At 56.5% G+C, this 60368-nt stretch overlaps 5 protein-coding genes and 1 long non-coding RNA gene across 25 annotated transcripts in view; 3 read left to right on the top strand and 3 right to left on the bottom strand.

Moving 5' to 3' along the window:
• ITGA2B (integrin subunit alpha 2b) overlaps positions 1-4112 on the top strand; it is a 13970-nt gene extending 9858 nt beyond the window's left edge. Inside the window, exons 18-27 of one of the 5 annotated variants that reach the window (XM_028484819.2) lie at positions 212-304; positions 575-654; positions 967-1047; positions 1171-1267; positions 1366-1518; positions 1620-1736; positions 2232-2345; positions 2567-2668; positions 2883-2999; positions 3666-4112. In XM_028484819.2, coding sequence (XP_028340620.1) covers positions 212-304; positions 575-654; positions 967-1047; positions 1171-1267; positions 1366-1518; positions 1620-1736; positions 2232-2345; positions 2567-2668; positions 2883-2999; positions 3666-3728 — 1017 coding nt within the window. In that variant the 3' untranslated portion in view covers positions 3729-4112. Of the gene's footprint in view, positions 1-211; positions 305-574; positions 655-966; positions 1048-1170; positions 1268-1365; positions 1519-1619; positions 1737-2082; positions 2346-2566; positions 2669-2882; positions 3000-3665 lie in introns of those variants that run through there. The other 4 variants (XM_028484816.1, XM_028484817.1, XM_007127929.3 and 1 more) reach the window with 4 other exon arrangements.
• Positions 4113-7342: 3230 nt separating this feature from the next.
• FAM171A2 (family with sequence similarity 171 member A2) lies at positions 7343-18054 on the top strand. The gene is made up of 8 exons (XM_024130444.3): positions 7343-7475; positions 10809-11036; positions 11264-11356; positions 15015-15173; positions 15253-15432; positions 15533-15649; positions 15771-15897; positions 16499-18054. Exons 1-8 carry the CDS (start codon positions 7358-7360, stop codon positions 17973-17975), a joined length of 2499 nt encoding a protein of 832 aa, XP_023986212.1. The 5' UTR covers positions 7343-7357; the 3' UTR covers positions 17976-18054.
• A 562-nt stretch (positions 18055-18616) lies between these two features.
• On the bottom strand, positions 18617-25406 carry GRN (granulin precursor). 3 transcript variants are annotated; one of them, XM_024130518.3, is made up of 13 exons: positions 25313-25406; positions 22508-22652; positions 22258-22383; positions 22056-22140; positions 21504-21616; positions 21273-21408; positions 21057-21151; positions 20644-20815; positions 20321-20418; positions 19994-20239; positions 19524-19757; positions 19192-19422; positions 18617-19102 (listed from the first exon to the last, which is right to left on the bottom strand). In XM_024130518.3, exons 2-13 carry the CDS (start codon positions 22643-22645, stop codon positions 18965-18967), a joined length of 1812 nt encoding a protein of 603 aa, XP_023986286.1. In that variant the 5' UTR covers positions 22646-22652; positions 25313-25406; the 3' UTR covers positions 18617-18964. The 3 variants fall into 3 exon arrangements, with proteins under 3 accessions (XP_023986286.1, XP_007127992.2, XP_023986287.1); XM_007127930.4 differs by having other exon boundaries at positions 20692-20815; XM_024130519.3 differs by having other exon boundaries at positions 22508-22663; positions 25313-25403.
• A 1606-nt stretch (positions 25407-27012) lies between these two features.
• Positions 27013-39025, bottom strand: LOC114484976 (uncharacterized). 3 transcript variants are annotated; one of them, XR_008616623.1, is made up of 5 exons: positions 38825-39019; positions 38254-38325; positions 30878-31132; positions 28992-29101; positions 27013-27709 (listed from the first exon to the last, which is right to left on the bottom strand). It is a non-coding gene; the product is annotated as an uncharacterized lncRNA (long non-coding RNA). The 3 variants fall into 3 exon arrangements; XR_003678397.2 differs by lacking the exon at positions 28992-29101 and having other exon boundaries at positions 27015-27709; XR_003678396.2 differs by lacking the exons at positions 28992-29101; positions 30878-31132 and having other exon boundaries at positions 27482-27709; positions 38825-39025.
• A 115-nt stretch (positions 39026-39140) lies between these two features.
• On the top strand, positions 39141-43474 carry SLC25A39 (solute carrier family 25 member 39). 5 transcript variants are annotated; one of them, XM_007127931.4, is made up of 13 exons: positions 39144-39246; positions 39536-39638; positions 40124-40223; positions 40356-40415; positions 40512-40571; positions 40822-40955; positions 41294-41361; positions 41505-41629; positions 41806-41979; positions 42307-42416; positions 42631-42712; positions 42791-42871; positions 42961-43474. In XM_007127931.4, exons 3-13 carry the CDS (start codon positions 40139-40141, stop codon positions 43074-43076), a joined length of 1095 nt encoding a protein of 364 aa, XP_007127993.1. In that variant the 5' UTR covers positions 39144-39246; positions 39536-39638; positions 40124-40138; the 3' UTR covers positions 43077-43474. The 5 variants fall into 5 exon arrangements, with proteins under 5 accessions (XP_023986285.1, XP_028340623.1, XP_028340624.1 ...); XM_024130517.3 differs by lacking the exon at positions 39536-39638 and having other exon boundaries at positions 39141-39246; positions 40527-40571; positions 40846-40955; XM_028484822.2 differs by lacking the exon at positions 39536-39638 and having other exon boundaries at positions 39141-39246; positions 40527-40571.
• Positions 43475-44118: 644 nt separating this feature from the next.
• Positions 44119-53878, bottom strand: RUNDC3A (RUN domain containing 3A). 8 transcript variants are annotated; one of them, XM_007127939.4, is made up of 11 exons: positions 53529-53821; positions 49770-49885; positions 49227-49360; positions 48954-49039; positions 47687-47776; positions 47493-47573; positions 47149-47314; positions 46879-47036; positions 45960-46097; positions 45739-45845; positions 44119-44715 (listed from the first exon to the last, which is right to left on the bottom strand). In XM_007127939.4, the coding sequence occupies exons 1-11, from the start codon at positions 53633-53635 to the stop codon at positions 44573-44575; spliced, it is 1326 nt and encodes a 441-aa protein (XP_007128001.1). In that variant the 5' UTR covers positions 53636-53821; the 3' UTR covers positions 44119-44572. The 8 variants fall into 8 exon arrangements, with proteins under 8 accessions (XP_007128001.1, XP_007128004.1, XP_028340625.1 ...); XM_007127942.3 differs by having other exon boundaries at positions 49227-49375; positions 53529-53668; XM_028484824.2 differs by having other exon boundaries at positions 45739-45863; positions 49227-49375; positions 53529-53646.
• Positions 53879-60368: the final 6490 nt, after the last annotated feature.

Raw genomic sequence — 60368 nt, 5'->3', positions numbered from 1 at the left:
AACGGGAGAGGCCGCAACAGTGAGAGGCCCACGTACCGCAAAAAAAAAAAAAAAAAAAAAAGAATAAGGTGCTGCAGTAATACATAAAGTGGAATGTGACCGTCCTTGAACTCCCACCCTGGCATCCTCCTCTCCCTGACTTTCCAAGGGAGCTTAAATATATATGGGATGCTCTGTAACCATCTTCTTTCTCGGGACTGCCTCTCTGAAGGGCTTTGAGAGGATCATCTGTAACCAGAAGAGGGAGAATGAGACCAAGGTGGTGCTGTGTGAGCTGGGCAACCCCATGAAGAGGAACGCCCAGGTGAGGCCGCCCAGTCCTGGGTGCTGGGTCTCCTCCACCAGGGGTTCAGAGACAGCTGGGTTTTAGGGGCTGGGTTTGGAGTCAGATGGCTCCAGGCTAGAATCCTGGTCCTCCCACTCCCCAGCTGTGTGTTCTTGGGTGAGTGACACCCTTTCTGAGTGGGCTTCTGAACAAAATGGAGGTAATAATGGTGACCTTGGAGGATGAGGACCACAGGCCACATTCAGAGTGGGCATTTGGGCAGTGACTTTGGCTCTCCCCATGTCTCAGATAAGAATCACGATGTTGGTGAGTGTGGGGAACCTGGAAGAGGCTGGGGAGCACGTGTCCTTCCGGCTGCAGATAAGGAGGTACTAGACTGGGAAGCACTCCATTCCCCTATCTGATCTCCACGCAGAGACCCTCAGACACCCTCCATACATAAGGGTCTTCTGGGATGCCTGCTCTTTAGACTTCCCTCTTCCCTTTCTTCCTCAGAGACTTGTTTCTGAGTTTTGGAGCCCTAGAGGAAGTTCTTTTCTAGGTCTAACTTTAGTGTGGCATGCTGTTTGTGGAGTTAGCTCTTCCCGAGACCTCTGAAATTCTGGCCCAGCCCCAGAGAGTCCTCATGTTCACTGGCCTGGTGTCCCTGATCTGTTTCTCCTCATCCCCCTCCCTTACAGCAAGAACAGCCAGAATCCCAACAGTGAGATGGTGATGCTGGATGTGCCAGTTCGGGCAGAGGCCCATGTGGAGCTGAGAGGGTGAGAGGCCAGGGATGGAAAAGGGAGTTAGTAGGCACAGCCCTAAGGTTCCGGGGTCCTGGGCAAAGCTCCACGGGCAAGTCAGGGGATCAAGCTCACTCTGGGAGTGTCGGGCCCCTGCAGGAGCTCCTTTCCAGCCTCCCTGGTGGTGGCAGCAGAAGAAGGCAAGAGGGAGAACAGCTCGGACAGCTGGGGCCCCAAAGTGGAGCACACCTATGAGGTAGGGAAGAGCCTCCGCGCCCCAGGCTGGAGTGGGAGGGCCCCAGGGGCTGGTCTAGGTGCTGAGCCTCCTAACATCCTGCCACCACCACCCGCCAGCTCCACAACAATGGCCCTGGTGCTGTAAATGGCCTCCGCCTCAACCTCCACCTCCCCGGCCAGTCGCAGCCCTCCGACCTTCTCTACATCCTGGATATACAGCCCCGGGGAGGCCTTCAGTGCTCCCCACAACCGTCTCCCAACCCCCTCAAGGTGAGAGCCTGGGTGAGTCCCCAGCCCATCAAACAGGGCCCCTGGAGGAGGGCTGGGAGATGGGCAGAGTGTCGGACCTGATGGCCTCTTTGCCTCCTCAGCTGGACTGGGGGCTGCCCACCTCCAGCCCTTCCCCAGCCCATCACAAGCGGGACCGCAGACAGGCACTCCTGCCAGAGCAGGAGCAGCCCTCGAGGCTTCAAGGTCCAGTTTTTGTGGTGAGCAGGTTCTGTGGTCTCCAGCTGGGGCCTCCCTGGGGCCCAGGGGCAGAGGGGATGGGAGGCAGGGAGGGAGAGGGGCGGGGATGGGTGGGTGATGTAGGCCTCGTGTGGGCCACCGTGGTCCCACAGAGTCCTCCGAGTGAGTAGGAAGGATTGTGCTGGTCTTGTGTCTGGGGCAGGGTAGGGGGCACTTGCATATTTTAAGGTTTCCAGTACATTAACGAAAATGAATAAATGCCAAAGCAGGTTTACAAAAAGGCTGGGTATTGAACGCTGTGTGATTGACCCACTTCTTTCCTCCCTCTCCCTGCATCTCCGGGACTTTGTGAGCAATCTCATTCAGAGATAACGTCCCAAGCTTGAATCTGAGTCCCTTCCCGAGGAGGAGGCCCGGCCTGAGCTCCCTGACCCCCCAGCCCCCTCTGTCTTGGGTCCTACGGTGAGAGGGTGATGGGTCAGGAGGGGCTGGGGACCAATGACACATCCCCTCAGAGCTGCGATTCGGCGCCCTGTACTGTGGTGCAGTGTGAGCTGCAGGAGATGGCGCGCGGGCAGCGGGTCATGGTCACGGTGCTGGCCTTCCTGTCGCTGCCCAGCCTCCGCCAGGTGGGCCGGGATGCGGGCGGGCGGGGCCCTCTGGAGGCGGGGACTGAGTGTGTTGGGGGAGGGCGGGGCTTCGGGGGCGGGAAAGAGTGAGGGTAGAGTTAGTTTACTTTGGAGGGGACGGGGTTAGGCTGGGGGCAGATCTCCCCAGAGGGGAGTCTGGGGCCGGTACTCCCGCAACCAATAGGCCTCGTGTAAATGGCTTTCACCGCCACCCCATCCAGAGGCCCCTGGATCAGTTTGTGCTGCAGTCGCACGCTTGGTTCAACGTCTCCTCCCTTCCCTACGCCGTGCCCGCCCTCAGCCTGCCCAGCGGGGAAGCTCTGGTGAGTGTGGAAGGATGGTGGCAGAAAGGGGTCCCGCGGGTCTCCCATTGGCCTTCCCCTGTGTCCCTGCCCAGCAGGATGGGGGCGGGGCCTCCCTGGGTCTGCGGGGTGGGATAAGTAGGTGGCTTAGCTGGGGGTCACCAACCCTGCAAGTGTGAGTCTTTGGGAAGGTCAGTGTCCCGGTGACTGAGGAGACCCGCGGGTCTCCCCTCAGGTGCAGACACAGCTGCTTCGGGTCTTGGAAGAGAGAGACATTCCAATCTGGTGGGTGCTGGTAGGCGTGCTGGGTGGCCTGCTGTTGTTCACGTTCCTGGTCCTGGCCATGTGGAAGGTGAGGCGGGAAGGGAGGGTGGCTTTCGGGGTGGGGGGGGCAACCCCACAGGGAGGCAGAGGGAGATGGTGGCCCAAGTAGGTGACCCAGCGTCCATCTGATCTCCATCTCCACTATTAGAATGTCACTCTCCAGAGGACCTCTTCCAGGGCACAGATCCCTGGGAGAGGTGGCACCTGAAATTCTAAGGCCTTTAGACCCATTCCCCCTGAGAGCAGGAGTCCCGGGGAATGAGCCCTGCCTTCAGGAACCCACTGGCCACCGAGAAGGACAGGGTTCACCTCCTCCCTGCTCTGTCCTCCCCCCGGCCCCGACTGAGGTGGGAGACCCAGGTCTGATCCAGACCCCGCTTCCTGCTCCTTGTGAGGCCCTGCTGGGTCACTCCCTCCTCTGCGCCTGGACAACGTGTGAGCCGTTCTCAAACTCACGTGTCCAAACCCTGGAAATCCATAGTGCTTTTAGGGAAAACCACACATTAGACTTATAATAATCAAATATATACCATCACACGCTTGAGTCATATAGAGACATAATCATCAGTACTTAAGAAAAATTCAGGCAAGAAAAAACAAAACATTAAAAAAATTTTGTTACATGCATTATCTCTAAATGGGGAAAGGCCTCCATTTGATCGTATAGTGGGGTTTGTATTCTGTGCTGGTCCAGGACGAGGACCTCGTGACTGGCTGGTTTCCAGCATACATCCTCCACTGCTGCTCTGGGGCCTAAAGATCACCTTTACACCGTGTCCCCGGCCCCTGTGCACCCCCAGGTTGGCTTCTTCAAGCGGAATCGGCCACCCTTAGAAGAAGATGATGAAGAGGAGTGATGAGCCCATGCATCTCTGTCCTGGCAGGAAGGCTGGGGGTGATGCCTGCTCTGTCCCTTCTTCTCCAGCGAGTGCCCCCCAGCTCTGGTCACCCATGGGTTGGAGCTGTTCCATGGAGGGCTCCTGATGTCCTTCCCCACCCGTCAGAGCCAGGTCACCCCCTTTCCTGCTGCCTAATAAAGAGGTTGAGTCCCAACCCCCAGCAAGATGCCTGCTCTCGGGGTCAGAGGAGGAGAGGGGGCCTGAGGTGACGTTGGGATGGGGAGTCTAGGGCTGGCAGAAGTGTGAGCAGAGAGGGTCTCTGCCAGCGCAAAGGGTGCAAATGACTGTCTTTGGGGAGTGTCAGGGAGTAGAGAGTGGGGGTGGAACAAGGGAGAAAGGGTGGCAGAGCATCCAAGTGAGACTGGAGGGGGATGGGGTGTCTGAGGGTGACTGGGTGGGATGGGGGATGAGAGCTTCGAGAAGGCAGGCTGCGTCCCTGGTGGGTGGCTTTAAACAATATTTTTTCCATGATTTTGAGGGAATCAAACCTCAAGATGATCTGGGATTTGGAGAAATAACACACTGTCCCCACTCATAAAAGAAGGTGCCTAGGGGCTTCCCGCCTGCCGATGCAGGGGACACGGGTTCGTGCCCCGGTCCGGGAAGATCCCGCATGCCGCGGAGCGGCTGGGCCCGTGAGCCATAGGCCGCTGAGCCTGCGCTTCCGGAGACTGTGCTCCGCGGTGGGAGGGGCCACAGCAGTGAGAGGCCCGCGTACCGCAAAAAAAAAAAAAAAAAAAAAAGAAGGTGGCTAAAGCTGTGTTCAGAGTGAGGTGGGGCAGAAGGAGACCGAGTAAGCCCTCAGTCTGAGGAAGGCAGAGTCACGGCAGGGACGGAAGAGCAGGCATTGCTCTCTGGCCACCCTGCTGTTTGCTGTTCCTTCTTCCCCGCCAAGGGGAAGGGTCTTCAGTTAGGAACAAGGGCACAGGTGGGGAGCTCACAGGAGGGCTGGGATTGGAAGACAACTGGCCCACCGCAGAGACTGGAGTCAGCGGATAGAGGCGGCGGGTCCTCTGGGAGTCCTGAGAGGTTTGTTGGTTCATGAGTTCAATATTTATTGAGCACCATGGATCTGGTACCGTTCCAGTGCTGGGGTGGAGCAGTGGACAAAACAAAGTCCCTGAGCTCATGGAACGTACATTCAACCAGGAGTAAAGAATAAACAAATTAATGTATGGTCAGTGGCAGTCAACGCTGGGAGTTGAAATAAAGATAAGGAGATAGTGATCGAATTAAGTGGGTGTTGGGAGAGGGCTGACATTTTAGGGAGAGTAGTCAGGGAAGGTCTCTCTAATGAGGTGAGCAGAGAGATGAATGAATGAGGCAGGCAACTGGAGGGAATAAAGTGTTCTAGACAGAAAGAGCAGCCAAAGAAGACGCCTGAAGTGGGAGCAGGCTTGATGTATTCAAGTAGAAGAAAGGAGGCCCCTGGGCTGGAGGCAGGAGAGGGGTCCAGACGAGGTCAGGGGTGGGGGCAGGGAGGCAGCACCTTGTGGCTGTGGCCGTGGGGAAGACTTCGGACTTGATGCTAAGTGCTGGGGGAAGCCACCGATTTACAGACTTACCTCACAAGAGCTGCGGGTATTTGATTTTACCCAAAGGGGTAAAAGGTAAATTCTGAAAAGAAGAGAACAATTTGACATCCATGCATGGCAAGTTCCAGAACAGGTTTCTGGTTGTGTGACTGTGACCATTCAGGAAAAGATTAAGCTGTGATCCTTGAACACCAGCCAAACTCCCTCTCCCCTCCACCTTTGTAATTGGATGGCCCCAGACAATTTATCTTGATCCAGCAAAGCATTTGGCATTTGTCCTTATAAACAGGACAGAAATGTGAGCTGGATGATAGAGACTCAGATTTAAAACCGAACAATTTTGATAAAGCTGAAGGAGATCTCTATGGGGGTGTCCCAAAGCTCCATCCTTCGGCTGCCTGTTATTGTCATGAGCCCCTTGAATGGAGGCAGCAAAGCTGCTCTTCACCCTGCAGATGGCTCCGGGCTGAGAGGCAGCTCCAATACAATGGGTGATGAAGCAGATTCAAGGCAGCCTTGACAGATTGTAAAGTTGGGTTGAAACCAACAAGATGAAATTCACCAGGAATGAGTGCTAAATCCTGCGTTGAGGTTGTGAAAAAATTGGTTACATAAGACTGGGAAATCTGAATAGATGGAAATTTATGAGAAAGAAAAAAAAGAAAGAGTAAAGGAGGGAGAGAGAATGAGAGAAAGGAAGGAAGGAAGGAAAGAAGGAGGGAGGGAGGAAAGGAAGGAAGAAAGAAAGAAGGAAAGAAAGAAAGAAAGAGAAAGAAAGAGAGAAAAAGAAAGAAAAGAGAGAAAGAAAGAGAAAGAAAGAAAAGAAAAGAAAGAGAAAGAGAGAGAAAGAAAGAAAGAGAGGTGGTTTTGTTCACAAGCTCACAATATTGTGTCCTTATGTCAGGAGACCCAACCAGGACCTAACCAGGAGAAAAGCCTGACCTCTGGGGGACGGAGTTCCTTGCCCTAAGTATCCAATCCCATACAGGGCACCATATTGTAAGAAAGAGGTGACAAGCCAGAGAGAACCAGGAGTGGGATAACCAGGAGAGGGATAACCAGATTAGATGAGGGTTTGACCACCCAGAAGTTGAATGATGAGGACAACCAGAAACTGGAAAGAAAGAGCGCTTGGCTGGGGCCCGGGCAGGCTTCCAGTGTGGGATTCAAACGTGGGATTCCAAGCATTATGTTTGCCCAGCAATGGATCCGCTATTACCTGGGCGGTGGTGAGCCCCCACCTCACGCTGGGCAACAATAGCACCATTTATTATGCCCCTGCTCCAGTCAAGCACATGCTAGACCCTTTACGTCATTATCTCTTTTAATTGGTACAATAACCCCACGAGGTAGAGATTATTACAACTCTCATTTTAAAGGAAGGCTGTGGAGCAGAAGGATAAGTAACTAGTTTATGGCTCTGAAGAAGAGGCAGAAGCTAGACGAGAGCCCAGACTGGGTGATTCCCAAGGGGGCTGCGCCCTACCTCCCCAACATTGACCAGGTGTTTGTGCGGAGAGAACCGGGCAGTTCTTACAGTTTGGGGAGACACTTACGACCAACTCTTTGTGTTGTAAGCAACAGTCATTCTCCCTCTCAAAATTCTGCAACAAATTTCCGGGGCTCAGGAACTCTGAGAACCCCTGTGATTGGACCCTATTCGCTACACTCCCTAGCAACTGGGGGTCTGGGCGCGCGGTGGGGGCTGCGGGGTGGGCTGTGGGCAGCGAGGGGGCGGTGCCCGGAGGCCCGCGTGGCGGGGCGCCGCCTGCAGGGGGCGCTGGCGGCGGCTCCTGGCGGAGACAATCGCACTGAGCGGCCGCCGCAGCCAGAGCTGGAGCCCGAGCGGGAGCCCGAGCGGCGCGGCGCGGCGCAGAGCTGGGGCTGAGCGGGGCCGGCCGAGCGGGGCCGGGCGGGAGCCATGGGCCGTTAGGGCCGGGCCGAGCCCCGCGATGCCGCCGCCGAGTGGCCCCAGCGTCCTCGCGCGGCTGCTGCCGCTGCTGGGGCTGCTGCTCGGCGGCGCCTCCCGGGCTCCCGGCAAGTCGCCGCCGGAGTCCCCCAGCCCGCAGGGTGAGTGTCGGCCGGGAGGGGCAGTGATCGCGGGCCTGCGCCCCCCACCCCCGCGATCGGGCCCCCGCCCGCCAGCCCCCTCTTCGCGGCGCTCGTGAATTGGGGGGTGTTCTAGTCCCTGGATTTGGGTGGGGGGAGCTAGGCGACCTGGGGTCCTCGCTTACGGGGGAGAGGAGGGAGGGAGAGGGAGACCGCCGGGCGGGGGTCTCGGGGAGACACAATGGGGAGGGCGGGGGTCCCCAGGCTCCGCGCCGTCGCCCCCTCCCGCCTTGTTTTTCTCCCTCCTGGTCCGCGAGGCGCTGCTGCCTGAGCCATTGTCTATCGAAGACACCCGCCCAGGGGCGGGCTGGGGCGGCCGCCCGCTCTGCAGCCCCCAGCGGGTTCCTCGCTCCCGACCCGGCTGGGTGGGAGCCCAGGCAGCGGCTGCCACCCTGGGCCCGGACGGGGGCTGGGCGCCTAGAGCTGGGTTTGAAGGGGGGAGGGGAGAGGGGGAGTGGGTGAGGCGGTGGGCGGATTGGCTGCTCGAATGGGGGTTCTTCGCCCCGGAGTCTGACAGCCCCCAGACGGCCCCCCAGGTTCAGAATTTGGGGTGCACCAAAGAAACGCTGATGGGCCCATGACGGAGGAGGGGCTGCAGTTGGGGGGCTGTCTGGAAAAAGAGGTACGTTGTGATTCCCAGCTCAAGGCGCATGGCAGGGCTGTGGTGGCGGAGCCATGCTGAGCTGGCTAACTGGCTGTGGACAGTGCCGGCTGGGAGGGCAGGTGCCTGGGTCCCCGTCCAGCAGGCCTCCATCCACTCCTGTCCGTAGCCCCTCACCCCCGGTCACCTCCTCCTCATCTCACCTCTCCATCGCAGTGGAGGAGAGCCTCCCAGCGCCTCACGGGCCCAGGTGGGTGTGTGAGGTGGGAGCGGGGCGGGCTCCTGCAGCGGGAGAGGCGGGAGAACCGGACCGTGACTCCCTGCCGACGCCTGGGTTCTCAGGGTCCTCCACCCACTCCAGCCCGCGCCCGCCTCCCAGCCCCTGGCCACGCACCCCAGCCACCGTTCTCCCCACTCCTGCCTCTTAGCCCCCATCCCTGCCTGAAATGGTGCTCTCCACTCTTCGCCTCTCCACCAAGGAGCTGACAGGAAAAGCGGGGGGGGGGGGGTTTGGATGAGGGAAGTGGGGTCCGGATGAAGGGAGGGGGTCGGATTTCCTCCTGGAATGAGGCAGGGCTGAAGCCTGGACAGGCGGATCCTGTATGGAATGTCAGGCTTTGAGGAATGGGGAAGGATCTCCTCGGCTTCAGTCTTCCCTGCTCTCTGCGGGAGAGGAGGCTTTGATGGGTAGGAAGGGGCCCTGTTTTTTCAGGAAACCTCTCCCTCAAGACCTGCACCTCAGGGGAGGTGGCCCAGGGAATTGGCTGGAATAGAGCCAGGAGAGGGGGTTCTCCCAGGCCACTAGCTGGGGGCCCAAGTTGAGGGGAAGGGGGAAGGGCACCTGCCCACCCCCTCCCCAGCTTGGTACTGATGCCTCCTTAGGCCTTACCTGCCCACCCCTGTGTTATTCCCTAAGCCCCCTCCCCTTTTCTAATGCTCTGGCCCTTGAACCCAAGGCATTCCTTCAAATGACCATATTCCAGACTCCTGGGTCCCCTCTTCCCAGCTGCTCTATCCAGCTGCTCCTAGCCTGGGGTAGGAGTGGGGAGTCTGCAGGCCCCTCTAGCTTCTCAAAATTCCTGCTGGGTGGCCGGGACAGTGGGGGGCGGTTCGGGGAAGCTGCCAGTTCCCCGGAGAACCAGAAAGCAGGAAAGGTTCGAGTGTGTGCAGCCACCCGTCTGAGTTGGGCTCTGGCCTGGGAAGCGAGAGGGAGGTGGGCTCAGGCGAACAGCTGGATGGGATGCCAAGGGCAGGCGTGGTGCTGGCCCTGGGGTTGGTTGAAAGCCTGAGACAAGACACCTGTCGCTGTTGAATGTCAGGCTCCACCCGTGAGGCCCCGTGACCTCCACATGCCCTGCTGCCCTTGGCTCCGGGGTCTTCCTTCTGTACCTGGCCTCTCCTAGGTTTGTGTCTAGCACCCAGCCCACTCCCCACCTCCCTCCTGGGCCCCACACTGCGGCCTCTGTACCTTTCCAGGCATGACACCCACTCCCATTATTGGCAGCGAGGTAGGGGTGAGTCACGTTCTTGAGGAGGGGCTGTGCTGAGTGGGAAGAGTAGATGGTGCTGTGGATCAGAGAGGCTGCCTGCAGAATCCATGAGAACAACTCAAGGCTGGTCCCTCCTCTGTCATCCCATCTGAGCTCGGGACACCTGCAGGCCATCCTGGCCAGACCGTCTTGAGGCCAGGGGTAGGGGTGGCTGGAAAGAAAGACTTGGACTTCCCTTCCCAGCCTCCTCCACACTGGTTACCCTTGGGCCCGGGTCGGCCCCCCCAGATCTCCTTCCCCTTGCCAGGGCCCCAGCTCCCTGCCCATCTCCTGGGAGGAATGAGGGCGTTGCCATGGTGACTGACTGTAGCTGACCAGCTGGGAGGGGGCTGGCAGTCCATGTGACGGGGAGGGGTCAGGAGGTACTTGTTTGGCCTTAGGGGTTGTGTGAGTCCCTAAATCTGAAGGGAAGCAGGCGTGTGCAAAGGATTCTGGGCAGAGGATGAATGATGGGAATGGCCAACCTGCTGGTGTCCCCTTCTCAGTTTTTTCTTGAGAACCCAAACTCTGACCCAACCCCCCTTCCTCCCTTCCAAATGGCTGAACCTTGACCACTCTCCTCTCCACTTGCAGATCCCTGGTTCTCCGGTTATTCATCCTTTCTCAGCCCTCCTTCCCTCTCCTCTCCCTGACACCAGCCCCATAGGGTCCAGTGGTTAAGAATTTGGGTCTAGAGACAGACTCCCAGGTTTGGATCCCAGATCTCCCACTTTACTGTAGTGCAAGTATCTAAACTCTTGGAGCCTCAGTTTCCATATCTATAAAATGGGCTAAGACATCGAGTCTAATACATCACTGACTGTAAGATACACCATCATTTATTTCATGTGCCAGTAAAAGAGGGGAAAAAAATGCTGCCGATTATGATTATGACATTATCGATCATAGGTGTAGCCTGAGTCCAGAAGTGTTAAAATGTCAAAATATGCATGTGTCAGACTTGATGAAATATGCTAATAGTACCACCTATCTCACAGGCTGATGTGACGTTTAAATGAGGGCTCTATAAATGCTGGCTCTTATAATACCTTGTCTAGCCTGGGCCCCAAAGCCACGCCCAACCCACAGCCCCCTCCTCTGATCTCAAGGCTCCCCCCAGTTCTCTCATGCCTCCTCCCTCCCCTCACCCCATCTTGCCCACAGAGATTCTGATCAAGGTGCAGGTGTACGTGAGCGGGGAGCTTGTGCCCTTGGCCCGGGCTTCAGTGGATGTGTTTGGGAACCGGATGCTGCTGGCCGCCAGCACCACGGACTCGGAGGGCGTGGCCACACTGCCCCTCAGCTACCGCTTGGGCACCTGGGTGCTGGTCACCGCTGCCCGCCCTGGCTTCCTCACCAACTCTGTGCCCTGGCGTGTTGACAAGCTGCCCTGTGAGTGCAGGGGCAGCTGGAGGGGGTGGGGAGCAGCTGACCCCATCAGCCCCTTCCCAAAATAGTCCTTGGGGGCGGAGAGGGCAGGCTTTCCAGCAGCTGCTGCCTGGGCTGGGGTATGCACAGGGGGCTGAGGGAGGATGAAGTCACTGGGATTCAGATGGTGGGAGTGCCAGCCTAGGGGAGGGGGGGCTTTCTCTGGAGCTGACAGGCCATCCCTCCTACAGTGTACGCGTCAGTCAGCCTCTACCTGCTGCCTGAGCGGCCGGCCACCCTCATCCTCTATGAGGACCTGGTGCACATCCTCTTGGGCTCTCCCGGTAAGACTCCCCGCTCTCCACTACCCCACCCCTCCGCCCACACCAGCTCCTCTTCCCTCTCCCTGACTGGGTATAGAGAACTTCGCCTGCCACATGTTAGCTGGGTGCCCTTGGGCAAATCACTTAACCTCTCTGAGCCTTAGTTTGTTCGTCTGTAAGATGTGAACAATTGATAGTATCTACATCGTCAAATTTAGGTAAGGATTAAATATCATCAAGCATGTGAAAAACTTCACAGAAGGTGGTCAATAAATGTTTATTGTTACTGGGGCTTCTCGTGGTTTCTATTCTCCCTCTACTCCTACCATTAGAATTCCCATTTCCTGCCACCTATCTTCAGTGGATCCACACGTATTTCTTGTGCACCTACTGGGTGCCTGGCTATGTCAGAAGCCAGGGTCATTCCACAGGCATAGAACACCTATCAAGTGCAAGGCCTGGAGCAATCCCACAGTGGCCCTTGTCCACCCACCAGGCTTTCGGTCTCACCCAACCAATACTTCCTGCAGCACCTGTGCTGTGCCAGGCATTGTCTCCGGTGCTGGGGAATAACGGTAAGGAAGAGCAGACCGGCTCCCCACGTGGTGGAGTTCCCCGAGAGTAGGAAGACAGACAGAGCATTGCAAACGCTGAGATAATTACAGATCAGGCAGGGCAGGGGAGTGGAGGGCAGCTGCTTTCAATACTGAGAGGACCCTCACGTGGGAGAATAGCAGGGTGAGAGGATTTGGCGAAGGGAGCTGTGGGACGCGGGGGCTCGGGAGGGGGAGCAAAGGCACCTCCGCTGGAGAGCAATCAAGACGCAGGGGCAGAAGGGGACCGTGAGGGTGCAGGAGATGCTCTGGTCGGGCTATGCAGGATGGGGGCGTGGTGTAGACTGGTTGATGAAGCCAGGCAGAGGGTAAATTCCATCTGGCTGGTACTAGGGAGCCACCGTGGGTTCTGGAGGGAGACCTCCCCTCCCCAATTTATATTCTTATCTTGAGCCCTTGTCTCCAATTACTCTTCTGGTTTGCTCCTCTCCCTCTCTCTGATCCTGAACCAGAGGCTTCTAAGATGTCTTTGGAGGTTTCTAAAATGCCAAACGAACCCTAGCTTAAACCCTCCCACGACTCCCACTGCTTTTGGTAGAAAGCCTAGACTCTTTCACAAAGCTGGCAGCGCCCTCCAGGGCCTGGCGCAGTCACCTGCAGTGCCCCGACCAGCAAGCCGCCTCGTGCCCCTGGGCCTTTCTCCTGTCAGTCCTCCTGGAAGTCCCTTTCCACTTTCTTAACTGGCTGAGTCTTACTCACACTGCAGGACTCCACAGGGCGTTCCCGAGCTGGGCAGGCCAAGCTCCCCTTGAACCCTGCTATTCTACCAGCGAGGCAGGATGGAACGGTGGGTGAGAGGAGGGGCCCTGGCACCAGACTGCCTGGGCTTCAATCAGGCTCCAGTGACCTTGGGCAAGTTACTGAACTTCTCCCGCCTCCATTTCTGCATCTATAAAATGGGGCTGATAATAAAGGCACCTACCTCAGGGGCTGTTGTGCTAATTTCAGGGGTTAGTATAAGTAACCTGCTTAGAACGGTGCCAGCATATCTTAAGGCTTAATAAATGTTAGCTATTACCATATTATATTGGAATACTGTTTATACATCCCCTCTGCTCCAAGCCAGACAGACAGACATACACACACACACACACTGGGTGCCTGGCTATGTCAGAAGCCAGGGTCATTCCACAGGCATAGAACACCTATCAAGTGCAAGGCCTGGAGCAATCCCACAGTGGCCCTTGTCCACCCACCAGGCTTTCGGTCTCACCCAACCAATACTTCCTGCAGCACCTGTGCTGTGCCAGGCATTGTCTCCGGTGCTGGGGAATAACGGTAAGGAAGAGCAGACCGGCTCCCCACGTGGTGGAGTTCCCCGAGAGTAGGAAGACAGACAGAGCATTGCAAACGCTGAGATAATTACAGATCAGGCAGGGCAGGGGAGTGGAGGGCAGCTGCTTTCAATACTGAGAGGACCCTCACGTGGGAGAATAGCAGGGTGAGAGGATTTGGCGAAGGGAGCTGTGGGACGCGGGGGCTCGGGAGGGGGAGCAAAGGCACCTCCGCTGGAGAGCAATCAAGACGCAGGGGCAGAAGGGGACCGTGAGGGTGCAGGAGATGCTCTGGTCGGGCTATGCAGGATGGGGGCGTGGTGTAGACTGGTTGATGAAGCCAGGCAGAGGGTAAATTCCATCTGGCTGGTACTAGGGAGCCACCGTGGGTTCTGGAGGGAGACCTCCCCTCCCCAATTTATATTCTTATCTTGAGCCCTTGTCTCCAATTACTCTTCTGGTTTGCTCCTCTCCCTCTCTCTGATCCTGAACCAGAGGCTTCTAAGATGTCTTTGGAGGTTTCTAAAATGCCAAACGAACCCTAGCTTAAACCCTCCCACGACTCCCACTGCTTTTGGTAGAAAGCCTAGACTCTTTCACAAAGCTGGCAGCGCCCTCCAGGGCCTGGCGCAGTCACCTGCAGTGCCCCGACCAGCAAGCCGCCTCGTGCCCCTGGGCCTTTCTCCTGTCAGTCCTCCTGGAAGTCCCTTTCCACTTTCTTAACTGGCTGAGTCTTACTCACACTGCAGGGCTCCACAGGGCGTTCCCGAGCTGGGCAGGCCAAGCTCCCCTTGAACCCTGCTATTCTACCAGGGAGGCAGGATGGAACGGTGGGTGAGAGGAGGGGCCCTGGCACCAGACTGCCTGGGCTTCAATCAGGCTCCAGTGACCTTGGGCAAGTTACTGAACTTCTCCCGCCTCCATTTCTGCATCTATAAAATGGGGCCGATAATAAAGGCACCTACCTCAGGGGCTGTTGTGCTAATTTCAGGGGTTAGTATAAGTAACCTGCTTAGAACGGTGCCAGCATATCTTAAGGCTTAATAAATGTTAGCTATTACCATATTATATTGGAATACTGTTTATACATACCCTCTGCTCCAAGCCAGACACACACACACACACACACACACACACACACACACACACACACACACACACACCCTAAGTTGTCAAATGCAGTAGCCACATGTGGCTATTTACATTTGAATAAATTAAAAATTCATTAAACTGTTTAGAATTAAAAATAAATGCAGTTCCCCAGTCGCACTAGCTACGTGTCAAGTGCTTAACAGCCCTGTGTGTCTAGTGGGTACTGTTACAGGCAGCAGGACACAGAACATTTCCATCCATAGCAGGAAGTTCTAATGGGTACTGTAATGAACAGTGACGCACTAGACTGTGAACTTGAAGGCAGGGGATTGTAAATTGCATCTTACTCCTCTTTGTATCCTCAGCACCTAACACAGTGTCTGCCACACAGTAGGCAATAATAATTGTTTGAGGACCTGAACCTCGTCATTTTATAAATTAACATGGAAAGAGTGTTTCCGAGAGAGCAAGTAACTTGCTCGGGGGTCACACAGCCAGGACCAGAAGATTACAGGTCCGTGTCCCTTCTAGGTTATCATTCTAAGCCTGCCCAGTTCTCTCCCCAAGTCACCACCCTTCCTGGCCTTCCCAAGTGGCCTAACCCATTGGCTCCCCTTCTCTTTAGATACTTGTTTTCTGCTCTGGTCCCTGGGGACCCTTGTCCCTGGCCAGGCCACTGCAGCCCCTCTTTCCATCCAGGTGCCCGCTCCCAGCCCTGGGTGCAGTTCCAGCGCCGGGCTGCCCGCCTACCTGTCAGCTCTACCTACAGCCAGCTCTGGGCCTCGCTCACACCTGCCAGCACCCAGCATGAAATGTGGGCTTTCCCTGCCTTCCTGGGCACGGAGGCCTCCAGCTCAGGTATGCTGGGTGCCAGCCATGGGAGGGATGTTCTCCCCACCAGGATTTAGCCCTCATCCCTTGTGTCCCCTTCCTGCAGGCAATGGCTCCTGGCTGGAGCTGATGCCCGTGGCTGCTGTGAGCGTGCACCTGCTGGCAGGTAATGGGACAGAGGTGCCGCTCTCAGGCCCCATTCACCTGTCCCTGCCTGTGCCCTCGGAGCCTCGTGCCCTCACCGTGGGCACCAGCATTCCAGCCTGGAGGTTCGACCCCAAGAGTGGTGAGTGCCTCAAGGGGGTGCAGGTGCTAGAGTCTGGGGAAAGAAAGCGGGACTTAAGCTGGGGGGACACTGAGTTTGAGGAAACCCTTGCCTCTCCCAGGGCTGTGGGTACGCAATGGCACTGGTGTGATCCGGAAGGAAGGCCGGCAGCTCTACTGGACCTTCATCTCCCCTCAGCTGGGGTACTGGGCGGCTGCCATGGCCTCCCCCACGGCTGGTGAGAGTGGGGGGACGGCAGCGACGGGGGGTGGTAGAAAGGGAGGCTGGGAGAGCGGACTCCTTCTGAACGGCAGGAGGGACATCCACACCTGGGAATGCTAAGCTCTCGCCCCGCACAGGGCTGGCCACCATCACGTCGGGCATCCAGGACATCGGCACCTACCACACCATCTTCCTGCTCACCATCCTGGCAGCCCTGGCCCTGCTGGTGCTCATTCTGCTGTGTCTGCTCATCTACTACTGCCGGTGAGTGCCCCGCATCCCCTCCGACTGCTTCCCAATCCCCCAGCCGCCTCTCATCCCAGGCACTGACTGAGGCCTGCTCCATGCCTGGTCTTGTGCTGGGTGCGCGAGGCCCCGAAGATGCATAAAACACAACTTCGATCCTCAAGGTGCTGACAGGAAAGCACTGCATATGCACATGCAAAGACCAAAAGACTGCGGGGAGGGGAGGCAGGAGCTGCAGGCCAGGCTCCTCCAGGGACACTCTGCAGCTGCTCCTACCACCCAGCCCTCACTTTCAGGGGTCCTCAGGCCACACATGCCCCTGGTTGGCTTAGGTGCTTCTCCCCGGCTCTCACTGCACCTGCTATGTCCCAAAGAGTGCAGTTTACGCCGAGGGAGGCCCAGATGGGCACAGCTGCTGGCTGCTCCCCCCACAGACTCTCCAGCTCTTTCCGCACACCTCTCCCAGGACCCATCTGGGCTCCCCAACCTCTCTCTTGAGTCCCAGGCACTGTCCCCACCCCTCCAACTATATCCATCCCCCATCTTCCAACTGCGGGTTTAGGGAGCTGCTCTGGCCTCCACCCTTTCCTGACGGTCCCGCTCTGCCCCCTGTCTCCAGGAGGCGCTGCCTGAAGCCGAGGCAACAGCACCGCAAGCTGCAGCTCTCCGGGCCCTCTGACGGTAACAAACGAGACCAGGCCACCTCTATGTCCCAGCTGCATCTCATCTGTGGGGGACCCCTGGAGCCAGCCCCGTCGGGGGACCCCGAGGCTCCGCCTCCAGGCCCCCTCCACTCGGCCTTCTCCAGCTCCCGTGACTTGGCCGCCTCCCGGGACGACTTCTTCCGTGCCAAGCCGCGCTCCGCCGGCCGCCCAGCCGCCGAGCCTGCGGGTGCCCGCGGGGGCGAGGGCGCCGGGCTCAAGGGCGCCCGCTCCGTCGAGGGTCCCGGCGGGCTGGAGCCAGGCCTGGAGGAGTACCGGCGGGGGCCCCCGGGGACCGCGGCCTTCCTGCAGGAGCCGCCCTCGCCGCCACCGCCCTTCGAGCACTACCTGGGCCACAAGGGGGCGGCCGAGAGCAAGACCCCCGACTTCCTGCTGTCTCAGTCGGTGGACCAGCTGGCGCGGCCGCCGTCGCTCAGCCAGGCGGGGCAGCTCATCTTCTGCGGCTCCATCGACCACCTTAAGGACAGCGTCTACCGCAACGTCATGCCCACCCTGGTGATCCCCGCGCACTACGTACGCCTCGGCGGCGAGGCGGGCGCAACGGGGGCGGGCGAAGAGCCGGCCCCGCCCGAGGGCGCGGCCCCCGGCCCGTCGCGCCCTTTTCCCCAGCCCGACCCGCAGCGCCCGCTGATGCCGGGCCACTCGGGCGCGGGGGGCGAGGGCGGCGGGGGTGGCGGCGGCGAGGGCTGGGGGAGTGGGCGCTCGGCACCGGTCAGCGGCTCGGTCACCATCCCGGTGCTGTTCAACGAGTCGACCATGGCGCAGCTCAACGGGGAGCTGCAGGCGCTGACCGAGAAGAAGCTGCTCGAACTGGGCGTGAAGCCTCACCCGCGCGCCTGGTTCGTGTCCCTCGACGGGCGGTCCAACTCGCAAGTGCGCCACTCCTACATCGACCTGCAGGCGGGCGGCGGCGGCCGCAGCACCGATGCCAGCCTGGACTCGGGCGTCGACGTGCACGAGGCGCGGCCGTCGCGCCGGCGGCCCCTGCGGGAGGAGCGGGAACGCACCCCTGCTGCCGCCCCGCCGCCGCCGCCGCCGCCGCCGCCGCCCGCGCCCCCGCGCCTGGCGCTCAGCGAGGACACGGAGCCGAGCAGCAGCGAGAGCCGCACGGGCCTCTGCTCCCCGGAGGACAACTCGCTGACACCGCTGCTGGACGAGGTGGCGGCGCCCGAGGGCCGGGCGGCCACGGTACCCCGGGGGCGGGGCCGCAGCCGCGGGGACAGTTCCCGCAGCAGCGCCAGCGAGTTGCGGCGCGACTCGCTCACCAGCCCGGAGGACGAGCTGGGGGCGGAAGTGGGCGACGAGGCGGGCGACAAGAAGAGCCCGTGGCAGCGGCGGGAGGAGCGGCCGCTCATGGTGTTCAACGTCAAGTAGCTCCCGGCCAGGCACCGCCTCCGGGCCGGCCCCCGCCCCCTCCGCCCGGGCCCGCCCCCAGGGTGCGTGCTCCCGGGGGCCGCGGGGGCCCTCGCCCTTAGCCCCCAGCCCTAGCCTGGAAAGATGGCCTGCGGAGCTGTCCGGTGGTATGTGCTGGGTAATGTCTCGGGAGGGACCCGTGTCTGCCTCCGAGAGGGAGGTGGGTGGGGTCCAGACCCCCGATGGGAGGTGCTGGGGAGGAGGGCTGGGGGAGGGGGGAAGCAGTGCCTGTATAAACGTGGCTGTACATAGAAAGCTCTATCGTGGGAAAGCAGGAGGGGCACCTGGGCCTCAGCTGCTAGTGTGAGGGCTGGGAAGGGAGGGGCGTTCTAGTGGACCCCTGGGAGGGGAGGGGGTGCTGCTTGCCGACTAGCCCACCTCTGGGCTACGTACGATGTCACAGGGCTGGAGGCTAGGGCGGCTCTGGGGACTAGGGGATAATGTGATGGGATCGCTGTGGGCAACAGCAAATATAAAACTGGTGAGGTAAACTCCTGTGTGTCTTTCTGTGAGGTGGGGGAGAATGTGGACACTGGATGGGGGCCCTGGCTCCGGGGCCCCCTGGGGAGGGCAGGCAGGGTGGCCAAATCAGACACTGTTAAGAAAGTGTACAAACTTTACTGCAGCGCACGCGCGCGCACACACACACACACACACACACACACACACACACACATATGCACACCTGTGGATAGGGAACAGCACCTGACCACAGGGTCCACGGAAATGGGGGGAGGGGATGGCAGCTGGAAACGTGGCTTTTGCCACAGCCCTCGTTGGGATAGGGAGGGCCTTAGACTGAGGCCCCGCCTCCCAGGGTGACAGGGGTACTCAGAAATGGGGGTCTGGGAGACTGTGGCAGCGGAGAGGTGCTGGGGAGGCCTGAGCAGTGGGCACCCTCTGAGCAGGGTCCCGAGGGCCACGGAGTGTCTTCAGTCCTCAGTCCCTCCTCACAGCAGCTGCCTCGGGGCCGGGTCCCTCTGAGGAGCGTCCCAGCGCAGGGTTCCCCGGAGCAAACACTTGGTGCCCTTGGTCCCACAGTGGAAGCCAGAGGGACAGCAGTGACGCCTGTCCGCACAACACGTGCCCTGGATGGTGGGAGTGGGGGGCAAGAGTTGCGGGTGGCAGGACCCAGCCCAGGCCCACACCCGGCCCCAGAGCTGGGGGTGGCACTGACCTGGCGGTAGGGACAGCAGGCCCAGCCCCCTCGGCTGTCTCGGCAGCAGGTTTGGTTATCGTGGCAGAAGTGCCCCTTCCCACAGTCCACGTTCCCCACGCCCACGTGCCGGCCGCGGTCCAGGTGGTCAGCAGGACGGGCAGAGTCCACCTCCTTCTCGCAGGATCGGGCCTTCACGTTGCAGGTGTACCCAGCCGGGCAGCAGTGCTGGCGGTCCTCACAGCACACGGCCTGGGGGGACAAAGGGGCATTACACTCTCGACCACCTAACGTCCCCCCACCCGGGACTGGACTCCCCTGTCCTGTCCGGAAGCAGGCAGCTGGGCACTCACGTGTGGCAACTGGCAGCAGGCCCAGCCCCCGCTCAGGCTCGGGCAGCAGGTCTGCCCCACCGGGCAGCTGGTGTGCTGGTCACAGCCCATGTCTCTGGAGTGGGACAGGGAAGCCTGGCGGGCAGGCAACTTGCCCAGTCCGGTCACCACCTTGTTCCCCCTCTTACAGTGCCCCCCGGCCACACACGTGTAGCCCTGGGGGCAGCAGTGCTTGTGGTCTGAGCAGCAGACAGCCTGGGGAGGTGGCAGAAAAGGGTGGTCTAGGAAGCTACTACGGGACGGAGCGCTGAGCCCCCTGCCTCCACTCCGCCTCTCCTGCTCACAGCTCCTCCAGCGGGGAATGACTCTGACTGAGCTGGTGCCACCCGTGGGCCGGGCGGAGGGCAGAAGAGCAAGGCAACAGGAGCCCGGCTACGTGCTCAGGCCAAGACACCGTCCCTCCCCCCAATACGCTCCCCCTTTCCATGCACCTCTGGGACAGGACAGCAGCCCCACTCCCCAGACGTGAGTCGACAACAGGTATGGGAGGAGGGACAGCTGGTGACATTATCACAAGGGACGTCATTCTCCACGGCTCGGGGGTCCGGCAGGCTGACGTGGGCTGGGGCCTTCCTCATCCAGGGCACCCGGCGGGCCCCCTGTTCACAGGTACCCTTCTCTGTGTCACACCTAAACCCGGCCGGGCAGCAGTGCACGTGGTCCTCACAGCACACAGCCTAGGGTGGAGGGAGAGGGGACGGTGGGCCTGGGGGGCCTAGCTGGCTGCCACCCTCCGCTCAGCCCAGGCTCCTCGGTACCTGGGCAAAAGGGCAGCAGCCCCAGGCCCCGGACAGCAGGCGGCAGCAGGTGTAGTCGTCGGGGCAGCTCACCTCCATGTCACACTTCACCTCCTGCGCTGTGAGGCAGGCAAGGAGGATGGGTCAGCAGTGGCGCTGGGAACCCTCGGGGGTGCCCTCCCTTTGTCAGTTCCACAGCTAGAACCGGATGTGCAGGATGGAGGGTACCGCTCGGGCCACCCCTGGCAGTGATCCTGAGGCGAGGCCCAATGTGGACGAAAGGGGGCTGTCCCCGCCCTGGCCCCTCCGTGAGGCCATCAGTCCCCAGCCCCATTTCTGCTCACTCCTCATGGTGCAGGTGGAACGGCGGCGTCTGTGGCCTCCCCCGGTACCTGTGTGTGCGGGCAGCTTGGTGAGGAGGTCCGTGGCATTCTCCTTGGAGAGGCACTTACTCTGGATCAGGTCACACACAGTGTCCTGGGGGCAGCAGTGCAGGTGGTCGGAGCAGCAGATGGCCTGGGTGAGGGCGAAGTGGTCTTTGGGATTTCCCGTCTCCCTGGAGCTCAGGGAGCAGCCAGGCCAAGAGCTGGCACTGCCCCAATCCCCCACTAGGGGGTGGCATGAGGCCTGAGCAGCCAGGCTCCCAGCCAGCCACCAGCCAGCCAGCCCCACCCCCTGGAGTCCCTGCCTGGTAGGTAGGTGTCCAGGCCAGATGGCTGTGGACGCACAGCCCGACTGGCTACAGCCCCTCACTCACACTGGGCATCGGGCAGCAGCCATACTTTCCACTGGGCAGCTTGCAGCAGGTAGAACCATCAGGGCACTGGGACCGTGCGTCCGGGCATAAGACCACTGGAAGGAGAGAGGAAGGCGAGGGGCAGCCAGGGTGGAGGGGAATGTCTCCCCAGCTAGGAGTTAGATGAGGCCTCTCCTCACTCCCAGCTCACACCCCGACACTCTCCCACCTCCTTACCTGGCCTTTTAGTCTTTTGGGCAGGGATCTTCTTTGCCAGGGGGTGGGTGCCTGTGGCCGTGAGGCAGAGGCCACGAGCCAGGTCACAGGAGGTGCCATGAGGGCAGCAGTGCACCTTGTCTTCACAGCAAGAAGCCTGAGGAGAGATGGCCCTGCCTATGTCTTTGCTCCTCCAGCCCTTCCTCTGCCCCCACTGCCCTCCTCCCTCCCCCCATCTTCCCAAACTTGTACCTGGGGCATGGGGCAGCATCCCCACGAGCCATCAGGCATAGTGCAGCATGTGGAGGAGCTGGGGCATTCGAACTGTCTGTCGGGACACTGGACGGCGCCCACGGGCTTGGTATCTGTGGACGGAATGACCCAGGATTCCACCCAGTCAGTGAAGGTCATTCCTGCCACCACTTAAGGAGCTGCTGGCACCAGGGCCTGCAGGCCCAGCTACAGGAGGATTCGGGGGCTGGCACTAGGGCTCAGGGCTCCTCCAGGCTTTCCTAAGCCACTCTCCCTCAAGCCAGTCCTTGCCCCAGCAATATCGCACAGGGCAGAGGCATCCACTGACTGGGTAGGCCTTAAACCAGGCCAGCTTGGCCTCTCCCCACCCACACAATGCTTGGCCCTGGACCTGGAGTCTTGCATTCTCTCCTGACCCCTCCTCGCCCCAGAGCAGGGGGGCTGCTTAGTACAGATGTCACATGAATGAGGACACGAGGGCAGGAATCAAGGTCACCCAGCTGGCTGCACTCCTGGGTGCTCCAGGCTCTGTGTGCTGCCCATCTGGCTCACCTGATCTTTGAAAGCAGGACCGCCCGTCAGCACTGCAGTGGAAGCCCTGGGGGCAGCAGTGGTGGCCATCCCCGCATGACACGGCCTGTGGGACACAGAGACGCCTTGGTTGGCTAGGCCCATTTCCCTGAGGGTGGGAGGAGAGTGCAGGAAAAGTGTAAACGCAGACCCGAGCCCTCCATCGACCTAATGGCACCCTCACCTCTGGGAACGGGCAGCAGCTGGAGGTCCCCGAGACAGTGAGGATGCAGGAGTAGCCAGGAGAGCAATGGGCGTCGGTCTGGCACGGTGTGCCCAGACGCCGGCTCAGCGCCGTGGGCCACTTGTCCTGGGAAGCGAGAGGAGGGGATAAACCGAAGGACCCGAGCCCGGCCCCCTCCTCTGGCCAATCTAAGATGAACCTTTGGGAAATCCCAGGCTGCTAGCTCTTGCCTGGGCCGAAGGGCACTCACCGGAACGGGATTGCAGCAGCTGTAGGTAGCTCCTCTCAGGTCCAGGCAGCAGGCCACAGGGCAGAGCTGACCGTCTGGGCACTGTGTTCCAGCCACCAGCCCTGTCACTAAGGCCACCCAGCTCACCAGGGTCCACATGGTCCACCTGCAAAATCCCTAGAGGCATTTGGCAACCAGCTGAAGCCCAGGCCACCCTCGATTCTGGGCCCAGTCACTCCCCCCGCCCCAGGCCCAGGCCTAGCTGAGCCTCCCCAGCCACACCCTGTCCAGACAGGAAGAAGGATGTGGGGCCTGAGATTCAGTTTCCTACATGTGTCCTGTGTGGGTGTCACACATGCACCAGCGCGTGTACACCCATAAGCATGAATGCTGGCATGAGCTCGTGTGTGAATCTGTGTCCCCACATGTGGCCTAACACCTGAGTCTCTGTGGCTGAGTGTGTAGAGACGTGGGTATGTGAGAGTCAGGAAGATTTGTGGGTTTTGTGGGTCTGATCTGTGCGGACATGGACCACCTCCGAGGGGTGGGAAGGCATCAGTAGCCATGAGAGGACAGGGATGGGGTGCAAGGAGGGAGTCTCCCCTTGAAGAAAAGCCAGGGTTCCACTTCCCGAGCCAGCCCCTCTAGATGCCCGATGCTGTGCTCACACCTGCACCCTGCTAAGGCCTGTTGGTGGGGGAAGGGGAGGGGAGGACACTTGATGAAACTGGCAACCAAGGGGTTGAGAAAGTTGTGAAAAAGGAAGTACGGTGCCGGTGGAGTCTGGGCTGCCTTCCCCAGAGGCCAGCCACCACCTGCCCACTGACTGTCGCCTCCCCACCCAAGGAAGGGGATACACAGGCTGAGTCAACCTTTGGGACACCTGTGTTCTAAGGGCCCCCCAATACCACCAGGCCCTTTCAGAATCCCCAAACATACCCCCCTCCCTTCCCCCCACCTCTCCCTGCCCTGGATCCGAAACCCAGCTGCATGTGGGGAGACCATGTGTGCCCACCGGGCTGCCAATCTGCATCATCAGAGGGAAGTAAGCCTTGGTTTCTGGAAGGGAGCAGCCTTTCACTTCCTAAACAACTCTTCCCCCAAGCTCAGCCAGCCCTGCTCGCTCAATGGGGTGGGCCCAGGAGATGTTACTCTGCCTAGAGGGGCCAAAACAGTCATGTTTGTTGAGCCTCTTAGGAGCCAGTGACAAGACTCTACATTATTTTCTTTCTTCTTTGCAACCACTGTCCAAAGTAGAAATTATTACCTTTACTTTTCAAAGGAGGAAACTGAGGCTCAGAGATGTGAAGTAACCCCCGCCCCCCATCATATTCAAGACATAGAGATGACAGGCTTTCATGGCTCCAGACTATACTGGACCCGGGTTCATTTCACAAGTGGACCATGGATAGTGCCTGGGAATGGGCCCCCAAACCCCAGGAGGATAGAGGCCTGGGGTCCAAGCTGAGAAGAGGGACAGAAGCACTTCCTGGGCAGGTGGACCAGGCCAGGACAGAAACACGGAGTACGGGGCTGCCTGGATACTGCACATGGGTCCTAGTCCTAGGACTGCCACCGCTGACTATGAGAGCCCCAAAAGTTGCTCCCTGTCTTTGGGCCTCAGTTCCCCATTAGTCTGTGTGTGGACACTGCACACTTTGTATGGCAGGGAATCGCACATACCCAGTCACTCACATCCTCTCTCCCTCACCTGGTTTTCCTCAGTGCCCCCTCTCCAGCTCAAAGACCATCCCCAGGAGGCCGTCTCCTGGCCAGGTAAGGCTGAAGAAGACTGGTCCTGGACTGCGGCCCCTTTCACCCTCTACACCGATGCCCACAGCCCCCCATCCTGCAAGGCATCTACAGCTGACCGCACCTGCTTCTTAGGAGTCCAACCTCAACCCTCCACAGGCTTGTCCCACTGCCCTGGCCAGAAGGAGTGCCTGTCTGCACACATCTCAGACTACTCAGCGCCCCAGTGATTCATTTACATATATTCTCCTTCCTGTGTATCCTGAGGTTCGGGAGTAGAGTGTATGCTTCTACCGAATATTCGTGCATGCACGCGCACAAACACACTCAGGACCAGGGATGGGGGAGAAGGGGACCCAAGTCTTCTCAGTAGGGTTCCAAGTGGTGGCCTCTCTCCTCCTCCCCACCCCACACTGCCGCCGCAGAGAAGGACAGGAGCCTCTTCAAGCCCCCTGCTCCGGCATCTTCCACTAGGGGGCAGCCCCCAACTCCGAGTGCCAGGAGAGAGAAATTCCCGAAAGGTGAAGCCAACCCAGCAGCGAGAGAGCAGGAAAGAGTGGCAGGGGGAGACGGAAGTTAGCTCGTCCCACCCCCCGCGAGAGGAAGTGAGAGAGAGCCAGACACAACCCAGGGGTTCAGTCACCACTCCCAAGACCCTACTGTCTTTGAGGAGGCCAGGGTCTCAAGCCCCGTTCCCAGCCCTCCGAGCTCGGGGACCATGGGCGGGCGCCTCGCCGGCTCCCGGCCGCCGCGGGGACTACCCACCAGCACCACCACCAGCACCTGGCGACGGGGGCGGAGTCGGCTCCAGAACGGAGTAGTCTCTGCTTTGGGGGAAGGGGCTGCAGGCCCCAGGGGTGCTGGAGAGGGAGAAAGCCCCTTCTAATGGGGGTCACTGCAGTTACTGCTTATTCCCAGCACCCGTAAAACCCCTTCCAGTGCATCGGAGTTTCTCTAAGGGAGTCTTTTCTTGTCACCCTGATGAAACTATAGAGGAGCCTGAAGCCCCCCCCTCCCCCTGGCTGGGCCCCTGGGAAGGAGCAAGCGAGAGGTCTACGCAGCCACCCTCCTTACCTGCGTCGGGGTCGGCGATCCCTGGGGAGCAGCGACCGGGCAGCTCACCAACTTGGCCCCCTCGGCGCGTTGTCCCACCCACCTCTATTTCCATTGGCCAGGTGTCCGGGCTGTCGCTCTCCCATTGGCTACTCGTCGACGTAAAGGCGGGGCCAACCTGGGAGGCTGTGCTGCTTTTCCGACTCAATTCACTCTCCTCCCTCCCTTCCTTTCTCTCCCCAACCCCCCATTTCTAGGGATCATGTGATTAGGGAATCATGTGATGCCGTCGCCGGCTAAGCCTGCCTCCTGGTGCCCGCCTCGCCGCCTCCTGCAGCCCCATCCCGAGATGGGCCAGCTCCTGTCAGGGAACATTGAGAGCCAAGAGCTGTCCCTTAGAGGGTGCGTACAAGAGCATTTACAGGATGTCTCTTGGATTTGGAACATTTGTGCATCCTGTTTCTATTCTAGTCAACCAACTCAGATTTAATGCTGGGCAGCCGGGTCCCAAAGGGGAGTGAAGGAGTAGTGAGGGCAAGGATAAACAGCCCTCAGGCCCCTTCCTCAAGGGGCTCACAGCAGGGGGTGGGATGGGGTTGGAGAATCGGGGGCCAAGTGCTCTAGGTGTGTGTAGGGAAGACGTAGTAGGTTGGCTCTAGGCAGGGAAAAAGAGGTTTAATTCCACCTTGGGGGCACTTTTTTGAGCTGAGTCTGGGAGGATTTTAACTGGCAAGTGGGGAGGGGTTGGAGAAGTGGCTAGATAGTGGGTAATGGGAAGAGCATTAGGAACCCAGATGGGAAAGGCAGCCTTGGGCAGGGATTGAGTACCAGGTTCAATAGAGTGAACTTGAGGAGCTGCTGGGTGTGTGGCCCAGGCTGGGCTGGCCGTGCGTGCATAGCACAAGTGGCTTCCTAGTTTCGGTCGGCCCTCCCTTTCAGGAATTGACATGCTGGTGGGAGAGAAAATATACCACACGGAACAGAATCACCAGCAGCAGGAGCTAGACTGCTCAGTGCCAAGGGGCCTTTCCCCGGCAGAGGTGGGTGATGGGAGATGCACCAGGATAGACGAGAGGCCCAGAGGAAGCCTGGTGCCGGGTCTTGGAGGAAGGGCAGTGTTTGGTTGTGCCGAGTGGCTGGGGAGCACTGCAGGTTAAGCAAAGAGCTTGAGCTGGGGGTGAGGCTGGGGTTGGGGACAAATAGGCAAACTCAGGGGTGGTGGGAGTCTGGGTAGAGAAGATTCTGATAGAATCAGTTGACTGTAAATGTGAGGACTGGACTCTGGACTCTCAATTCTATTCCACTGATATATGTGTCCATTCTTAAGGCCAGTATCACACTGTCTTTAATTACTATAGCATTTAGCAAATTTTGAAATAGAGGAAGTGGGAGTCCTCTAATTTCATTTTCAAGACTGTTTTGGGTATTCTAGGTCCCCTGAATTTCTATGTGAATTTTAGGATCAGTTTCTGCAAAGACAGCTGAGGTTTTGATAGAGAATGCACTGAATCTATATTTGGGGTGTATTACCATCTTAACAATATTGTCTTCCTATTCATGAATATGGGCTGTCTTGATTTATTTATCAGTTTCTTTTTGACAGTTGCCAAGTATTCCACACTATAGGTGTTACGTGTTTACTTAACCAGTCTCTTTTTTTTTTTTGGCCACGCTGTGCAGCTTGTGGGATCTTAGTTTCCCTACCAGCGATCAAACCCGTGCCCCCTGCAATGGAAGCTCAGAGTCCTAACCACTGGACCACCAGGGAATTCCCTTAACCAGTCTCATTTAATGGACTTTTATGTGTTTCCAATTTTTGCAGTTACAAATAATTAGGCAACGAATATTTCTGAACATGTCTCTGAGTGCACATATGGGGGATAAATTCCTGAAAGTAACATTGCTGGTATGTTGAAATGTTAATACCAAATTGCCTTAACATTTTTCCAATTTACACTCCCAGGCTCAGTATTTGGGGGAACTTATTGCCCATATACTCACTAACATTGGATATGCCAGTTCAAAAAATTTTTGCCATTCTAATGACGGAAGATATTTCATGGTTGTTTTATCTGCATTTCCTTGATCTCTAGGGAAGCTGAGCATTTTTGTGTATGTTTATTCTGCATATGTATTTCTTCTGTGAAATGCCTGTTCTTATCTGTATTAGTCAGGGTTCTCCAAAGAAACAGAACCAGTTTATGTGTATATAGAAAAAGATTTATTAAAAAGAATTGGCTCACATGGCTATGGAAGCTGTAAGTCCAAAATCTGCAGTGTGAGCCAGCAGGCTGGAGATTCAGGAGAGCCGATGGTGCAGATGAAAGTCCAAAGACAGTTGCTAGAGAATTTCCTCTTGCCTGGAGAGGCCAGTCTTTTAGTTCAATTCAGGCCTTCAGCTGATTGGATGAGGCCCACCTGCATTATGGAGGGCAATTTGCTTTAGCCAAAATTCAGTGATTTAGATGTTAATCTCATCCAAAAGCACCTGCCAAGTTGACACATAAAACTAATCATCACACAACAAACTCACAGATATAGAGAACAAACTAGTGGTTATGAGTGGAGAGAGGAATGGGGGAGGGGCAATATAGGGGATTAAGAGGTACAGACTATTATATATAAAATAAGCTACAAGAATATATTGTAAACACAGGAAATATAGCCAATATTTTATAATAACTATAAGTGAAGTATAACCTTTAAAAACTGTTAATCACTACATTGTACACCTGTAACTTACATGATATTGTATAGTTGATATAGTACATCAACTATAGTTCAGTAATTAAAAAAACGAACCATCACATTATCCCTTGTTCATTTTTCTCCCGTGTTTCTTTTTCTTGTTGAACTGTGGGAGCTCTTTATATAGTCTGGATGTTATAGACGTTGCAGATATTTCCTCCCAAGTTGTCATTTGTCTTTTATCTTTGTTTATGGTATCTTTTGTGGTCAGAAGTCGTGTTGTTATGTCATCTGAAATCTAGCAATCGATCTTTTCCTTTGTGGCTTCTGCCTTCCCGCAGCCCACACTTGTTTAAGAAGTTAGAAATATGTTCTTCCTGGTCTGTGACAATTCCTGCTGTGGTCCCACCTCGGATGCCAGCACTACCCTGGATTGAGGCACCACAGTGATAGGAGATTCCACTGAGAGGGCTGACACGAAGAGAACCCCGGATGTGACTCTGGCTAAGAGGTTCCTCCAGGTCAGCGTTGGACAGCTTCCCTCTCTCTCCCTCTTTCTGCTTCTTTCAGCCTCTCCCCAGTTCTTCCCATCACCCCTTCAGGGTTTTCTTCATTCAGACTTCCATTTCTGCTCTCATAGAAGAGTTACAGCTGCCCCAGGGCCAGAGGCCTTTCCCCCCAAGATCTTTTTTTTTTTTTTTTTTTTTTGGTATGCGGGCCTCTCACTGTTGTGGCCTCTCCCGTTGCGGAGCAAGGCTCCGGACGCGCAGGCCCAGCGGCCATGGCTCATGGGCCCAGCCGCTCCGCGGCACGTGGGATCCTCCCGGACCGGGGCACGAACCCATGTCCCCTGCATCAGCAGGCAGACTCTCAACCACTGCGCCACCAGGGAAGTCCCCAAGATCTTGAACTGCCCGATAAAACATCGGATGCCCAGTTAAATTTGAATTTCAAATAAAGACAAATTTTTTAAGCATAATTATGTCCCATGCAATATTTGACACATACTTACACTTAAAAATTAATCCCTGGGAGTTCCCTGGTGACCTAGTGGTTAGGATCCGGGCTTTCACTGCCGGGGCCTGGGTTCAATCCCTGGTTGGGGAACTGAGATCCCTCAAGCTGTGCAGTGTGGCCAAAAAGAAAAAAAAAATTATTCCTTGTGTATCTGAAATTCAAATTTAACTGGGCATCTTATATTTTTATTTCCTAAATCTGGCAGCCCTGAACACTAAGGTTGGAGTGAGGGCACAGAAACAGCCCCTGCCTCATATACACCTACTCCTTCCTTCCCCATCCTGCCTGAGTCACCTTAGGGTGAGTAATTGTTGCCCCAGTTGCTCAGGCGCCTGCCCTCCTCATCGGGCACCTGACTGGTGTCTGTGGGGCTCTGCTGGGCCCTCCAGCCTGCCTGGGTAGGTGTGGGGGAGGGGAGGCAGGAGCAGGCCAGTGCCCAGGCCAGAGGCTGTGGCGGGATATTTGGCAACAGAGGCACCAGACCTGGATTCCTGACCTAGCATAGGCCGTGAACTTGCCCGGTGCCAGTGGGCAGGCCACTTCCCTTGTTGTTTTTTAATCAATTACTATTTTTAACAAAGTATACCATGCAAATAAATTTTAGTCAGGTTATAACACAAAGCAGCACTCTTTTTTTTGGCTGTGCTGCATGGCATGCGGGATCTTAGTTCCCTGGCCAGGGATGGAATCCGTGCCCCCTGCAGCGGAAGCTCGGAGTCCTAAGCACTGGACCGCCAGGGAAGTCCCAACACAAAGCAGCACTCTTATCCTCTCTCTTTTCCTACACCAGGCTTCCACTTTCAAACACTTTAACTGTTTCTTCTGTGACTTTCCCTTGTGTGCTTGTATGTGAATTCTTAATTCGCCTTTGGCCTCAGTGTGTTCATCTGGGCAGTGGGTGATCACTGCCCTGCTCTCTGTCCGCTGGGAGATTCAGAGTCTACACTGAGCTGTGGCGACTCCACCTGGCCCTGGGTGCAGGTAGACTGATGCTGGACGGTATCTTTAAATCCAACTGTGGGGTGCAGGATGCAGGGTAGGGGTTCAGCGGGAGGGAAGAGAGGGGAGAAGGGGGAAGGCAGGTAGGGGAAGTGGATTACTTGGCTTTGCCCTGTAATGGAGGGAGCTTCAGGGATCGTGATGTGCAGGTCTGAGAGCGCCTCATCTCAATGAACCCCCTTTCTCTGCAACGAGGAACCTAGCGCTCAGCGAGGAAACTCCTCTCCGGTCCCCTGGTCCCCTTCCCTCTTGCAAGCTGTGTGACTTGACTTAACCTCTCTGCCTCAGCGTCCTGGTCTTTACGTTGAGGACAACGACAATGAGGCGCTTCCCTCGGGAATGAGATAATGCCTGCAGAGGCCTCAGCTCAGGGCCCAAGCCAAGTATGTGCTCAGTTAACGAAGCTGCCACCGTTGGTTGTGGTGATTCCTCCCCTGGGGCCCTCCCCAGCTCCCCCTCACACATACCTTAGCCTGGGAGACTGCCCACCCACCCCTCAGCCCACCTCACCCTCTCCTCTCGAGCCGTGGCCCATGTATCTCTCTTCCCAGAAATCCACCTGGACCCCCCACGTGGCTGCACCCCATGGCATCCTTCTGGCCCAGGGTCCAGAACTCTGTCCAGGAGGGTCTATTTGCACGTGGTCCATTTCAGACTCCTGAGAAGGGCACCCCATCAGACTGAAACCATCAGGATCCCTCTGCCAGACCAGAGCAGAGGGGGCAGAGGAAGACTCAACCCCTCCGGGATGGGGTCGGGGCAGGGAGACAGAGGGTAGGATGAGCTGGGTTGAATTCTCTTCTCCCATCCAGATGTGGAGTCAGCATCTGCCTTCTATGGGAGAGGAAGGCACATTCCCAGGTCAAACTTTCAGTTTCTTACGTTCCGAGAGCAGTGGGGTGATCCAGAGAAGAACTTCCTGGTGGAGGCAAGGACTGACCCCAGCGAGTCTCCAGGAAGCCCGATTGGCCTCTGGGACAGGCAGGTGGCAGGTGCTGGAGGACAGGAGCCAGCTCTTTCCTGGAAACCTGGGCAGTGGGCTGGCATCTGAGCAGTGGGAACTCGTCTTTGCCTGTTGATCTCAAATTCCAGGTTGGCCTCTTCCCAGCTGGGTGTTTTTTACCTAAATGCCCTCATCTGTGAAATAGAGTAACTGTATTATAATTACCTGCCAGGGTTTCAGGAGGATGGAATGTGCTTGCACACGTATGTAAAGTACCAAGATCAGGGGACTTCCCTGGCGGACCAGTAGTTAAGACTCCACACTTCCAATGAAGGGGGCGCAGGTTCGATCCCTGGTAGGGGAGCTAAGATTCCACACGCCCCACACGGCCAAGAAAAAAAGAAGTACCAAGCTCATAGTCGATCCTCATAAGCTGTCACCTCCTTCTCCACTACTCCTACGATCAAGAGAATTTTGACAACTAAACTACATTTATTCAGGACTAAAATTCATTTTCCTATTAAAATTTACAAAATCAATGATGTAAAATCTGACGCCACTCAAATGAAAAAGAAAACATCCAGCCAAACCCAAGACGGGGGCTCAGATCCTCCAAACCCTTCTGAAGCTCCTTCAGGGTGCTGGCCCTGCACCACATCGAAGGACACCCCGTCCCTCCCCCGGAAGACGTGGGAGGGGCTGGGCCCCAATGGTGGTCTGGCCAGTGTCATACCTCCCTGTGGGTACAGGGAGAAACTTTCCGCATCCTGTGCCTTTTTCTGAACTTGAGAATGCCCTGGGGGCAGCTGTGCCCCCCAGTGGTTGCTGCATTGCCTGTGGACTCCAGGAGTTGGAGCCTAGCCGTTGTCAAGGGCAGCAAGTGGACAGGTTGGGTCACGGAAATGGAAGGACAGCTTGGGCTGTGGGCACTGTTGACTCGTTGACTGTTAGGGCTGGAATGTTAGTAAACTTGGGGGCAGGGCGGGGGGTGGAAAGGAGAAGAATCAGGACCATGTTTTGCCGGCCTCCTCTGTTCCACATCACTGAGTCCTTCTAACGACACTGCAGAGTGTTAGCTCCACCTCGCAGATGTATGAGACACTAAGGGTCTTGTCCAGGGTCATCCGGCTACTAAGCGGTGGTGTCAGTATCTGAGTCCAAGTTGATCAGACCTCGGAGCTTTTGCCCTCATCGCCAGGCTCCACTGGATGCTGACGCCAGCTCAGCCTGTCCTCCCTCCCAGCCCTTCCAGCCCACCTGAGCTCTCCTGTCCCCTCTCCAGGCAGGCCCCCTAGGGGTCAGGAGACACCCGCTTCAAATCACTTGGACAGGTCACTTAACTCCTCTGAGATTGTTTCCTCATCTGTAAAATGGGTCCACGATGACCCCCACATGCCCTCTTACACAGTCATGAGAGGTTCACATGGGATGATGGATGTAAAGAGATCTTGTAAAGTGGCACATAAAATGGGAGGAATTCTTTTTAGGACATCAAAGAGGTTCCTCTTGTTAATCTGATGATCTGTCTCTGAAGCACGGGGCCAGGGCTTAGGTGAGGAAACTGCCTTCCCCAGAAAATTCAGAGAGGTCAGGTCAGAGTCATCTCCAGGAGCCCAAGGAGGAACAGAGAGAGGAGGCAGCTACATGTAGGGCGGGACAGGAGGAGGGAACTTCCCCCCCTTCAAGCCGGGGCACGCTGTCCGGGTCACAAACCTCCTTCACACGCCTCGTCTGTCATCTTAAACCTCTCAGCAGTCCCGGAAGGGAAGTAGGGCCAAGAATATTATTTTTTCCATTTCAAAAATGATGAAAACAAGGCCCGGAAAAGAGACAAATTCCCCCAACAAGTTAGCAAAGAAATCTGTACTCAAATGGACATCAGGGGACTTTAATTCAATTTCTTACGTTAGGATGGTTGCTGGTATACTTGATTTCTATGTTTTTAAAAAGTAGGTCTGGCTAATGTTTATTGAGACTCACATTGTGCCAGGTTCTGTACTAAGCTCTCCTTTAATCTTTAACACAGGCTTGCGAGGTAGGTACAGTTATCATCCCCATCTTACAATGAAAGAAGGAAGACTCAGAGGTTAAGCAACTTTCCTGGGGTTGTGTAGTTGGAAAGGGGTGAAGCCAGAAATTGAATACAGGTCTGGTCCAGAGCCTGTGTTCGTAACCATCATAGTTGTTCTTTTCAATGCAAGTTTTGCTTCCAGTGTGAGTGCCCAGCTCTCATCTGAGCACTTTCCTTCATCCCAGCCTGCTCGGCCCTCCCTTGGCCTTCACTATGGGTTAATCTCCATCAATGTTTCCTGACCCCCCACTTCTCCCTTGTTCTAGGCCGTCTTAGGCCCTCTCCATCACGTGACCTGTTTTAGTGCCTTCACAGATGTCCTTCCTGTCTGCAATTGTCTTGTTTATTTACTTGTTTGTGTGTGTCTCCTGCACTAAAAAGTGTGTGCAGGGACCCAGTGTGGCTTGTTCCCTGCTGTATCCCAGTACCTACGACGGTATTTGGCATACAACACTCAAACATTTTTAAAAAGAGAAAAAGGGAAACACTCAGTAAATCAAAAAGAGAGAGAGAGAGGGAGACGAACACAGGTGAGGCCTTTGGTCCAGGCCCAGCTAGGATGGCTCCTCCTCAGTTTGGGTCACTGAGACACGGGATCAGCCCTGGCATGGCCATGCTTTTCTGGAGGCTGACATGCTCCAGGCAGCCTCGGGCACACTGCAAAGCAGAACCTGCAGCCCCAGAAGGCAATGACACTACATGGGACCCCTGGTGCTCGGTGAGCTCATGAGGTTCTCAACAGAATCAGATCCAAAGTCTTCTTTTGGTAATATAGTTTGTAACTCTCCTTCAATAAATTTTCAGAAGTGAAATTCACAGAGAGTGTAATTTCCTATGCACGTTTTAAAAAATCTGTATTAAATTCAAACTGTAATAGAGAGGAAAAATAAAAGAAAGTAATTTGGAATGAAATCATATGTACTTCTGTGTGTGAAAGCTCAGGCTTGACTCCACGAGAGAACAGAAGCTTGCAGATGCCCGTGAGTCACTGGCGATGGAGAACCGGAAATGGAGGCTCTGGGCTGGAGTATTTTGTTAGTAACTCAGCTCACACCAGTCAGGTGGCCAACAGGATGAGATGTTCTGAATGGTGAATGATCCTTGGTAAAGTTCTAACGGAGACAAAGCCACATCTTCCTGAAGCCTGCATGGTAGTTTTATGCCTGGGAAATTCTATAGATCATCAATGTAAAACCATTTTTAAAGATATGGGTGAAACAGAGCTGGCTTCGAGGTCGGATAATAATGAACAGATTTCTCGAATCCACAGATGTGGAACCCGCGGATACAGAGGGCCGACTGTATTCACCGTAGTAGGCCATTTTATATAAGGGACTTGAGCATCCCCGGATTTTGGTATCTGCAGGGGCTCCTGGAACCGATCCCCCATGAATATCGAGGGACGACTGTATGTGGTTGTCCAGAAAGACAGAGGAAAGCCGCGAGGTGTACGGGGATAAATCCCTGTTAATGTCAGACTGTTCTACACTTTATAGTACATTGAGCATCCCTGCCCTGACCTCGATCAAATGCCAGGGGCTCTGATCTTGTGACGATCACAAATGGCCTCATAAATTCCCCAAATTTCCCCTAGGGGGCGGTAGAGCTCAGATCGAGAACAACTGCCCGGCATATTCCCCATCGCCCCGCTGTTTAATTTAACACTTATCTTTGAGGTTGTTTTACACTCAGAGGTGGAGGTCAGCATCCCTTTCCAGGTGGGATATATGTTATATGGGGATATTGTCAGGCAGTCCCTTTGCATGGCATTCTGCTGTTACAAACAGGGCTACGGTAAGGGCGAGTCATTTCGCACCTGAGCAAGCCAATCAGGGAGGAATGCTTACAAGTGGCCTGGCTGAGTCACAGGGTTGGGCATTTGGAATTTTGATAGCTATGGCCCAAAACTGCCTTCCTCGGGGGTAGATTAATCCACACTCCCCAGCAGAGTAGAGAGTTCCAGGCATCTGGCTGGGGGTTGTGGGGGAGGGGGGGTGGTGGCAGTTCTGCAGTCTTAGCCAGGACCCTTCACCTCTGGAGGCCACCTCCTCAGACCACACCCAGGGTGCTCCCAATGAAGACTTGGGTGTCCAGAAACTTCCCAGCTCATCTTCTCAAGCCAGGGAGGGGCTGGGGGGAGACAAGAGAGGCCTTTCCCTGAGTGGGCTGATTCTAGCTATTACATTTATTTCTTTTTTTTAACCTTCAAAAAAAAAAAATACAGGGACCTCCCTGGTGGTCCAGTGGGTAAGACTCCGTGCTCCCAACGCAGGGAGCCCAGGTTCGATCCTTGGTCGGGGAACTAGATCCCGCATGCAGGCGTGCCTGCCGCAACTAAGACCGGGTGCAGGCTAAATAAATAAATACTTAAAAAAAAAAAAAGATAGCTTTGTTGTTGTGTTTTTTGTTTTTGTTTTGTTTTCTCCTGCACGGCTTGCGGGATCTTGGTTCCCCGACCAGGGATTGAATCCAGGCCACCAAAGTGAAAGCCCCGATTCCTAACCACTGGACCACCAGGGAATCCCCAGCTTTGCTGCTTTCTGATTCTATACATAATATATATTTCAGAGGGAGAAATCCCTTTCCCCACCAACTTTTTATTTTAAAACCTTTTAAAACTTCAGAAGAATTGCAAGAATGGTACAACGAGCACCATATACCCTTCACTTTGATCTACAGTTGTTCACATTTTGCTACATTGGCTTTATCTCTTTATTTTTGCTGAACCATTTGAGACAGTTGCAGACATTTGCCACTAAACACTCAGTGTGCATTTCCTAAGAACAAGGACATTCTCCTACAAAATCACTGTATGGTTATCACACTCAAGAAATTTAATGTTGATAAAGTAATATCAACTATGCAGGCTTTATTCAGTTTTCTCCAGTTGTCACAATAAAGTCCTCTATAACTTCTCCACCCCTCCCCGCCCCCAGGGCCCAATCAAAGATCTGACTTGGCATTTAACTTGAGGCCTAGAGTTTGGATTTCTCTTCTCAGGTTCAGTGGTCCTGAAGCCTGGGGCCTTGCCTCCAGGAAGGCACCTCTAGGTGGGAACGGTTCAGGCCCTGAACTCAGAGGTGCTGGTAGAGTCCACGGGAGGGACCTGAGCCCTACTTCAGCCCCATAAATGTCTTCCTAGGCCCTGGGGGTGCAAGCTGGGGCTTGCCCTGGAAGAATTCAGCCTTACAATAAACTATCTTCTGTTTACCTCGCTTGCCACGCAAGGACTTGTCCATCAGTCCCTGAGATAATCCCTGGGGCTGGTACTATTTTCTCCCCTTTTACAGTTGAAAGGAGTTTCTGTTTTTCCATCTGACAAGGAGGCTGGTGATGGCCACATGCTGCCTCTAGTAGGACCACTGGGTGTGTGGTCAGCGTGAACCGCAGCTGAGACAGCCGGGACAGTGGCCGCCTCCTCCTCAGGCCTCTAGGCTTGCTTCTCAGGTCAGGCCAGTCTAGCCAGAGCCCCACAGGTTCATGGGCATCTCAAGGCTCTGGATCCACCCTGCAGTCGCTATGATCGTCCTTGGACGACACCTCCACCAGCTCCAGTGGTGGATAACTTCTCCCTTCTGCCCAGACTGTTGCCAGCATGCTGGCCTTTGGTTATACCAAGGTTTTCTCAGCCTCCAAGCATTTACATGTAGGGGATGGCAGGGAGTGAGATCTACTCAGCTCTGGGTGGGACTACAGAACTTTGTCGACTCAGCTTTTCACAGACATGACTTTAGCTAAGAGTCTGTAAATTAGCAGGATGGGTAACTCATCCTTATTTTCAGTTGAGGAAACTGAGGTGTAGTGACAAATCTCAAAGGCATCCTATTGCAAGAAGAAAACCAGAAATGGAGTGCAAGCCTCTCATTCTACTGTGAAGGAAACTGAGGCTCAGAGGTCACCATGTTTGATTCCTGGCTGTGCTACTTTGCTCTGGGGAAGAAGGCGTGTAAGGAGTTATCACTATCTGTGCCTGCATTTAGAGGCAGAGGTGGGACCAGAATCCTGGCTGCTCTAAAGACCCTTTCCAGAACTTTCTGTGCCACAGGTCCTGGAGTGGGGCGGGGGGCAATCAATAATAATAGTAATAGTCACCGACTGCTTGCCAAGTGCCAGACAGGGCTCTAAGCACTTTAGAGCTATTAAATCATTACATCCTCAAATTCCCATGAGGCAGGGGTATTTTGATCCCTATCAGCTCATTTATAAATGGGTGAAACGAAGGCTTAAAGGACTCTAGATACTTGCTAGAGGTCCCACAGCTGCTGCAGCAGGCAGCCCAGATTGGAACCAGGTCCTACCCTCCCAGTGCTCTGATCTGGAAGCAGGTAAGTGGTGCAGCCCCACCACGCTGTATCTTAGAGATCTTGGGGCCTGAGGCCTGAGTAAACATTTGCAGGGAGCAGAGAGCCCTGGTTGAGAATGGGATGGGATGGGAGATCCTCTGGACTCGGGTAGGAGGGGGTTTGAATTCTAGTTCTTTCATTTGTGTGATCTTGGTGCAACTTGACCTCTGGGGTCTGCATTTTCTCATGTGAAAAATGGGAGAGTGCGTAGGAGAAGTCCGTATTCTACTCCACACCAGGAGTCATTACACACAAGGACCTCAGTTTCCTCCTCTGTAAAATGGGGGGGAGTTATCTCTTGGCTGATGGCTGTGAAACTGTGTAAGTCATAACTTTGAGGGAGTAAAGGACCCTAATAGGGGCTGGGTTCTCGCCCTGTCAGTTTATAAAATTATTTTGTGTCATTTCAGAATTCAGTCGGTATGGGAAGGGCATGTAAAGGGCGCCTTCTCTCAGAGCCCTTTAGATCAGCGGCACTTCACGGGTCACTCCCCACCCCCCCCCCCATTTCGGGCTTCCTAGCGGTGAAGAGCCGCAAAGTCTTTTCTCAGGGAAAGCATACGGTTGGCCCCTTGGAACCCACGTGCTAACCCGGCGTGCACCGGCTGGCTGGGCGACTCCAGGCCCGGACGCGACCATTCTGGGGGTGAGGGGAGGAAGAGCTGGTGACGTCAAAGTCACGGCCTACCCTTCTTAAAGGCGCAGGCTCGCGCCGGTGTTCGTTTTTCTCTTAGGACACTCTCGCCACACGAAAGTTTTAAAAGCGGGGCAGCTGATGGGGTCTTGGGTGCGGGGCTGGCCCGGGACAGAAATGTGGCTCCTGAGAAGCGGGATCAGAGACGTGCAGGATTAACGCCCACCTGTCACCGGGGAGGCCATGTGGTGCGGGGGAGGTACTTACCCAGTTCTTAACTTTAAGCCTCAGTTTCGTCTTCTGTAAAACGGGGTTAATAATGATCTACTTCTAGAAGTTCTGAGACGTAGAAGAAATAGGTTTCGTGAGAGCAACCAACACAGAAATGTCGGTCCCATTCTCCCCTACTCAATCCTATTCCTGTGCGGAGGAATCCGAGACCCAGAGCGGTGCTGTAACTTGCCCAGGGTCACAGGGAGGTGGGACGAAGCCCAGGTTAAACCCGGTTGAACCCACGTCTCCCGGCTCCAGGGCCAGCCTTTCCTCTCTGTCCAGCCTGCCTGGCCTGGGTTACTTACTCGTCAACTTCACTACCCACACCTGCAGGGTACCCCTCAGTTTTGTAAGTGGTTTTGCAGTTGCAGTCTCGATGGATTGACTGTTAAATAGGAACGACCCTGTTTGATATGGTCGCCGTGAAGTTGTAAAACCTCAGCAAAGAGCCCGATGGGTTAATGTTTGCCAGCACTATTTCATCGCCCACCGTGGCCTTGGAAGAACTGATTCAAACCCCCCGCCGCCAAACAAATGAGGAAAATGGGGAGAGTGCTTTACCCACTTTCGTCTAGAAAGTTTGCGGGAGCAGCGCTCGGCCGGGATGCTGGTGGGGTGGTGTTGGCGACAATACGCTGTCAAGTACGGTGCTGCCGCCAGGTCAAGCGCGGCGTGGAGACTCGCGACCTTGGCGCGCGGGCCCGGCGGGGCACCCGCGGCGCGGGGCCGGGTTAGCGCGGGACCCGGTTAGCGCGGGACCCGGAAGAGGCCGCGAGTGGGCGGGCCGGCCTCACTCCGGGCAGGCGGCGGGTCGGCCCGTAGCGGGGCGGGGCCTCGCGGCGCCGTCCAGGGGCGGGACGGGCTCGTCCAGTTTCCGAGTCGGCCTGGTGCCCAGCGAGCGCGCGCGGAGCCGGTCCCGGCCGCGGAGCCGCTATGGGCCCGCTCGGCCCCGGGCGCCGCGCCGCGCGAGCACCGGCCTAGAGCCAGGTGGGCGGGGCTGGACCTGGGCTGAGGGTCCGGCGGGGGGCGGAGGCGGGAGTCGGGTCTCGGGGGGTCCCGGGGAGCCAGAGCCGCGCCTGGCTGGGGGCCGGGAGTCGCGGGCCGACCTAGTCGGCCCCGCCGGGCGCCCCTTGCGCGCGGGGCCAGGACAGAGAGCGTCGCCGAGGGGCGAAGAGCGATCTTGTCTTCCCATCCCTACTTCTCGCACTCTCGACCGGCCCACCCGAGAAAGAGATTTTGCGGGAGAGGGAGCAGAGAGATTGTCCTTCCCATACAGGCTCGGGGCTTGGCCCTCCGGCCTCGGGAGGACGGGTGCGGGGGAGGGCCGGGCACCCCCGCCTGCAGTCCCAGAAAGTGGACGGACCCTTCGCCGCCCTCAGGTTTGTTACCTTCCCCTCCCTGCCGGGCTCCACCTCTCTACGTCCGGTGACTCGAGGCTCACATGCGCCCGCCTTGGGGCTGGGTGCTGGAGTGGGGGGCGTAGGGGGGCGGCTCAGGCGTTTTGATCTTTGGGCCCCCAGGCCAACCCGGGCACCTGCACTGAAGAGGTGCACAGTAAGCCTGTGTGGCGAGAGTGAGGAATGGCGGTGGGTCATTACCATCTATTAACTGGTGGATGATTCTCCCAGTTTCCTTCCTAACTACTCCCACGGTGATCTTGGGTAGGTCACCTCATCTCTCTGAGCCTCTTTCCCGTTTGGCAAGATGGAGTTGACAATAACTGCTAAAAAAAGTGGTTATGCGAAACTCATAGTGAGTGAGTAGGATGAGGGTCCAGCTAGTGTCCCCAAGAGCCTCTGCCTCCTTTCTGTGCCTCCCCCTGACTCCGGTTTTGTGCTCCAATTGACTGATGTTTGTTTTTCAGAACTGAAGCTACAAGATGGCTGAGCAGGACCCTGGGGGCATTAGCCCCCTCCAGCAAATGGTGGCATCCGGCACTGGGGCCGTGGTCACCTCCCTCTTCAGTAAGACTTGGGATGGTGGGGTGGGGGCAGCTGGGGACTGGGGCAGACCAGAGATTAGAAATGACTTGGTTCTGGATGAGGGGTCGGGGCGGGGTCCTGAAAGGAGCTTTCAGACCTGTCCTCCTCTTCCAGTGACCCCCCTGGATGTGGTGAAGGTACGCTTGCAGTCTCAGCGCCCCTCGGTGGCCAGTGGTGAGTGTCTGACCCTGGAGCCGATAGGGGTGGTGCCAGGGATCCCCAGAGATGAGGTCCCTGGGGCAGGTGGGGAACATTTGTGACTTGAGGTAGTGCCTTGTATTTTAGAGCTGATGTCTTCCTCCAGACCCTGGAGCCTCTCCTACGCCAAATGTGAGTGCCCCATGCCATGGGGAACTTGAAAGTGTTTTGGGGAGGGATGTCCCAGTTTCCCCAGGGCACACGGGGGCCTCACAGCCACGGACTAGCACACGCTTCTAGATCATATTAGCTAGCCCTCTGTCCTACACAAGAACGTCCACCCAGGGACCCCAGGCTCTGCTGGCCCTCCAGGGATGGGAGCTCACCACCTCCCTGTGAGGTTCCAGGGCTCTGTCATGCTAACGCCCCTCCCCTTCCCCAGTGCCCTCCTCTCTCCAATCCACAGGGAAATGCCTCCTGTACTGCAATGGCGTCCTAGAGCCCCTGTACCTGTGCCCAAATGGTGCCCGCTGTGCCACCTGGTTTCAGGACCCCAGTCGCTTCACTGGCACCGTGGTGAGGAGCAGCTGTGCCCTTAGCTGGGTCTGTTGGCATTCCTGAGGGATTCAGATTGGTCAGGCAGCAGACCCAGGAAAGAGCGGGGAGGGCAAAGCACATAGGGGTGGCCAGTTCAGTTTGGGAAGGGCTTTCCTGAGGAGGTGGGGCCATCACAAGATTCTGAAGGGTGAATAGGAATCTGTTTGGAGCCAAATAGGGAATTCCACGTGTAGAGGCCTGAGGGGCTACTGGGTAGGAGCGAGGGCATCAGGCTAGGGCCCAGCCTGGGCCAGCCCCACCACAAGCCTTGTTCATGTTCATCCTCCCTCCTCCTGGGCTGGTGTCTGCTTGGCCAGGATGCCTTTGTGAAGATTGTGAGACATGAGGGCACGAGGACCCTGTGGAGCGGCCTCCCAGCCACCCTGTGAGTACCCCAGTTCTGTGTATTGCTTTCCCCTGATACCCCACTGACCCCTTACTCCCCTGTTGGCTGGCTGGGTGGGGCGGGGGAAGCTTGGGAGGTTTAGGAACTTTGGGGAGTCTTGGCTAACCTGTTCACACCCCTAGGGTGATGACGGTGCCGGCCACTGCCATCTACTTCACCGCCTACGACCAGCTCAAGGCCTTCCTGTGTGGTCGAGCCCTGACCTCTGATCTCTACGCACCCATGGTGGCTGGCGCACTGGCCCGCCGTGAGTACAGCCCTGGGCTTTTCACCTTCCTTTGACCCCACCTGTGCCGGAGCCCAGTCTGGACTCCCAGCTCCAACCTCTGCCGGCCTAGGGGTGGGGGGGACGTTCAAGGCCCCCAGACTCTGGGCAGGCTGCCCCTGGGACTGCCAACTGACCCCTCCTCACTGGTCCCACAGTGGGCACTGTGACTGTGATCAGCCCCCTGGAGCTGGTGCGGACAAAGCTGCAGGCTCGGCATCTGTCATACCGGGAGCTGGGCACCTGCGTCCGAGCAGCTGTGGCTCAAGGCGGCTGGCGCTCACTGTGGCTGGGCTGGGGTCCCACTGCCCTTCGGGATGTGCCCTTCTCAGGTAGGCGCCAGGAGTGCAGGGACTGGGGTAAGGGAGCCCAAGAGATCTACAGCCAAGTCCCGGCTTTGCTGCTGCTGACCTCGAAGTTACGTTAACTCGCGGAGCCAAGAACGTCTCATCTGTGAAGTGGGCCCCAGCAGGCGGGATATTCAGCCAGGATTTCACAAGATACTTCTTGCAGAGGGCCTGTTATGGGAACTGGCACATGGCAGGCAGGCTTCGTAGCTGGGAGGGAGCGGTTGTGATGTAGGACTGTGAAGGTGGGAGGTTCGTGGCCTGTCCCGCTGCCCTTGTCATCGCTGATGAGTGAATCCCCGTGCCCCCAAGCTCTGTACTGGTTCAACTATGAGTTGGTGAAGAGCTGGCTGCGTGGGCTCAGGCCAAAGGACCAGACCTCCGTGGGCATCAGCTTTGTGGCTGGCGGCATCTCAGGGACGGTGAGTTGACCAGGCTGGGAGTGTGGCCAGTAGAGGTGTCCTTGGGGTGACCTGAGGGCCGTTGCAGATGTTCCGGAAAAGAGTCCTTGCTTGCCTGTCAAGGAGTGTGCTCCCCCTCCCCTTCTGAAGCTCTAGCTGGGGCTGGCCGACCCTGGCCGCATGCAGGGGATGGGGGTCCTGGGAGCGGAGACCAGCTCTCTCCCCACCACACCAGGTGGCGGCCATCCTGACTCTACCCTTCGATGTGGTGAAGACTCAGCGCCAGGTCGCGCTAGGAGCGGTGGAGGCTGTGAGAGGTGAGGGGCCCTGGCTGGTGCCGGGCAGGGCAGGCGGGGTCCCAGCGGGGTCTTACAGGGCCTCGCCTTGGTTTGCAGTGACGCCCCTGCACGCGGACTCCACTTGGCTGCTGCTGCGGAGAATCCGGGCCGAGTCGGGCACCAGGGGCCTCTTTGCAGGTGAGTGTCTGTGTGTGTGTCTGCGCCCTGGTGGAGGTGGGGCTCCCTGGGACCCGACCTCTGACCCCAGCCTCCCCCTCCCACCGCAGGCTTCCTCCCAAGGATCATCAAGGCAGCCCCGTCCTGCGCCATCATGATCAGCACTTATGAGTTCGGCAAAAGCTTCTTCCAGAGGCTCAACCAGGAACAGTTTCTGGGCCCTTGAAAGGAATGAGGGGACAAGGACCCGACCTCTTCCGTGTTGGGAGTGGGGCAGGAGGAGACTGAGCCAAGTGCCTTTTCCTCAGCACTGCGGGGAGGGGCCTCATTTCTCTTTCCTCCCCGCTCTGAGCCCCAGGGGTAGGGGGCTGCCCCTCTGGGCCCACACCGACCCCTCCTCTCTCAGACCACTTTCTTCCTGCTACCCCCCATTCCCCAGCCCCAGGAATCATCACGCCCTCCCCTCAAGTTCAAGACCAAATTGGCTAACTTCTGCCCCCCTTCTTTTCCCTGTGGGTTTGCTGTAGCTGGGCCTGCCCCCAGGAGCCGCAAAACCTCGCGCCCGGCATAGTCTGCACCCACCCTTGTTAATTCCTGAGTCTAAAGATGATAAACTTCTTTCCACTCTCTGATTGTGGGGGTCTCTGGGGCGGGTGGGAAGCAGGATTTGGTGAGTGATGTGCACAGAAGAGGCCTGGAAGGGACCTTGCTGTTGGCTTCGGCTGCCCAGGTGGCACCCGTGTAGAGGACCCTCCCACAGTGCAGTGAGAGCAGGTGGGGATAAGGACCCAGAGTTGAGAGGGTGGTGAGACCTCTCCCCAAGGGTACACTTAAGCGACAACCCAGGAGGGAGGGTGGCTTCACTGCCAGGCTTTGGCCTAATGGAAGGGTCTGGATCTCTGGGCCGAAGCTGTATTGCTCAGGATGATGGAAGGGAAACGGGGCCCTGCCAGGCCTTGCCTTCTCCATCCTGCCACCCAGGACGTCCAGCATCTTCTTTGCCTGGGGTAAATGAGTTACCAAAGAGTATCAGGTTGCAGGGGTCCTTAACACGTTTTGGTCCTTCCCTGGGCTGACCTAATATTTAGGACACTTCATACAGAAGCCACCCACCTCTTGAATTATTCTGACCAGTCTGCTCCCAGGGGGCACACCTGATTTTATCCGGTCTAGCATCACCTTGGTTATGGGCCCAGCACCAGCCCCGCCGCGTTCTGCCAACCTCAGAACAGGGCCCTGTCCCAGTCCCCCCACAGACAAGGCTGCCCTCAGTCCTCTGGTTTTTATTTGCCTGCTACCCTCATAGCTGCCCTCCGGCGCGCCCCCCCCAGCCTGGGGGCTGAGGAAGGAGTGACGGGGGCATACACAGGGACAGACAGGAGAGGCATGGGAGGCGGCTGTGCCAGGCTGGGCCACCAGCTCCTGAGGAGGGTGGGGAGATGAGCGAAGGAGAGTCCGGTAGGGAGCTAGCCAGGCAGCAGGGTCTCCAGAAGAATAAGCTTCCTGAGGGCTCCCTGTGGCCCCGGTGCGCCTGCCTCTTGGCCCAAGCCGCCTCCCTTGGCAGCTCCTGCCTCTACGGGCAAGAAGCTGAACCGGGCTAGAAGCAAAGGGTGTCTCCCGAGAGACTCCTGGCTGAGCGGGCAGCATTCTCTGGAGGGGGGCCTGGACTGGGGGGCTGTGAGGAGCGGCGGCAGGTGGGGCTGGCACCGCCCACGGCGCTCCTCAGCTGGGGCTCAGTGCCGGGCTGCCCTCGGGACTGTCGCTCACCAGGCACTCGTTGGATTTGAAGCTCGCCAGGGACTTGCAGCTGGGGATGGAAGCCAGGGAGCCGCAGAGGCCCAGCATGGAGGGCGTGGGGTCCTTCCCTGGGGAGAGAGGGCGGGTGAGGCGGGGCCAACCGGTCTGCGTGTGTGAGTTGGGTGTGCACAGGTGCAGGTGGTGAAGGGACAGCCCTCAGGTCACCCATCCGGAGACCTTCCTCATTTCTGGAGTGCTTGCCTTTTTCAGTTAAACCCTGGTAAGCACCTGCCCCTTACCATGCACAGAGCTGGGGACACTGTATTGTAATCGTCAGTTTACGTCTATGTCTCCCCCCGAGGGTTCATCCTCTCTCTTTGTCCTTTTATTAAACACACGGTGAGCACTTGTTCCGTTCCAAGCACGGGGGATACAGAGAACGGACGAGACACAGTCCCTGCCCTCACGGAGCTCACAGTCTGGTGGGGAGACAGACACACGGACAATCACAAACACAGTGTGACGGGGTTCCACGTCCATAGCCTGCCTTGTGTCAAAGAAGATCTAGGGTCATCCGGTACGGTGTGGTTTTTAGAAAGAAAAGACAGGTAGTCCAGGCACCGGGAAAACTAGGGTGGGAAACCAAGGTGAAGCCAGAGGGGGAGGGCAACACAAAATGCATGCGTTGAAGTCCTGGACATTCTCTTGAAGGGAGCCACTAATTTGGCTCTGAGCTTCCTGGCAGCCAAAGAAAAGGGGGAAACAACGGTCAGGCGACTGGTTCACAGAGCGCATGAGATAAGAGCAAATTAGTTAGGCGAAGAACGCCCTGAGGATTTGCGGGGCTCTTGAGGATGTCATGATGCCAAAAGCCATGGAGCCCTCACCATGTGCCAACACTGGTGATCATTTTAAACAACATCCCCATTTTACAGATGAGAAGGACTCAGCAAGGTGGAATCAGTGACCAAGCTCGCACGACCAGAGGAGGCGCAGCTGGGATTTGCCTGACGCCCCAAACCAAGCTCTCAGTTGCTGTGCTAGGCTCTCGGGAAGAGTTGAATGAATGAGGGAAGTGGCCAGGGCCTGGCTACAAGCCCCAAGGCCTGGCCTCAGCCCTTCCGGGATGGGTGCTGGATTGGGGGGCTCACCAATGGGGCCCCAGGGCTCCTCGTCCCGCTTGCTCTCTCCCAGGCGCTGGGAGTCCGAGCTCAGACTGGCTTCAGCCGACAGTGGCTCCGTGCTCATGAAACTGTGTCTGTGGCAAAGCAGAGAGCTGGTGTGCGGGCAGAGGCCCACGGCCCCAGTGCCCCTCTTCCCTGGTAGAGGAGGGAGCGGCACTGAGGCCAAGCCAAGCCTGCCTGGGGCTTACCTCCGGTAGAGCTTAGGGTTGTTGGCGCCCTCGGCCCCATTGAGTGTTCCCAGTGACGGCCATTGGTTGACCAGGCGTGTGGTGAGGTCCTTGGAACCCTGGGCCAGGGGAGCATGGTCACCGGGGATCAGACCTGTCCTGGGATGGGGAGGGGGGGTCAGGCCTGGCTGGAAAAGGGAGCAGAAGCGAGGAAGAGGGGCTCAGCAAGAGGTGGGGGGAGGGGTTAGGATTGAAACCTGGGTAGCAGAAATGGGTATGAATGCTGAGGATCAGTGGGGCAGATCCTGGGAGTCAGTGGAGGGTACTGGGGGGGTTGGGCACGGCGGTGACAGGAATTAGTGCACTCGTGCTGGGGGTTAGGGGAATAATGAGATGTTGCAGGGGTCAGTCAGGGTGATGGGCGGGTGGGTGCAGAATAGTGTGGGAATCATGAAGAGTCATGGGGTGCCACAGTCATGCTGGGAGGTCACAGGGTGATGAAAATGTTTCAGGGGGAACGGTTAGAGGGATGGGTAGGGGTGAGGTCAGGGGTCACGGTGGGTGATGATGGTCAGTGGGCCTACGCTGCAGATCAGAGGAGTGGTGAACAGAGGGAATGATGCAGTCATGTTGAAGGTCGTTGAGTCACATTAATCAGAGGTCCTTAATTGTAATCTTGGGGTCCCAGGAGTACTGTTCAATGGCCATTCTAGCTTATGTCGGGTAGTTGAGGGTGAAGTGGGGAGCCGGTTGGTGGGGGGTCGCGGTGGCGGGGAGGGGGCCGGATCTCCGGGTGGCGGTGACGGGCTCAGGGGTTTGATGCCGGTGCTTGGTATCAGGAAAGGTGGCGTTAGACTCAGTGGGGGCGATGGCGGGGGTTCCCTGGGGTGATGTGGCCGGGGTGGCCGAGGACCGGGGTCAGGGCCGCGGCGGCACTCACAGCTGCTCCTGCAGCTCCAGGATCACGCCTTCCAGCTCCCGCTTCTCCCGCTGGTTCTGCGCCGCCGCCTCCTCCAGCTGCAGCTGCAGCCGCCGGTTCTCCGCCTCCAGGTCCTTCAGCTGCGACTCGCGCAGACGCACCAGCTCCTCCAGGTAGCCCTGCGGGGGCGCCGGCTCAGCCCCCGGTGGCGAGAGGAGGGGTCCCCGCGGCCGCCCGCCCTCTGCCGGGCTCTAAGCCGCCCTCGCCCCGCCCCCGCCGCGCCCCGCGCACCTTCTGCGCGTAGACAATGCGGAACTTCTGTTCCATCTTGTGCCACTTGCTGTACCAGCTGTCCTCGTCGGTGACGAGCGGCAGGTACGGGTGCTCGGGCGAGTTGTCCTCGCTCGTGCTGCTCTCGGCGCTGTGCCGCTCCTCCTCGTCCGTCAGGTAGTCGTAGCTTGGAAGGAGGGCGCAGTGGGCACCGGCCGGCCCTGCCCGCCCGCGCGGCCCCAGCCACACCCCCTTGGGCAGGGGGACCAGGATGCCGCCCAGCCCGCCCGTCTCCCGCCGTCCCCGCCCCTCAGGGCCGTCGTCTGTCCGCACCCAGCACCCCCCGCCGCAATCGGGCTGCTCACCTCTGGGTGAACTTTAGGTAGGGCGTGTAATCGATGACTACGGGGGTCTTCCCGTCCAGCACTTCGCCCTTTAGGCAGAAGCTGGGGGCAGAGCAGCCACAGGGTTGGGGGCGGGTATGAGGGGATGGGAGTGCGGACCTTCGCAGAGAAACAACCTCTATCCCCCACCATGGCCACGGCCACCCAGGCCCCACCTGAAGTCTATGGCGCTCAGTCCGATCAGCATCCCGGTGAGGACCGTGGCTTCCTCCCGCAGCATGATGGCTCCCGAGTCATAGAAACGTCTGCGGGGAGGGGTGAGGGACTGTCGGTGTAACATCCTCCCAGGAAGCCCCACCCCTCAGAGCGTCTCTTGTTGGCTTATTACCAACCTTTCCTAGAGGAAGGAGGTATCTTTTTCCTGCTCACCCCTCAGCTGTGGATCTTGTCTCCCCCTCAGACTGGGGCCCACTGGGGATAGCGCCTGTGTTTCCCACCTATTAGAACGTGTGTGCCCTGAGACTAGACCTCCATCCTCAGAACCCCCCCTTCCCCACCAAGTACTGGGTCACCCAGATCCTTAAAAATCAGGAAACAAGTCCTAAAACAGTGCTTGGCATACAGTAGATGCTCAAAAATACGTTGACGTGAACTCTGAAACGTGAGGACAGGCTAGAGATACAATGCAGTTAAAAACCCACGGTGCAGGGGCTTCCCTGGTGGCGCGGTGGTTGCGCGTCCGCCTGCCGATGCAGGGGAACTGGGTTCGCGCCCCGGTCTGGGAGGATCCCGCATGCCGCGGAGCGGCTGGGCCCGTGGGCCATGGCCGCTGGGCCTGCGCGTCCGGAGCCTGTGCTCGCGTCCGCCTGCCGATGCAGGGGAACCGGGTTCGCGCCCCGGTCTGGGAGGATCCCGATCCCGCATGCCGCGGAGCGGCTGGGCCCGTGGGCCATGGCCGCTGGGCCTGCGCGTCCGGAGCCTGTGCTCCGCAACGGGAGAGGCCGCAGCAGAGGGAGGCCCGCATACCACAAAAAAAACAAAAAACAAAAAAAACCCCCACGGTGCAGGGATTGAAGCTCTGATCCCCGGGGCTCTGGTGTCCGTGGGTAGCAAGTACGGACTGCTGCTATTGTTTGGGGAGCAGGTAGGGCTCTGTGTTGCAGGCCGTGGAAGGCCAACAAGTAAAATGATACATAGTTGAGGCTTGTCCAGAGCAGTGTCTAAGAGCAGAGCTGTGCATGAGACCGGTGCTGGGGGTCGTGGGAGATAATGAATTTGACTTGGAAGAGATGGTGGTGGTGCTAACGGTGTGTTCTGGGACTGCTGACTGGTGGACAGTCTGGGAGATGGAAACTAGCAGTGCATACTGGGAATTGTAGTCCAGGTACTGAAGGTTACAGCAGGAACTTAAGGATCAAGTGTGTTTAGGCAATGAATGTACACACTGGGACTTGTGGTCCACACTGACTGAGGGGGTCTGACCTGGTGGTCCGGGTGTCCCGTAGGGCTGTGGTGATGTATTCCGACATGCGCTTCTCCATCAGTGCCACCCGGATCCATGCCCGGCCCTGGAAAGCACGCTCACCTTTACTTGCTGCCCCGAAAGGGACTCAAGTGTGCACCACTGGGTCTGGATCTCCTGCGGCCCGTCTCCCCAGTGCCCGTGGGCAGGGGCTAGGAGGAAGGAACAGGCAGCCCTCCTGTATCCAGAGCAGGGAGCAGCTGCCCTGGCCCTGCTCACTGCAGGCCACTTACCTTGGCTCGGGCAGTGCTGATGTTCTCCATGTTCTCGATGCTGCTTACGCAGTTGTTGGGCACTTTGCTGCAGGCCAGGCGGATGTAGTCCCAGAAGCCCCGCTGCCCGTCTGAGCTGAACCAGCTCACCGGACCTGCTGGGGCACAGGCTGAGCCAGGGCAGGGAGGGGGCTCAGCAAGACCAGGGAGTTTGGAGAGGGTCCATGTAATGGGGCACACACATGCATAAGTATAAGCAGCCATGCACGTGTGTAGTGCCTACCCCAAACGCACGTGCACACACATGCATGTATATACAGGGCACATAACTGCACGCCCATGGCTGGGGCTTGTGGACACCCACTGTCTTGTGCCCAGAAGATCCCCTCCTCCCCTCTTCCCAGCTTTGTGCATGAGCTTCTGCGCATGGTCCAGAATTGGGGCCAGGGTCAATGACGGAGTTCAGAAAGCCACAGAGTAGATCAGAGCGGGGGCGGGTAGCTGGAAGCCAAAGGCTGGGAGTTGGGAGGGCTGGGCAGTGGGGGGACAGGAGCCTGGGCCCACCTTTGAAGCGGTGGCTGAGGATCTGCTCTAAGATGGCTGCAAAATTCACGAACTCCTCAGATGAGTCATCGATGGGCTCTGCCGTGTACTTCTCCAGCAGCGTTTTCACAGAGAACCTGGGCGAGGGGGAGGGAGAAGGGGCAGTAGGGTGTCAGGTGAGAAGACAAGGTGATGGGGGGAGAAGGAAGGCAGAGAAGAGGCCACCAAGAGCATGGACGTGGTGGGGAAGCAGAGGGAAAGAGGGCAGGAGACAGGTGAGACCATAGTGACCCATAGAGGGGCTGTGACATGGGCGAGTAGGGTGGCAGGTGGGAGACTGATTGACAAAGTGAGTGACAGGAGAGGCGAGAGGCAGAGAAAGAAAGCTTCAGGAGCAAGGTATGAGAGGGGATGAAACAATCGGTAGAAAGATGAGGCACCTAGAGCCAGCGGGCTAGCCCAGAGCCCCTTCCTCCTTGCCCACCCTTTGGAGTTGCATTCTCTCTGTCAGAGAAGGGTAGGGGTCAGAGAGGAGTTAGGAGCTGCTTTGTGCCCCGTCCTCGAGCTGCCTATTGCTGGAACAATCTCCAGTCCCTTCTGGGGTGGGGTGCGGGTCACCTGTACCAGGGCATGTGAGTTGGCACCAAGCACATGGAGCGTGGGCATGCATGGGTGGCCAGGTGGGCTCCCAGCACACGGATGCCCCCCTTCCCCCTTCTCCTTCCTAGCTTGGCCACCCACACACCAGCTGCCCAGAACCAGGCGGTGCAGAACTGGGCCGGGGGAGGTGCAGGGTGTGGGTCTGACACACTCAGTGGGTGGGAGGGGGCATTGGCAGCAGATTTCTGGAAGGGGGCTTGGGGGCCCGGACACCTGCCTTCTCAGAGAGGAAGGAAGCCAAGGGCAGCCAATGGGGCTGAGAGGCTGGAGCACAGCAGCCCCCCGTCCCCTCCTCCAATCCTGCCCGGAGCCTCAGCTCCCTCTGCAGTCCCTATGCCTGCAATCTCCACCGGCCATCACTGCAGTGGGCTGGGACAGGGAGGAAGACATGGCTCCCAACATCCCATCATGGCCCCCCTATGGGTGGCATAGCAGGGGTGAGGTGTCCAGGGATATGGGGGCTGCTTGGAACTGTCCTTTTTACCCTAAGCTCATCAAGCCCTGTGATGTGCCCAGCACTATACTCTGCTCGTGTGTGCTATCTCATCCATCCTTACAACAGCCCTGGGTCCTCTTATTATCACTATCAGCCCCATTTGACAGATAAGGTAACTGAGGGACCAAGAGATGGACTGATCTGTTCAAAGTCACACAGCTTGTGAGAAGTCAACAGGTATGTCTGATTCCAAAGGCCTTGCTCTTTCTGCTACATCTGTGGCCTCCTGGTGGATGTCAGGATCACCGAGGCCCCGACCAACCCCTGCCTCCTCTGCCCTCTGTGCTCCAGCCCTCAAGCCCTGGCCTCTGAGGCTCTCAGGGCAATGGCACAACCAAGCCCACGGACCTTCCTCCCTTCCCTATGGGCTTAGAGTTGGTCTGGCCTGAAATCAGAGCCAGGTCAGTGCTGGAGTTGCACTAGGGAGAGGCAGCCTGGGTGGACCCAAATCTTGTGTCCGTGTGATACCTGGTGACCTTGGACAAGTCATTTAATCTCTCCAAGGCCCATTTTCCCCAGGTGCAAACAAGAACAATAGTACCTGTCTCATCAAATTTTGGTTCAGATCCCAGGAAAGACTGAGAGAAGGTGAGCACAGGCCATGGGGTAGGGGTGGTGAGGAGCTGGGCCATTAACGGGATAGCTAGAAGGAGCCTGTGTTTGGGGCATTAATCTGGGCTTCGTTATGCAGCCCCGCCCCCGTGATGATTTCTTCTGGTCGTTTGGGTCAGACCTCAGTGGGGGCCTGCGGCTGGCTTCAGCATGGCAGCCATCTGCCATCTGTCCTCAGGGGTGCTGCAGCTGGTCATTGCCCCCCCAGGAGCCCCATGGTGTGTGTTCCCTGCTCAGAGGTGCAAGGCTGCTGCAGGTTACCATGGAGACAGGGCGGCCAGGGCCCAGGGGAGCCCTCGGCCTGTTCTGGGAGCTGGAGGCGAACCACGTGACAATGAAGAGGCGGCAGGGGCCCGAGGGGTTTCTGAGCCTTTGTCATGCTCCCAATCCGCCCCAAAACTCTATCCCTCACATCCCAGCTCTAAGCACACTTCCAATCCACCAGAACCTCTGCTTCTGCAGCCTAGGCCAAGGGGAGTTTCCCCCCTTTCCCACACACTCAACAGGCCCAGCTGTCCTGGCAGGCAAGAGAAGGAAGAGGAACCTAGGAGATCAAGCGAGAGGAGAGGGACTGGAAGGGTGGCATCGGGACGGGGCGATTTTCGTGTGCCAGGCACAGGGCTAGGCACACTCCTTGGTGTGGCTATTACATCTACAATGGGATGATGAGGCACCCAGGGCCCAGAGTGGTTAGGAGACTTCCTCAAGGTTGTACAGCTCATAACTGACGAAGTAAGAGCTTGAACCTAGGACCATCTGTGTTTTACACCACACTGGCAGGGGTTGGGGGGTGAGCGTGGAGGCAGGGGACCGCATTGGGGCTGGGCCATTGCTGCACTCATTCCTTCGATAACATTCCAGGCATTTTTACAGAGGTCAGATGTGCACAGCACCGTGCTAGGCACTAGGGATATAATGGTGTGAGACAGACGCAGTACGGTTGGGTGTGTGCCCAGGAACCTGGAAGGAGCTGTAGGATACGGAAGCCAGGGCATCAGATGGGCACTGATTCCTGGGGGAAGGAGCAGGACCAAGGCCAGTGTGCAGGCAGGTGGGACCGGCAAGGGAAGACAGCTGAGCCCTGCACGGGGAGCACCCTGCCCTCAGAGGCGGCATGGGGGAGAGGGGAGGTTGCAGGTGGAGAAGGAAGCTGGCAGGGGGATCCTAGGCGGAGAGATGAGTGCAGGTGGGGGCTGAGAGACTGGCCATTCCTGGCTTCACGGCAGGGCAGCGGGGGGGTGAATCGCTGCAGGGCTGGGAAGTGGGAAGCTTCACTTCCTGGCCCCAGGAAAGTGGGCAGGTCTTCCCAACACTGCGACAGCCCCACCCTCAGGAACCAATGGCTCTGCCCTCCCAAACTCCTCCCCTTGAACCCAGGAGACCCAGGCTTCTGCGGTCAGGCCCTCAGTCCTTCCCACGGCAGGGGCAGTGCCGTGCCTTCACTGGACGGATTCAGGGACTTTGCCTACATGCCCAGTTGACCCCGCCATAGGCTGCAACTGCCCAGAGATGGAGGAGGGCACCATCCCTGATCCAGGATTTGAGCATTGGAAAATCTCCCAGAAAAGCCCCACCCCAGAGAGGCCAGGCTGACAGGAGTGGGAGTGAGGGTACGCCTGGAGGGCGTTCATCCCCCTATCCCATCAGTTCTCCTCTGCCCACCCAGCTCCCGCCCCCAGCAAGGGAGCCAGCCAGCCCCACCCCTCCCCCTCACACACAATGTCACTTCCTGGTTCTCACAGGAAGCTGCAGTGTCAATTAAACACCCCTCACCCCCAGGCCCCAGGCTGGGCATAGGCCTGGCTTGGCCTAGAAGGGTAGGGACCAGACCTCCGAACCCCCTCCAGGCCTGGGCCTGAGGAGAGCGGACGCGCTCGTCCTAACCCCGTGCTCCCTCCCTTTTCTCCGCGGTTGCTGTGCATCCTCCCGCGGGCACGCTCAGTCCAGGTCTCCGCAGCCCTCCCCGCCGCCTCTTCCTGACCACCCCACCCCCGCCCGCCAGCGGTGCCCACCTGCACACGGTGATCAAGTTCCTACGCTCCACAGCCACATTGCGGGAAGACGCTTTCTTGGAGGACAACCCCAGAGCCATGGTGGTCTGGACAAAGCTCGCTTCCATCCAGATGTGTAGCCACTGCTGCCGCCTCTAGCTGCCCCCCCCACCCGCCCGGCGCCCCGGCCCCCCCGCAGGATCACGGCTGGGCCCTCTGCCCGCCGGGGCCTCTCGACCCCTCCACGGCCATCCTCCAGCCGCTGCGCTTGTTGCCGGGCCCCCTGGCTCCCTCCCCCGGCGGCGATTCCGGAGCAAAACAAGGCAGGGGAGGGAGCTCTCCGAGGTGCTGAGCCGGGGCCCGTCACCCCCCTTCCCTAGCCGCCCGCCCCCCTTGGCGGGTGACGTCAGGGTCCTCGGGCCCCGCCCCCGGCAGGCCGGGGACCAATCCGCAGAGGACGCAGCATTTTGGGGGGAGGGGAGAGGGCCGGGGCCGCAGGGAGGGCGGAGAGGGTCCCAGGGAGAGGCAGCGATTGGAAGGAAGCAAGGGGGCTTCTGGCTTGTTCTCCACCCCCATGCTCAGGGCCCGGGACCCACGCCTAGCGTCTCTGAGCTCCGACGCCTCTACTCCCTTGTTTCTGACTTGTGATCAGTGGTGTCTATCTCAGATTTCTCATTTCTCCTCACCTCCGGTACCCTCATCCCGGCGCCCCCCCACCCCAATTCAGTCTCGGCATTCCCAGCGAGGCCAGGCCAGGTGTGCGTCCAGAGAGCGCAGGTGGCCCTACGCTGCCGACCCGGGAGACCAAGGAGCAGTCAGAGACTGCATATCTGTCTGTCTGCGCCCTGGCTTGACTTGTCTGCACCAGCCGGCGGAGTCCACAGATACTAGGGTGGGGGAGGGGAATCCAGAATAAGCCGTAGGAGCCCAGCGCCTGGGACCACTCGGGACGATGAGTGGAGAGTAGACTGGCAGCTAAGGGCCTGGGCTCTGTGGAGGTTCCCAGCAGTAGAGCAGATGCCCACAGTGGTGCCAAGGTAACTGCTTCTTCTCAGAGTCCTACCTCCTCACACCACCCCAGAGGCAGCTGACAAGAGGGGTTAACCCCTTGGCTGCCAGAATTGCTGCAGGGTGCCGTCAACCCTCTCCGCAAGGCCAGAAAAGCTGGTTGCATTTTTTTTTTTTTTTTTAAGTATAGTCGATTTACAGCGCTGGTCGCATCTCTTAGGGAAAGGTGGGGAAATGGAGGCATAGTCCGGCTTCCCTGCCACCCTTTGCTCCCTCACATCACTGCTCCCACCTGCTCCATCCCTCTGTTTAGCCTGTTCTCTTTCAACCACTGAAATCCCCAGCGCCCACAGAAAGCTTTTCTGTGTCAATTACAAGGGGTCCACCCATTTTCTCCATCTGGCCTCAAGAATGTCCGTTCACCAACTCTGCCCACTCATTGGGTTTACTCTGCTCGCTAGGGGCAGGTCAATGTCTACACATTGATTCAGATGTGCACCCACATCTGAATATGACCAGCAGGCAGGGACCCTGCATTAGCGCAAACAGAGGAGCAGGAGATGAAAGACCTGTAGAAATGTCCAACCTTGGTTTGCTTCCCTGGGGGCTGGGAAGAAGGTCCTGACTCCCAGCACAGATCTCCTGCTCACTCAGCGTCAGCCTCAATTCTTGGCTTTTGGGACCTCAGACTTAGTCTTTTCAGTCCTCCTCTGACTTTTCCCTCTTGCCTCACCTCTCGAAGCCCCTCTTATTGTCCTCCTGCTTCCAGACGCATTGCCAGGGGTGATCGTGATGTTCATTCTTTTGTTTTTCAATTGCGACATATATCGGATGCACAAAAGAGCACCTAAAACACATATGTGCAGCTTGAAGAATATTTACAAAGCGAACACCTATGTCATAACCTCAGTGTTCAAGAAATAGGACATTATCAACACCCCAGGACCTGCCGTATGCTTCTCCCAGATCTCATCTTCATCCGTCCCCGCAAGAGATAACCACTATCCAGACTTTTGCGATAATCGTTTTCTTGCTTTTCTTTATAATTTTAACACCTACACATCCATCAATAAAAAATATAGTTTAATGGTGTTTAAACTTTGTAGAAATGGAGTCAGACTATATGAATTCAGTTGCAATTTGCTTCTTTCAATATCATGTTAGGGAGATTTATTTTCGCAGTATACTATTCCAATGTATGTCTCTAGCACAATTTATCTATTCTACCACTGAGGGTATTTTGTGCACCAGATAGGTCCTAGTTAGAAAAATAGAAACCACACGATGTATTTGAAATAGAGGGGATTTGGTTACACAGGAGTGGAAAGACCAAAAGAGCAAAAAGAGAAAGAGAACGTGGAGACAACGTGGAAGTAGTGAAACTCGTAACTAAAGAAAGTAGCAAGGGCTGAGGGAACTCAAGGGAAGAGGTGGGAGCCCACGGGTGGGGCTCAGACTCAGCCAGAGCCACCAGTGGGATGCCACTGGTGCGATCTACAAAGAGGAGCCATCTACAAAGCTGGTTCTCAGAATGCAGAAAACAGCTGAAGGCTGGAGCCAACTGCCAAAGATAGGGTGACCCTAAACAAAACCCCCAAAGAGAATATCGTCTCTTCTCCTTTCCCTGCCTTCCATCTCCCTCTAGTGCTTTCTATTAGTAGAACCTAACAGAAAGCCAGTTAGTAGTGGAGTCTGGGAAACAAGTTTGTAGAGTCCTCCCGACCCCTCAGCATCGGAGAGCAGAGAGACATGAAGAATGGATTTGGAGCAGAAAAGCAAGAAATAAGTAACTGGCACAGAAAAAGGGGGGACCTTTTGCTGCTCAGCATCTACACACATCTTTTCTATACATATTTGAACAATAACAACTTCTTGCCTCTGCCTGTTAAGACGCAGTTGTCTTTGGTACAAGTGAAGGTGATATAGCGCCCTCCCCTGCAACGTTGAGTTGCAAAGTCTCTGCAGTAACAGTATCCATCTCTGGGTGATGTTAATACCTTTCTGAGTTCAGCCACATTTCCTCTAGAGGCACCTAAAGACTACATAATAAAGCTCACTACCAGCAACAATCCTTCTGTAAGATAATAAGGCAAAGGAAGGAAGTGGGAAATAATACTATACAGAGTATATAATATAAAGCAAGCAACTACCCATAGCGTCTACAATTCTTATTTTTGTAACTGGTCAAAGTTGACATTTATAATCTCCTCTTCCAACACTCATTTCATTTTCACTTTGCCCTTAGCCAGCAGCCCAGTTGGCTGTTGTTGTTTTTTAAACCCTGTCAGGCGACCACTTCATTCTTGAAGAAATCTAAATCCTCAGAAATGGATTGCTACCAGTTTAGTGGAACCATTGTTGAATCTAGTGAACGGATTCCTCCCTTGGGGTAGCAGATGCTGTCAGTATCCCTCCCACATTCCCTAAGCGCTTGGGTACACTGAACGAACTTCCAACTGCCAGAAAAACTGCAACTCTACCTGAGGGCTCTCTCTGGCCACGGGAGCCTGCACTACTCAAACGCTGGGCACTCCCACCCTCAGCAAACCTCAGGCAATAACTGATGAGGATTGGTGGAAAAATACCCCAGTTCTCTCAGCCGTCAGGTGGGATAGTCCTGAGGCTCACATTATTACTGGCTCCCGGAGTCCCCAGCAGGACTAAGTTCCAGTTGTCCACACTCTTAATTGGGTTGATAGCACAGCCTTTATTAGCCTCCCTCCCTTCTCTGTGGCACCTTCCCATTCCCTTGCAGGTAGTTCCTGGCATCATTTTTCAGATATGGGGAATTCCCTGGCGGTCCAGTGGTTAGCACTCCGCGATTCCACTGCAGGGGGCATGGGTTCCATCCTGGTTGGGGAACAAAGATCCCACAAGCTGCGTGGCGTGGCCAAACAAACACAAAAACCCCAAAAAACAAACCAAAAACCCCCTCAAATATCAAATGCTTCAAATCCTCAACTGAGGTTTTATTCCTGGGGGACCGCCCCTCCCCCCAAAAAACCCAGTTGGTATCTGGAGTGGTCCTAGGAAGCAGATCCCCCAAATGGGATTCTGGAATTGGATGACTCACCATCCACATGGCAACAAGGATTCCATTGCTGGGGTAAGTGCGGGTGCTGATACCCAGAGCACCAGCCAGATTACTAAAACTCTCACCCTGGTGAATCCAGGGATGCACTGCCTGTGCGTATCTCTAGTATTTGTGATATGGGAGGGAAATGGGAATTATAAAGATTGTGGAGTTGGTCAGTTGTTGGTAAATGCCTTCAAATTGCTAAAAGAAAAAAATGACAGACTCACATCAGCTATCAACTCAGGGTACAGTGTAAAACCCAGAAGTCCTTTAGGGCAGCACTCAGGGAAACTCTTATCTGCAGCCTGTGTAGGGCTGACTGGGCTGAAAATCAATCCCATAATGCTGTAAGACTAGCAGGATTATTTATTTAAAGCCCCACCAAGTCAGGGCCCTGATAAGGAAGGAGTAGGACACTGAGACCTGGTATGAAAACATCTGTTCTGGAATCCCCATATTATCCTGAACCCATTGTGCAAGGAGGAGTGACCTCTCCCCCTTGATAGAAGGGAGCAGTTTCTCCTTGCCTGGATAACATGCAAAGTCCTCACCTGAGGCAGATGCCTCACAAGATGATACTTGCTCTCTTCAAGATCTGACCCTGACCCCACTCCATGATTCTAGACCATGGGCAAGTCTCATCCTGGAACAAGTGGGGAAGTACTATCCCAGCTATGGGAAGAAAGGGACTGTTCACAAAAAATGCTGCAGGATCTGGCTAACGTAGCAGCAGAAACTGGGAGAACATGCTTGAGAACAGATCTTGAGGGTGCCAGACTGGGGTCAGGGAGTAGAATATAAGGCTGGATAGTGGAGAGTCTATATTGATCTGGAATACTCTACCATGACTAAGGATTTAACATTTTAAAGCCTTAGCAAGGACATCTGAAACCAGTTGCAATATGCTACTGGGATAGAGCTTCAAAGTTTGGAGGAAACCGTATGTTACAGCAAATGAGGTGGAGATGCTAGAATTTCCTTGGCTGAGTGCTGGGGAAGGGTCAAAAGGCTCAGAGAGATGAGCTCACCAGAATGAAATTATTATTGTATAAGACCTATTATTATTGTATAAGACCAGAGAACGCTCCAGCTTCCTGTGTTCCTCATGAGGACCCAGAGACACTCACTTAAATAGTGGTAAGAAATGGGCTAGTTGTCGGAGAGGCACCGGCATCATTTGCAGTTCAGTAGGGGTTATTCTCTGCAGGCCAAAGTTGATGGTAGTGGACATATCTGTGGAACTGGGCTTTGTAAAGTCAGTGGGTATGACACGAACCCAGAACAGAGGCCAGGTGATGGCACTTAGTCATCAGAGAGAAGGTGGACATAATTACCATAATGGGCAGAAAGACCAAAATGGCAAGCTGGTATCTATTGTGATCGCCAATGGTCTTCAACATGGAAGACCATGGTCTTCCTAGGTAGGTGGACAGCCAATGAGAGCATTTCTTGACTTATATAATCAAAAACAAGCAAGAATGTGTGAGTAGAAGGCTGATGTCGGCCACTGCAAAGGAAAATCATGATTCATCACCCAATTTGCAGACCCCAACCATTTTTCAGCTACAGAACCCACTGATTCAAGCAGAGGCCAGTGCCCTTCAGGAAGAATCTTGCAATGCCACAGTAAACTTACATCATAATAATTATCTCACTCCTCCAAAGTCATTTCTCAGAGCAACTAAGGAAAGGGGAATACTCAGATCTTTCAAGGCTTTTGGGTACAGGATCTGAGCTGACAGATATTAAGGGATCAAAATGTCACCATGGACATGTGTTAGAGTGGGGCATACAGAGGCCAAGTGATAAAAGGAGACCTGGCCAAGTCCATCCCACAGTGGGTCCAATAGGTCCACAGACCTACCTGGTGGTTATTTCCCTGGTCCCTAAATACATAATTGAAATAGATGTACTTAGCAGATAGCAGAACTCTTGCATTGGTTTCCTGAAACAAGAGCCATCGGAGTAGGAAAGACCAAGTGGGAACTGCCCCCTACCCCTGCCAAGATATTAAATCAGAAGCAATACCTCATCCCAGGTGAAATGACAGTGATTATAGTCACCCACAAAGGATGCAGGAGTGGTGGTCCCTGTTACATCTCCATTTAACACATCAATCTGGCCCTTGCAAAAACCAGGTGAATAATTGTAGACGATGAGAACGTAACCAAGTGGTAGCCCCAATTTAGCTGCTGCGCCAGATGATCTGACAGATTATCCTAGAGCATATCAACATAGCCCCTGATAGTATGTGGCTATTAATTTAGTGAAGGAAAAGGGATTAGAACCTTATAAAAGTATACTTCCATTGCCTCTCTCCCTGACTTTGAATATTGTTGTTATACATTTTATTTTAGTTGGCATTTATTTCCAGGATTGTTAATGAGTTCAAGCATTTTTTCACATGCTTATTGGTCATCTGGGTTTTCTCTACTCTGAAGCTCCTGTTCCAAGTATTTTGCTCAATTTCTCTTGGATTATTTTTTCACTGCTTTGTAGTAGTTCTTTATATACTCTAAATATGAATCTTTGGTCACTTATATGTACTACAAATATCTTCTCATATTCTGTGGCTTGTTCTTTAGTCCTCTTTATGGTATATTTTCATGAACAAAAATTCTTAATTGTAATATAACCAAATATATCATTTTTTCTTTATGACAGGTGTTTTTTGTCTCTTAAGAAATCTTCCCTATCTTGAAGTTATGATGTTTTTTCTTACATTACCTTACAAGAGTTTTATAGTGTTATTTTACTTTGAAGTCTATAATTCACCT

This window comes from Physeter macrocephalus, unplaced genomic scaffold, assembly GCF_002837175.3.
Source record: "Physeter macrocephalus isolate SW-GA unplaced genomic scaffold, ASM283717v5 random_246, whole genome shotgun sequence".
NCBI lineage: Eukaryota > Metazoa > Chordata > Mammalia > Artiodactyla > Physeteridae > Physeter > Physeter macrocephalus.
This window is presented reverse-complemented; position numbering and strand designations above follow the sequence as displayed.

Excerpts from the sequence above, each read along its gene's own strand:
- RUNDC3A (XM_028484824.2), bottom strand. The coding sequence starts at position 53,635 with ATGGAAGCGAGCTTTGTCCAGACCACCATGGCTCTGGGGTTGTCCTCC. Across the intron at positions 49,886-53,528 it reads AACTTGATCACCGTGTGCAG|GTTCTCTGTGAAAACGCTGC; the intron begins GTGGGCACCGCT and ends CCCCTCGCCCAG. Across the intron at positions 47,037-47,148 it reads GCATTGTCTACGCGCAGAAG|GGCTACCTGGAGGAGCTGGT; the intron begins GTGCGCGGGGCG and ends GCGCCCCCGCAG.
- FAM171A2 (XM_024130444.3), top strand. The coding sequence starts at position 7,358 with ATGCCGCCGCCGAGTGGCCCCAGCGTCCTCGCGCGGCTGCTGCCGCTG. Across the intron at positions 11,037-11,263 it reads GCGTGTTGACAAGCTGCCCT|TGTACGCGTCAGTCAGCCTC; the intron begins GTGAGTGCAGGG and ends TCCCTCCTACAG. Across the intron at positions 15,898-16,498 it reads CTGCTCATCTACTACTGCCG|GAGGCGCTGCCTGAAGCCGA; the intron begins GTGAGTGCCCCG and ends CCCTGTCTCCAG.
- GRN (XM_024130518.3), bottom strand. The coding sequence starts at position 22,645 with ATGTGGACCCTGGTGAGCTGGGTGGCCTTAGTGACAGGGCTGGTGGCT. Across the intron at positions 21,152-21,272 it reads CCAAAAGACTAAAAGGCCAG|TGGTCTTATGCCCGGACGCA; the intron begins GTAAGGAGGTGG and ends CTCTCCTTCCAG. Across the intron at positions 19,758-19,993 it reads GCTGCTGTCCTGTCCCAGAG|GCTGTCTGCTGCTCAGACCA; the intron begins GTGCATGGAAAG and ends CCACCTCCCCAG.
- SLC25A39 (XM_028484821.2), top strand. The coding sequence starts at position 40,139 with ATGGCTGAGCAGGACCCTGGGGGCATTAGCCCCCTCCAGCAAATGGTG. Across the intron at positions 40,416-40,511 it reads GCGCCCCTCGGTGGCCAGTG|TGCCTTGTATTTTAGAGCTG; the intron begins GTGAGTGTCTGA and ends GACTTGAGGTAG. Across the intron at positions 41,630-41,805 it reads GGCTGGCGCACTGGCCCGCC|TGGGCACTGTGACTGTGATC; the intron begins GTGAGTACAGCC and ends CTGGTCCCACAG.